The sequence below is a fragment of the Musca vetustissima genome, unplaced genomic scaffold (assembly GCF_032173495.1).
Source record: "Musca vetustissima isolate MV318-11 ecotype Yass unplaced genomic scaffold, APGP_CSIRO_Mvet_v1 utg26657, whole genome shotgun sequence".
NCBI classification, from domain to species: Eukaryota; Metazoa; Arthropoda; class Insecta; order Diptera; family Muscidae; genus Musca; species Musca vetustissima.
Window position 1 is genome coordinate 277,339 of NW_026882043.1, and position 72,089 is coordinate 349,427.

Consider the following 72,089-nt stretch of genomic DNA (forward strand, 5'->3'; position numbering starts at 1 on the left):
ATATAGGGACTTTGGTGCACCATATAAATAAAATCGGCCGAAAATATGTATGGGAGCTACATCTAAATCTGGACCGATTTTCGCGAAACTTAGCACACATCATTCTAGACTTAATTCAGTATTCTATGCCAAATTTCATTCAAATCGAAAGGTATATGGGAACTTTGGTGCACCATTTACATAGAATGGGACAAAACTATATATGGGAGCTATATCTATATCTGGACCGATTTTCGCAAAACTTGGCACACATCATTCTGCACCTAATTCAGTATTCTATGCCAAATTTCATGCAAATCGAATGATATTTAGGGACTTTGGTGCACCATTTACCTTAAATCGACTTTGATGCACCATTTACCTTAAATGGGAGCTATATCTAAATCTAAACCGATTTTCGCGAAACTTTGCACACATCATTCGTGACCTTATTCATTACGCTGTGCCAAATTTCGTGCAAATCGGAAGATATATAGGGACTTTGGTGCAACATTTACCTTAAATCGGACGAAAATATATATGGGAGCTATATCTAAATGAACCGATTTTTCCCAATTTCAATAGGGTTCGTCCTTTGGCCAAACAAATGAGCTGTGCCAAATTTCATCCAATTCGGATCATACATGCGACCTGTATTTGGTTTACAATTTAACATGGACAGACAGACGGACGGACATGCATAAATCGACTTAGAAAGTGATTCTAGGCATATTCTCAAAAAGAACCAAGTCTATCTCCATTATTTTTGCCTGTTACAAACATATGCACAAATACATAATACCCTGTTCCACAGTGTGGCAAAGGGTATAAAAATTGTTGGGCCTTAAAAAATTTTTAAAAATGAACGCCCTTGGAGACCCCTATAAAAACATATTTGAAAACGCCTTAGAATAGACCTTGAAAAGGTATCCATCCCAATAAATAGTCGAAAATCGAAAAATATTTTTACAAAAAAAAATCCACGCCTGTTGGTAAGTCCTTGAAAACATATTCTTAAAAAAATTCAAATCATCCTTAATCTGTTATTTTGACCACAAATCTCAATATTCATTTCTACGAAATAATCCGCAACATTTCATAAATTCCATTAAAATTCTTCGAATTTATAAATGAAATAATTTAAAAGTAATTATTGCGATATTTTGGTGTATTTCTGTTGTTCATCTATGCGATAATAATTTGTTCCACTCAACAAATCTCAGTATCTTACAAACGCACACACACACTCACACATACATAGCCCATTCAAATGCATGGATTCATTGCTTCGTTCTAGTTCATTCAATCGCAATGCAATTGTTTGTCGATATACTTTTCATGAATCGTCGTTATATCGACAATTATATGAAAGAGCTTTTCTTTTAAGAATCGATACTTCATTTCTATTTTCATTTCGTTTCTTTCACCAGTTTCACTTAGTTCGGAATCTGCTGTCATCATTCGAAAGCATCATTTATCATAGGTGTGTGTTTTTTTTTTTATTTTTTTGTGAAAAGCAAGTACTATGAAAATCAATTTAAATAAAAACAAAAATCGATACGAAACAAAAATTCTCTTTAAAATGTTTCTCTTTTTTTGTTTGTATGAAAGTATGTTTCACGACCTTTCACATCTATACATATATCATGAAACTGTTAAAAAAAAAAAAACATCTTTAAAAAACCTCATTCCCATATATTTATCCATCGGCAAATATGAAACACAAGCGTAACACAACAATAAACAAATGGAGAGCAAAAAAACAACGGAAAGGAAAACAACACACCAATCAGCCTAACAATTTCGATTCCGTTTTTCAGATATCTGCCCTCAATTGTTATGTTAAGCGAAATATTTACATAGCAAATATGAAAATTTATTCAATATGAATTCATTGCTAACACAAGATACCCTAAAATAATTTCTTTTAATATTTTTTACGGTCTACTTCTTTCGATATATCTTTCGATTTGCACGAAATTTGGCACAGCGTACTAAATAAAGTCTAGAATGATGTGTGCAGAATTTCGTGAAAATCGGTTCAGATTTAGACATAGCTCCCATATATATCTTCGTCCGATTCAAGGTAAATTGTGTACCAAAGTCCCAATATATCTTTCGATTTGCACGAAATTTGGCAAAGCGTACTAAATTAAGTCTAGAATGATGCGTGTTAAGTTTCGTGCAAATCGGTTCAGATTTAGATATAGCTCCCATATATAGGTTCGTCCGATTTAATGTAAATGGTGTACTAACGTAGCTGTATATCTTTCGATTCGGACGAAATTTGGCACAGCGTAATGAATAAGGTCTAGAATGATGTCTGCCAAATTTCGCGAAAATCGGTTCAGATTTAGATATAGCTCCCATATATAGCTTCGCCCGATTTAAGGTAAATAGTCCACTAAAGTCCCTGGAAATCTTTTGATTTGCACGAATTTTGGCACAGCGTACTTAACTAAGTCTAGAATGATGTGTACAAAATTCGTGAAAATCGGTTCAGATTTAGATATAGCTCCCATATATATTTTTATCCGATTTAAGGTAATTGGTGCGCCAAAGTCCCTGGAAATCTTTTCATTTGCACGAATTTTGGCATAGCGTACTGAATTAAGGCTAGAATGATGTGCGCAAAGTTTCGTGACAATCATCCGATTTAAGGTAATTGGTGCACCAACGACCCTATATATCTTTCGATTTGCAGGAGTTTTGGTATAGGGTACTGAATTAAGAATAGAATGGTGTTGCTAAGCTCCATACCTAGGCCGATTGACACAACGTACTGATGTTATATAAATTAGTCTCCTGCAAGTTTCCCTGAAATCGGTTCAGATATAGATATATAACAAAAATGTGTCGTCTGTTAGGATACATATGTAGAATATACCCAAAGTGGTAAAGGATATCATATAGTCGGCCCAGTTCGACTTTACTACATTCCTTACTGGTTGTTTTTAAGAAATTTTATATACCCTACACAACTATGTTGTCAGGGTATTATAGCTTTGTGCAACCCCAAGAGTTTGTAACGCCGCGAAATATTGGTCCTAGACCCACCTTTAAGTATACCGATCATCATATCTCGACTAACAGAGTCGATCTAGACATGTGTGTCCGTCCGTCTGTCCATTATAATTTGTAAACACGATACAGCCCACAGTTATGGAACAATCTTCACAAAATTTTGCATGTATGATGGGTTCTGACCAATGAAGACTCCTATTGTTTTTGTAAGGGATTGGTTAATATTTAGGGGATGAAATGGACCAAATACTAAATTTTTGTTGGTTTTTCTGGTCGCTCCAGCGGTATAGCGTATATATTTACCCCTGAAGGATATAGAACCGATAAATTGATAGTATATCCAAGAGGAGTGGTTGACCTTTAAATTGATATCAATTATATTATCGTCTGTACTCAGATGTGGGAGATTCACTCAAATATTTACAGGTGCTTAGGTATTCATAAATTATTTAGTAACCCATTACCACACTAGAAGGCGTAAATATAGCGCTGATCGCTTTGAAATTTTCCGTGAGGACCCAGGTATGGTAAAAGGCCAATCATTTTCGGTGATGATCAGATAATAATTTTGGGATGACATGGGCCGAAAACTTAATGTTTGTGCTTTTTTTTCGAGTCAATCTATAGGCCTCAGTTGAAAGCCGAACATCACAACACAACCCTTGTTGAAGGGAATCTGGACAAGTAATTAGAAGGGCGCTTTGAAATTTTCCTTGAGGACAACGCCTATAATTTTCGTTGATGATCAGATAATAATTTTGGGATGAAGTGAGCCGAAAACTTAATTTGTTGTGTTTTTTTTTCGAGACGGTCTATAGGCCTCAATTGAAAGTCGAAAATCACAACACAACGCACGGTGAAGGGAATCTGGACAAGTAATTAGAAGGGCTGTACTGAATATTAGTAATATTTGTTGACCTACAATCGGTCAAGGGGATGCAAATATTGCCCAAGCTCAGAATGTAGTACCACAGAAAGTTAGATTTTCGTGGAAGTTGTGTAGGATGTCATATGGCCGGCCCCGTCCGACTATACTGCTCCGCTCACTGTTTTTTTTTATATTGTAAGGTATTAAAAATTCTTCCCTCCATACTCTATTACATATTAAATCCTTCCCCAAAATTAGGGATCTACCTATCAATGCTTTTTGATTTAGCAAAACAGCCAATACACCACCTCAACGAAAGTCGAAGAAATCTTTTAACGAAATCCGTTATTTATATGTATTGTCCCAAAAGGATAAAAATATTATCTTGAAAAAAAACAACAACAACTCTCAAAGGAAACTCTTCAGTTTTTTTTTCTTCATTTTCTTAGCTGATTTGAGATTTACTTTTTACCCAAAGCCAAAAGGAAAGGAAATGCCATCGGTGTTGTATCGAAAACACCAACAATCCAAAAGGATAACAAGTTGATATTTGTATTTATGTATTTATTTGTTTGCTTTGTTACTTTCTTCGGGTTTTTTGTAATCCTTGGAGAATTGGCGATGTGTTGTGAAATCTTTGGACAAATAAATATTTTGCAGGATTATTATTAATATGTATGTATGTGTATCATATAAGAATATTACAGTAATATTTATGAAACACCTATAGCAGTAAAGCATTAAATTTAGTAGATGGCCGTTAAAGATGATGACAGGACATGTTGATACCGAACACATACTGAGACTATTGGGTGGTCAAAGGCCTCAATTTACGGCTTCTGAAAATCTCCTTAAATTTCATCAGTTTTTTGTATCGAAAATCATTGCACAATAACAAAAATAATATTAATTATTATTTCCCGTGTTCCAATACATCCTTTAACTTTAAAATATATTTTCAGTTCTTGGTCCTTTCAACAAAAACAAAAATTGTTCCAATAAAATAAATCATTCTTTGTCCATAATAAATTCTATGTTAAAAAATTACTTGTCATTCTTATGTCATACGGAACATGGTTTTTATAAAAGAAATATGTCCTTTTATCCTTTTTTTAAAGACAATTTTTTTCTTGCATAAAAGATAAGGAGGCTCAAAAAAAAAAGATATGAAATTTTAATATGATCCTTAATTAAAAAAACATCACAATGAATACTTACACAATATGGCCTTTCAGCTGATTTTTTTTTGGGGGGAATTTAAATACAATGGAGTTTTTTAACGGCTTTAGGATCTGAAAGGAGAAGAAGAAGAAGAAGAAAAGAAAAAGAAGGTATCATGAGAATCGGAGAAAGATAAGTAACTGATGATATTCTCTAATTAACTCTCTGCCAGGAAACCCACAAAAAGTTTTAATCAGTGATGAATAGGAATATAAATCGATGGTGGTCAAAGAGAGGATATTGCTAATTAGTAAACCAACAAAACAAATTTGAGAGAACTTGAACAATTCTTGGATTTATAAAAATATTTTTAAGGTCTAAATTATTTTTTTAAGGCCCAGCCATAAGTATGGATTTTTATACCCTTCACCACACTGTGATACAGGGTATTATGTCTTTGTGCATAGGTTTGTAACAGGCAAAAGGAATCGAGATAGACCCATGGTTCCTTTTGAGAATATGCATAGAATCACTTTATCAGTCGATTTATGCATGTCCGTCTGTCCGTCCATGAATATCCATGTGAACAAAGTACAAGTCGCATTTATGATCCGATTTGGATGTAATTTGGCACATGCCACTTATTTGCCCCATGGACGAACCCTATTGATATTGGAGAAAATCTGTTCGGATTTAGAAATATCTCCCATATATAGTTTCGTCCGATTTTAGGTAAATGGTGTATCAAAGTCTTCCGATTTGCACGAAATTTGGCATAGTGTACTGAATTGAGTCCAGAATGATGTGTGTAAAGTTTCTTGAAAATCGGTTCAGATTTAGCTCCCATATATACTTTCGACCGAATTAATGTATATGGCTCAACAAAGTCCCCACATATCTTTCGATTTGGACGAAATTTGGCATAGCGTACTGAATTAAGTCTAGAATGTTGTATGTTAAGCTTCGTGAAAATCGGTTCAGATTTAGATATAGCTCCTATATATATTTTCGACCGATTTAATGTATATAGTTCACGAAAGTCCCTATATATCTGTCAATTTGCACGAAATGTGGCATAGCCTACTGATTTGAGTCTAGAATGATGTGTGTAAAGTTTCTTGAAAATCGGTTCAGATTTAGATATAGCTCCCATATATATGTTCGACCGATTTAATGTAAATGTTGTACCAAAGTCCCTATATATCTTTCGATTTGCACAAAAATTTGGCAGAACGTACTGATTTGAGTCTAGAGTGATGTGTGTAAAATTTCATGAACATCGGTTCAGATTTATATATAGCTCCCATATATATATTCGATCAACTTAATGTAAATGTTGTACCAAACTCCCTATATATCGATTTGGACGAAATTTGGCATGGCGTACTGAATTAAGTCTAGAATGATATATGTTAAGTTTCGTGAAAATCGGTTCAGATTTTGATATAGCTCCCATATATATTTTCGTCCGATTTTATGTAAATGGTGCACCAAAGTCAATATATATCTTTCGATTTGCACGAAATTTGGTATAGTGTACTGAATAAGGTTTAGAATGATGTGTGTTAAGTTTCCAGAAAATTGGTTCTGATTTAGATATAGCTCCCATATATATTTTCCTCCGATTTAATGTAAATGGTGCACTAAAGACCCACAGTTTGTCCGATTGCCACACAATTTTGTACAATGAACTGTAGTTAATATAAGTTAATCTCTGTCAAGTATCATTGAAATCGGTTCAGATTTAGATATATATATATATATATATATATATTCTTTAAATTGATGTATACATTCTTTGTTAAAAATATTTTTTCAATGCCTAACTTTAGACTTGGATTTGTCACAAATATTTTAAATCAAGGACTACCTTCAGGCCAGGATTTGTCCAAAATACTTTTTCAATGCCTAACTTTAGGCGTGGATTTGTCAAAAATAATTTTACCAAAGACTCGCATCCTCGGTCGCGGTGTGCTAGCCCTGCTAAAAAATATTGTTCTTAGCCCTTCTGCCATCACCTGCCAAAATGTTCCCAATCATTTAAATTGTAACCCTTTTTCTTCTTCTACCACATTCCATTTTCTCCCAAACCAAAAAAAAAAAACGAAAAATAAACACTTTAACCCTCCCTTCTCTACAGCCGCCCCGATTAAATGGTATTAACACATTATGTCCTTAATTTTTGGCAACTTTACAGTTTGTAATTTAGTTATAGAACTGAGTGACTGCCTACCATCCTGCCGGCCACCCGCTACCACATTCCCCACCAGCACTAAACATTTAATTTAATGGCTTTGTTTTGAGGATGGCTTCTATTCCGTTGTTTTGTTGTTGGTGTTCTGTCTCTACTCTTTAATCTCCAAATCTGTCTGCTAAACCATTAAAAGAACAAAGTTAATTATTGGCTGTGGAGAACAACAACAAATACTGGCTAGCAACCAGTCGGCAATCCATAGACAACATAGAAACAACAACAAAAAAAGGATTTGAAAACAACTTTGTCTTTCTTTGGGCATTAGGAGTATCGCCAGTGGATTTGATTATTGCCACAAGAGCTTTTATGAACAGATGTACCTTGTTGTATTTGTAGATACTTTGTAATCAAGTTTCAAGTTTGAGGAATGTAAATGTAGGCATTGAAAAAATATTTTTAAAAATCCACGCCTAAATGTAGGCATTGAAAAAATATTTTTAAAAATCCACGCCTAAATGTAGGCATTGAAAAAATATTTTTAAAAATCCACGCCTAAATGTAGGCATTGAAAAAATATTTTTAAAAATCCACGCCTAAATGTAGGCATTGAAAAAATATTTTTAAAAATCCACGCCTAAATGTAGGCATTGAAAAAATATTTTTAAAAATCCACGCCTAAATGTAGGCATTGAAAAAATATTTTTAAAAATCCACGCCTAAATGTAGGCATTGAAAAAATATTTTTAAAAATCCACGCCTAAATGTAGGCATTGAAAAAATATTTTTAAAAATCCACGCCTAAATGTAGGCATTGAAAAAATATTTTTAAAAATCCACGCCTAAATGTAGGCATTGAAAAAATATTTTTAAAAATCCACGCCTAAATGTAGACATTGAAAAAATATTTTTAAAAATCCACGCCTAAATGTAGGCATTGAAAAAATATTTTTAAAAATCCACGCCTAAATGTAGGCATTGAAAAAATATTTTTAAAAATCCACGCCTAAATGTAGGCATTGAAAAAATATTTTTAAAAATCCACGCCTAAATGTAGGCATTGAAAAAATATTTTTAAAAATCCACGCCTAAATGTAGGCATTGAAAAAATATTTTTAAAAATCCACGCCTAAATGTAGGCATTGAAAAAATATTTTTAAAAATCCACGCCTAAATGTAGGCATTGAAAAAATATTTTTAAAAATCCACGCCTAAATGTAGGCATTGAAAAAATATTTTTAAAAATCCACGCCTAAATGTAGGCATTGAAAAAATATTTTTAAAAATCCACGCCTAAATGTAGGCATTGAAAAAATATTTTTAAAAATCCACGCCTAAATGTAGACCTTGAAAACATATTTTTAAAAATCAACGCTTAAATGTAGACCTTGAAAACATATTTTTAAAAATCCACGCCTAAATGTAGACCTTGAACACATATTTTCAAAATCCACGCCTAAATGTAGACCTTGAAAACATATTTTAAAAATGCACGCCTAAATGTACACCTTGAAAACATAATTTAAAAAATCCACGCCTAAATGTACACCTTGAAAAAATGTTTTAAAAATCCACGCCTAAATGTAGACCTTGAAAACATAATTTAAAAAATCCACGCCTAAATGTACACCTTGAAAACATATTTTAAAAATCCACCCTAAATGTAGAACTTGAAAACATATTTTTAAAAATCCACGCCTAAATGTAGACCTTGAAAACATATTTTTAAAAATCCACGTCTAAAGGTAGGCATTGAAAAAATATTATTAAAAATCCACGCCTACATGTTGACCTTGAAAAAGAATTATTTAAAATCCACGCCTAAATGTCGACCTTGAAAAAGAATTATTTAAAATCCACGCCTAAAGGTAGGCCTTGAAAACATATTTTTAAAAATCCACGCCTAAATGTAGACCTTGAAAACTTATTTTTAAAAATCCACGCCTAAAGGTAGGCATTGAAAACATATTTTTAAAAATCCACGCCTAAATTTCGACCTTGAAAAAAAATTATTTAAAATCCACGCCTAAAGGTAGGCCTTGAAAACATATTTTAAAAATCCACGCATTGAAAATGTAATGGTAGGCCTTGAAAAATATTATTAAAAATTCACGCCTAAATGTAGGTCTGAAAAATTATTATTTAAAATCCACGCCTGAAGGTAGGCCTTGAAAACTTATTTTTAAAAATCCACGCCTAAATGTAGACCTTGAAAAAGTATTATTTAAAATCCACGCCTAAATGTAGGCCTTGAAAATATATTTTTAAAAATCCACGCCGTTTAATAGTCCTTGAATACAAATATAAATACACGCTTTAAATATTTGTTATTGTTATCCTTTTTCTTCTTCTTCTTATTCCTTGATTTTCAATAATTTATGAGTCAATTTCTTTAAAACTAGACCCTAATTAAATCCTCCTCTACCATAGCTATTCCTCCTTCACTTGCTTTTTGACTTTCTTATATACGAGAATTGTACAACGTTTTTAACGACTTGTTTTATTTATGGACATAGACTTCCGTTTTCAATTTTCGCTCACATCCTCAACTATCCAAAAAAAAAGGAAACAACACCCAATATTATGTGCCACGATTACAGCAAAGCTGTTATTAAATTCCTTTTGCTTGTCCTTTTTCGGTTTTGGTTGAACGGAGAAGGAGGGGTGTGGATAATTTGGTAATAGAACCACAACAAAGTATCTAGAAAGTATAACGTTTTTCGGATCGTCTAACACCAACACAAAGCAAGTCTCACGGTACTCACACACGCGCACAGATCCCATGGCATATTGTAGTGGTTATTTTGAATTTATAATGTTATTTCCGGTTCCGGTAACACAAGAGCTCTGTGTGTGGTGGCATCGAAATACAGAAAGGGAAGTGAAAATTAAAATCAAGAGATGTTTTTGAACGCGAATAATGCGCAAAAAAGGAAATTTAATAAGGAAACATATAATTATGTTTGAGACACGATTTATTCGAAGAGGATTTGGTACTTTGAAATTTTTAAGAAAGGAAATTATTTTCAAAATAATTCGAAATATTTGTTTAGCAATTCTGTTTAAATATAAAAATATAAAATATTTTTTTACAGTTGACAAAAATTTAAATCTTGGCGAACAATATCCTGAAACCTTACCTCAAAATTGCCACAGAGTCCTTGGCATCCTGTCACCACTTGTTGTAACACCATGTGGCATTCAAAATATCCTCTTATTGTTTATCATTTTTTTTCTCTTGGTACTTTCACCTCCTTTGAAAACTTATTTTTGTTTTTCAAATGTTGTCCATGGCCCATAAAGTAATTACATTTTATTATCATCTTAAAAAGAAAAAAACATAGTTGTTCTTCATTTAAGTACCTGTAAACAAGCTATGAAGCAGCATCTGCTCTACTTGAAAAAAATTAACTACAACTCACCTTATTATTTTTTATTTTTGCTGGGAGCCACTAAAGGTCCTTGAATAATATTCAAAAAAAGTTCGTGGCGCCATAAACACTATTGTCATCACGAAAACTAACTGACAGTTCGCTGACTTTGTTCGAAATGGTTGAAGAAAAACAATAATAATACTTGTGTCAACATTTGTCCTCCAAAGAGACAAATATTTTTGGGAGATATTTAAAAACGACAATTGGAGGCTAATATTTAATACTTGAAAATTTCAAGAAATATATTCATAAACTTTTTACAAAAATCAAAGCTTAAGAAGTTCACGCAAAAAAATAGGCCCAGAAATTATTTTAAAAAATCCGCGCCTAAAAGTAGGCCTTGAAATTATTTAAACATATTTCTTAGAGCCTAATTTAGACGTGGATTTTTTAAAGAAAATTTTTTCAAGGCGTGGATTTTTTTTTAAAGAATATTTTTTTCAAGGCGTGGATTATTTTTAAAGAATATTTTTTCAAGACGTGGATTTTTTTTAAATAATATTTTTTCAAGACGTGGATTTTTTTTAAATAATATTTTTTGTCAAGGCGTGGATTTTTATACCCTTCACCACACTGTGGTACAGGGTATTATGTCTTTGTGCATATGTTTGTAACAGGCAAAAGGAAACGAGATAGACACATGGTTCCTTTTGAGAATATGCATAGAATCACTTTCTGAGTCGATTTACGCATGTCCGTCTGTCCGTCATGTATTTTTGTGAACAACGTACAGGTCGCATTTATGATCCGATTTGGATGAAATTTGGCACAGGACACTTCTTTGGCCCAAGGGCGAACCGTACTGAAATTGGCCGATCTAAGGTAAATGGGACACAAAAGTCCTTACATATCTCTCGAGTTGGACGAAATTTGGCACAGAGTACAGAATTAGGCCCAGAATGATGTGTGCAAAGTTTCGTGAAAATCGGGTCAGATTTAGATATAGCTCCCATATATATGGTTTTGTCCGATTTTATATAAATTGTGCACCAAAGTCCGTATATATCACTCAATATGCACGAAATTTGGTACAGGATACTGAATTGAGTTTAGAACTATGTATGCCAAGTTTCGAGAAAATCGGGTCAGATTTTAATATAGCTCCCATATATATTTTCGTCCGATTTAAGGTAAACGGGGCACCAAAGTCCCTATATATCTTTCGATTTATAGGAAATTTTGTACAGCGTACTAAATTAGGTCTAGAATGACGTGTGTCAAGTTTCGTGAAAATCGGTTCAGATTTAGATATAGCTTCCATATATATTTTCGTCCGATTTAAGGTAAGCGGGGCACCAAAGTCTCTATATATTTTGCGATATGCACGAAATTTGGCATGGGGTACTGAATTATGTCCAGAATGATGTGTGCTAAGTTTCGTGAAAATCGGTTCAGATTTGGATATAGCTCCCATATATAGTTTTGTCCGATTTTATGTAAATGGTGCACCAAAGTCCCTATATATCTTTCGATTTGCACAAAATGTGGCATAGGGTACTGAATTGAGTCTAGAATGATGCGTGCTAAGTTTCGTGAAAATCGGTTCAGATTTAGATATAGCTCCCCTATATAGTTTTGTCCGATTTAAGGTATATGGGGCACCAAAGTCCCTGAAAATCATTTGATTTGCACGAATTTTGGCGTAGCGTATTGAATTAAGTCTAGAATGACGTGTGCTAAGTTTCCTAAAAATAAATTCAGATTTAGGTATAGCTTCCATACATAGTTTCGTCCGATTTTAGGTAAATGGTGCACCAAGTCTCTTAAAATCATTCGATTTGCACGAATTTTGGCATAGCGTATTGAATTAAGTCTAGAATGAGGTGTATACCTCCTATATATATTTTCGTCCGATTTTAAATAAATTGTGCACTAAAGATGGCTAGTTTGCTTCAAATCAGTTCAGATATAGATATATCGTAGCTTCCATATATAATTTCGACTTATTTATTGAGATTAAATTTTAAACAGTGCAGCATACCGAACAGCGTGTGTCAAGTTTGCTTTAAATCGATTTACACAAATCTGTCCCACTGAGCGCAAACGACTCTAAACTTGCCCAAATCAAATGAAATTTAGCATAGGTTCCAGAATGTCATAAAAATCACATATTTAAGTTCGTTCAATTTCATGTCAAAATTCCTTCCAAAAAGCGACGTCTTTTCGGATACATATGTTGAATATGCCCAAAGTGGTGAAGGGTATCATATAGTCGGCCCAGTCCGACTTTACTACTTTCCTTACTGGTTTAAAGAATATTTTTTCAAGGCGTGGATTTTTTAAAGAATATTTTTTTCAAGCCGTGGATTTTTTAAAGAATATTTTTCAAGGCGTGGATTTTTTAAAAATATTTTTCAAGGCTCTACGAAAGGCGTGGATATTTTAAATATATTTTTTCAAGGCCCTACATAAGGCGTGGATTTTTTAAAAATTTTTTTTCAAGGCGTGGATTTTTTTAAAAAGATTTTTTCAAGGCGTGGATTTTTTAAAAAAGATTTTTTCAAGGCGTGGATTTTTTTAAAACGATTTTTTCAAGGCGTGGATTTTTTAAAAAGATTTTTTCAAGGCGTGGATTTTTTTAAAAAGATTTTTTCAAGGCGTGGATTTTTTTAAAAAGATTTTTTCAAGGCCTGGATTTTTTTAAAAAGATTTTTTCAAGGACTGGATTTTTTTAAAAAGATTTTTTCAAGGCGTGGATTTTTTTAAAAAGATTTTTTCAAGGCCTGGATTTTTTTAAAAAGATTTTTTCAAAGCGTGGATTTTTTTAAATTTTTTTTTTCAAGGCCTGGATTTTTTTAAAAAGATTTTTTCAAGGCGTGGATTTTTTTAAAAAGATTTTTTCAAGGCGTGGATTTTTTTAAAAAGATTTTTTTTAGGCCTGGAATATTTTTAAGAGAATATTTTTTAAGGATATTAAAAGGATATTTCGACAATGACACTCAGCCATAGATTTATGAGCGGGCATGGCCTCCTTTCCAACCTAAATATTTACATTTAATTTTTTATCCGAAAAAAGTGTTTGTGTTTACAAAATTTAAATAGTAATTTATCAAAATCAATGCGAAATTTATGTTTCTTCCGAAAACTTTTCATCGCTTCGATAACAATATCCATTGCCGGCGCTGCAGTTCAATTCGTTCGTTTGCCAATTAGTTTTCCTGACAATGGCACTCAAACGAACAATCCCACATAGATTATTCCCCACATGATCCACTCACATGTCCGATAGTAGTCGGAACTTGTGTGTGGGGGTGTTGGTTGGTTATGGCAAGGAGGAGTTATTTTTGTTAAAACATAATTTATTATTATCCACACATACCCACATACACTCACAAACGCACACATACCCACTCTGCAGCCACAAAACTATACGCAATTATTTAGTTTCTGTTTTGTTTTGATGATTTTTTGTTTTCAATAAATTTTCGGGATGACTAAAGCAATTGATGCTGATGACTAAATGGACAGTAGCCTCACCGCCAGTCAGGCCTCAATTATTATGTGAGTAAAATATGGTCGGCTTTATTGTTGCTTTTGTTATTCTGATGTTGATGGTCATTTTGTAATTTATTATTAATTTTTTTCGTTTAGTTTGGCATATTGAAAAGTTAGTAGCCAGTTATGGCACCCAATCCACCCCCACTCTCATTACATTGTGGTTTAATCGGAGATTACCCACACTCCACACACACACACACTCCCATGCACACAGATCGGGTTGCTGTTGATAAATTACTTAAAAATTTAGTTGAGGTTGCAACATTGATGATGAAGAGGACATTTGTGTGGCATCAGATAACACATTTTTAGTTATTGTTGTTGTTAGATAGATAGATAATCAAATGTGTTGGATAGATAGATGATTGGTAATAAATTAAAACTAAAAATCGAAATTTTAACCAAGATTCATTATTAATGGCATCCAAAAATAGGGTAGGATTGCATGTAAAGGAAAAATATTATTTTTTATTGTAACTATTATCTTGGCAATAAAATTATTCTGCACCACATATTTACTTGTATTTGCCAAGAGTTCTACTTTTTTTCTTATCAGTGTAATTTGCGGAATTGTAGCTGCATTAATTTTGCATTTACAAGGGGTACAATTAAATCTAATATTTTCAACAACAACTAGATAGCATTTGGTTACTACTGGATAATGAAGATAGGTAGTTAGTGTAAAATATTTAAAAAAAAACCACGCCTAGATATAGACCTTGAAAAAATAATTTTAAAAACCCACGCCTAGATATAGACCTTGAAAAATAATTTTAAAGAACCCACGCCTAGATATAGACCTTGAAAAAATAATTTTAAAAAACCCACGCCTAGACATAGACCTTGTAAAAAATAATTTTAAAAAACCCACGCCTAGATATAGACATTGAAAAAATAATTTAAAAAAACCCACACCTAGATATAGACCTTGAAAAAATAATTTTAAAAAAATCCACGCCTAGATATAGACCTTGAAAAAATAATTTAAAAAAAACCCACGCCTAGATATAGACCTTGAAAAAATAATTTTAAAAAATCCACCCCTAGATATAGACCTTGAAAAAATAATTTTAAAAAATCCACGCCTAGGTTAAGGCCCTGAAAAAAAATTTTAAAAAATCCACGCCTAGATATAGACCTTGAAAAAATAATTTTAAAAAATCCACGCCTAGGTTAAGGCCCTGAAAAAAAATTTTAAAAAATCCACGCCTAGATATAGACCTTGAAAAAATAATTTTAAAAAATCCACGCCTAGGCTAAGGCCTTGAAAAATATTAAAAAAACACACCTAAGGAGCCTCTAGTCCTCGTTAATATCTACTTTAAAAATCCACACCTAAGGAGCCGCTAGTCCTTGTCAAAATCTACTTTAAAAATCCACACCTAAGGAGTCTCTAGTCCTTGGTAAAATCTACTTTTTAGTCCTTGTTAAAATCTACTTTAAAAATCCACGCCTCCTTGGCCTCTGGTCCTTGTTAAAATCTACTTTAAAAATCCACGCCTCTTTGGCCTCTAGTCCTTGTTAAAATCTACTTTAAAAATCCACGCCTCTTTGGCCTCTAGTCCTTGTTAAAATCTACTTTAAAAATCCACGCCTCTTTGGCCTCTAGTCCTTGTTAAAATCTACTTTAAAAATCCACGCCTCTTTGGCCTCTAGTCCTTGTTAAAATCTACTTTAAAAATCCACGCCTCTTTGGCCTCTAGTCCTTGTTAAAATCTACTTTAAAAATCCACGCCTCTTTGGCCTCTAGTCCTTGTTAAAATCTACTTTAAAAATCCACGCCTCTTTGGCCTCTAGCCCTTGTTAAAAAATTTACTTCTAATATTGTAAAATATTCTTTAAAAACTCATCCTTTAAATCTCTTGTGGGTCAGGTCCTTGTTAAAATATGCAACTGTCATTTTTCACCATTGTAACTACTGATTGATCATTGACAAAACGAATCGAATTTAATTCCATCCCTTTGTAATGGGAAATTGGCTCTCACATGCATATATTTTGTTACCATTTATTTTAAATCATCATTTCCCATCATTCCTCATCGAATTGTTTTTTTTTTAATTCTCAATTTAGTTCAGCCAAGGATATAAAAGTCCTTTAATAGAGTTTTATTACAATTCATTTTGATTGAACACATTCAAACAGCAATCCATCCATTCTGTCATACAAATGTTCAAACTACCATCCATCCCGCCAGACAGCGCAGCCATCCCGCCAGTCGTAAGCCATTCGTGTATTCGCACCATTAACACTGGTAAATGGTTGTCAAAATAAAAACCGAATTTTCGAACGTAATTCGAACATATTAAACAAAAAAAAAAAAAAAAAGGAGGTCGGGTGGTCGTCAAATGAAATAATCGAGAAAATGTTGTTCGACATCATCAGACAATGACGTTTGTTTCAAGTAATGTCTGTTTGTCGGTCTGCCTGTGGGGTCTATCTGTTACGATGACGATTGCCGTTAAGCGAAAAAAAACATAAAAAGGACAATTTGATGACAACGACGAAACGACACTGGATCATGCAATATTGGCATTCCAGTTTTGAACAATGAAAAAAATTGGATTTACAAAAAAATGGAAAATAATGTTATTGGAAGCCAGATGGCATTCGGAGGACAATGCAGTGAAATTAAGCCATGTTTTTCAGAAGATATTTGGATCACTATTTTTATGGTTTGAATGATTGATTCTTTTATAATAATTGGAAACAAATGGGATTAATAAGAGACAGCAGACTGTAAAGGATATAAAGGATTTTTAAAGACTATTTTTAACAAGGATCAAATGCCAAAGAGGCATGGATATTTAAAGTAGATTTCAACAAGGACCAAAGGCCAAAGAGGCGTGGATATTTAAAGTAGATTTCAACAAGGACCAAAGGCCAAAGAGGCGTCGATATTTAAAGTAGATTTCAACAATGGCCAAAGAGGTGTGGATATTCAAAGTAGATTTAAACAAGGACCAAAGGCCAAAGAGGCGTGGATATTTAAAGTAGATTTCAACAAGGAGCAAAGACCAAAGAGGAGTGGATTTTCAAAGAATAGCATTTTTTCAAGGATCATTACCGTTCTTATTCCATATCCTTTTCTAAATGTCATATCTTTTTTGTTCTATCAATTATTGATATCTTTTTTTCCTCTCATAGTTCTAATCTATTTGACCTTAAACTTATAATTGATATTTGATATTCGACAAAAAAATCGCTGGAAAAACATTTCTGATTTCTCATCATCAATTTCCATGTGTCCATTTGGCAATGTTTTCTTTAATTGCATTTTAACCTAGTTTTCTTGTTGTTGTCCTCCATACAACATTCATGAATGTTGATATTACGAAGTATCAAAGAAAACACAAGAAGAAGAAAACACAGTGAGATTCAAGGCAGGGGCGTAGAACATTGCTGTTTATTTTACAAGGGCAAGAGGCCAAGGAGGCGTGGATTATTTAAATATTTTTTGACAAGGACTAGAAGCCAAGAGGCGTGGATATTTTTTGACAAGGACTAGAGGCCAAGGAGGCGTGGAGTTTTTAAAATATTGTTTGGCAAGGACTAGAGGCCAAGGAGGCGTGGATTTTTTAAATATTTTTTGGCAAGGACTAGAGGCCAAGGAGGCGTGGATTTTTTAAATATTTTTTGGCAAGGACTAGAGGCCAAGGAGGCGTGGATTTTTTTTAATATTTTTTGGCAAGGACTAGAGGCCAAGGAGGCGTGGATTTTTTTAATATTTTTTGGCAAGGACTAGAGGCCAAGGAGGCGTGGATTTTTTAAATAATTTTTTTCATTTTTAGATTTTTATTGGGATTATTTTCCTACCATCTACGCCTTTTAGTTTTTTGGCAAGGACTAGAGGACAAGGAGGCGTTGATTTTTTAAATATTTTTTGGCAAGGACTAGAGGCCAAGGAGGCGTGGATTATTTAAATATTTTTTGGCAAGGACTAGAGGACAAGGAGGCGTTGATTTTTTAAATATTTTTTGGCAAGGACTAGAGGACAAGGAGGCGTTGATTTTTTAAATATTTTTTGGCAAGGACTAGAGGACAAGGAGGCGTTGATTTTTTAAATATTTTTTGGCAAGGACTAGAGGACAAGGAGGCGTTGATTTTTTAAATATTTTTTGGCAAGGACTAGAGGACAAGGAGGCGTTGATTTTTTAAATATTTTTTTTTTCATTTTTGGATTTTTATTGGAATTATTTACCTAGCATCTACGCCTTTTAGTTTCACTTCATAAGTTTTCTGTGCACAACGGGCGAAAGAGCTGATGTTTATTTGTAAATTGTCCACATTGACATGGCTGGATGATTGATGGCCATGTTTGTTTGTCGGTCTGTTTGTATGTTTGTTTGTATTGGCTTAAAATTCACTTTAGCATTGATTGTTTATGAAAACATGATGAAGCTGGCGATGAAGATGATGAGGGCATTTGTTTTGAAATTTGAATCCCACTGTAGAGAGGAGCCAAACATTTTCTGGTTAAGAGGTAGATGATTGCCGAATATGTTATGGGTCATTATTTATTCCTAGGTTATGATGAACTAGGCCATTCAAATATGATATGAAATATTCGCAATCACTTCTATAGAAAATTTGATAAAGTTAAATCTCGTAGAATTTTCAGTGGAGATAGGGGTTGTATTTCCTTGCAATAATTTGTTTACTTTCCGCAAACAAAAAAATATTACCACAAAATAAATCACCGTGAAAATTATCTAGATCCTGTAAACGGGTTTTTATTTTTGTTTTTTTGTTTTTTTTATTTCAATGTAATAAACACATTGCTTATTCAGATATAATTTACATTATATAACTAAAGCTACTTAAACTGCAATAAAAACAATTGTTTTTTATTTGCGTAAATTGTCTATAAATAATTTCCGCCATAGACAACAAGTATACACAACTAATGTGTATTAGGGTGGACTAAAAAAATAATTTAACAAAGACGTGAATTTTTAAAATAAATTTTAACAAGGATTGGAGGCCAAAGAGGCGCGGATTTTTAAATGAAATTTTGAGGATTGGAGGGCAAAGAGGCGTGGATTTTTAAAGCAGATTTTGACAAGGATTGGAGGGCAAAGAGGCGTGGATTTTTAAAACAGATTTTGACAAGGATTGGAGGGCAAAGAGGCGTGGGTTTTTAAAGCAGATTTTGACAAGGATTGGAGGGCAAAGAGGCGTGGATTTTTAAAGCAGATTTTTACAAGGATTGGATGCAAAAGGGGCGTGGATTTTTAAATGAAATTTTAATGAGGATTGGAGGGCAAAGAGGCGTGGATTTTTAAAGCAGATTTTTACAAGGATTGGATGCAAAAGGGGCGTGGATTTTTAAATGAAATTTTAATGAGGATTGGATGCCAAAGGGGCGTGGATTTTTAAAGAAAATTTTGACAAGGATTGGAGCCTTCTTAGGCGTGGATTTTTAAAGAAAATTTTGACAAGGATTGGAGCCTTCTTAGGCGTGGATTTTTAAAGAAAATTTTGACAAGGATTGGAGCCTTCTTAGGCGTGGATTTTTAAAGAAAATTTTGACAAGGATTGGAGCCTTCTTAGGCGTGGATTTTTAAAGAAAATTTTGACAAGCCCTCGAGAGGCGTGGATTTTCAAAGGGGCGTGGATTTTTAAATGAAATTTTGACAAGGATTGGAGGCCAAAGGGGCGTGGATTTTTAAATGAAATTTTGACAAGGATTGGAGCCTTCTTAGGCGTGGATTTTTAAATTAAATTTTTCAGAAGGATTATCACAGCCCTAGGCGTGGATTTTTTAAATTAAATTTTTCAGAAGGATTATCACAGCCCTAGGCGTGGATTTTTAAATTACATTTTTCAGAAGGATTATCACAGCCCTAGGCGTGGATTTTTTAAATTAAATTTTTCAGAAGGATTATCACAGCCCTAGGCGTGGATTTTTAAATTAAATTTTTTTAAATGAAAATTTTTAGAAGGATTATCACAAGCCTAGGCGTGGATTTTTAAATTAAATTTTTCAGAAGGACTCTAGATTCATTTTGTTTAAATTTTTCTCTCCGCCCTTTTAAACCAACCTATCCGTTTAATGAAGAATTTTTTATAAATATATATTTTTTTAACATTCAGAAAGAATATAATTTTCAGCTCATATACAATTCATGCAAACATTTAAAAAAATGCAAATGTGTTGTTTTGTTTCGTTCGGCAATCAACAAATTAAAAAAAAAATAATAACAAAAATACAGAAAATATTTATAAACATTTCAATGACTTTCGGATGTGATATTCACAGCCATTAAGCCAAATGCCTAGATATGGCAGAAAGAAAAACCCCCAACGCATTAAGAAAAAAATGTTGCAATTTTACCAAAACGTTTTTGGCTTTATGGAAATTTTTAATGGGATTTATTGAAGCTACCCAGAATACTATAATAATACAACAAAAAAACATTTAAAATATATCAAATAAATTGTAATCCTCTTAAATGATATAATGTGGCTCATATTGTACAAATATATCTATTAAAATGGAAAACAACAATACCGACAAAAAACAAATACACTTGTTTGAAATGTGTGAAAATGCTAATTAAAAGAAGAGTGTGCTTGTATGAGTGTGCGTTCGTATCATTTTCACATCTGAATGAGTTATCCCATTTGATAATTGAGATGAAAATTGATAAATAAGTCTTTTTCAGAAGTGTTGCCGTTTGGTTATTATAAAACATTTTTTTCTGTACTAACACTTCTGTTTTTATTTTTTTGGAAATATTATCCTTTGATTGAAATCAAGGACAAACTCTTGTTTAAAATTTCGTTAGAATTTCTTGTTAACCATTATCAGAGTTTCGCTTTACAAAGAGACATTGATATCCAAGAAAGTTTGTTCTAGTATTTGGAATTTTGGTTTTTGTTAACCGACAAACATTTCATAGAATTGTGTGATTGTTTGTTTGTATTTTTTTAAGAGTGTTGCCATAAACCTTTTTCGTTTAAGTGATGACCTTGAGGTATCCTGTTTGCTATGGCAATATATTTTTTTGTTTCGTCTAGACTCTTGTGGTGTTTTATTTTTATTGTCCAAACATATATTTGTTTAAGATGTGATAGGTCAGTAGACAAAAAAAACGGAATAGAAAAGTTTTTACACATATCTTGTCACGTTCAGCCGAGGGCAATAAAAATTGGTTTAATATTTAATTCCAAAAGGATTGACTTAAAACGAGACAATATAAGCTTAAAATTAGACCTCTGTAACTCCAAGAGTTCTTAGTAAAAATTTTTGTCGAACTATTCTTAAAAAATCCACGACTAGGGATGTGATAATCCTTTCGAACTTTTTCTTTAAAATCCATGTCCTTCTGAAAATTTTCTTTTAAAATTCGTCATAAATTCCTTCCGAAAAATTTAATTTAATAATCCAATCCTAGGGCTGTGATAATCCTTCAGAAAAATTTCTTTAAAAATCCATGCCTAGGGCTGTGATAATCCTTCAGAAAAATTTCTTTAAAAATCCACGCCTAGGGCTGTGATAATCCTTCAGAAAAATTTCTTTAAAAATCCACGCCTAGGGCTGTGATAATCCTTCTGAAAAATGTAATTTAATAATCCACGCCTAGGGCTGTGATAATCCTTCAGAAAAATTTCTTTAAAAATCCACGCCTAAGGCTGTGATAATCCTTCAGAAAAATTTCTTTAAAAATCCACGCCTAGGGCTGTGATAATCCTTCTGAAAAATGTAATTTAATAATCCACGCATAGGGCTGTGATAATCCTTCAGAAAAATTTCTTTAAAAATCCACGCCTAGGGCTGTGACAATCCTTCTGAAAAATGTAATTTACTAATCCACGCCTAGGGCTGTGATAATCCTTCTGAAAATTTCTTTTAAAAATCCACGCCTGGAGCTGTGATAATCCTTCTGAAATTTTTCTTTAAAAATCCACGCCTAGGGCTGTGATAATCCTTCAGAAACAATTCTTTAAAAATCCACGCCTAGGGCTGTGATAATCCTTCAGAAAAATTTACTTTAATAATCCACGCCTGGAGCTGTGATAATCCTTCTGATTTTTTTAAAATCCACGCCTGGAGCTGTGATAATTCTTCTGAAAATTTTCTTTAAAAATCCACGCCTAGAGCTGTGATAATTCTTCTGAAAATTTTCTTTAAAAATCCACGCCTGGAGCTGTGATAATCCTTCAGAAAAATTTACTTTAATAATCCACGCCTGGAGCTGTGATAATCCTTCTGATTTTTTTAAAATCCACGCCTGGAGCTGTGATAATTCTTCTGAAAATTTTCTTTAAAAATCCACGCCTAGAGCTGTGATAATTCTTCTGAAAATTTTCTTTAAAAATCCACGCCTGGAGCTGTGATAATTCTTCTGAAAATTTTCTTTAAAAATCCACGCCTGGAGCTGTGATAATCCTTCTGAAAATTTTCTTTAAAAATCCACGCCTGGAGCTGTGATAATCCTTCTGAAAATTGTCTTTAAAAATCCACGCCTGGAGCTGTGATAATATTTCTGAAATTTTTATTTAAAAATCCACGCCTAAGGCTATGAAAAACGTTGCCAAAGTATTATTAAAAAATCCATGCCTAAGGAGCTTCTAGTCATTACCAAATTGTTCTTAAAAATCCATGCCTAAGGGCAAAGATAAACCATTTTCGAAAATCCACTCCGAGGGTTCTTCTAATCTTTTTTATAATACACGCTTGTGGCACCAATAGTTCTTTTTCAAAAAGCCTAGACGTAGTTAAAATCTTTTGAAACCTTTAAAAATCCACGCTTGTAGTTTTGAAACGCTTTTTGTTTTCAAAGGAGGTAGGCATTTGAACATTATTTTAAAACATTCCGCGCCATACAGAAAAATGAGGCGGGACTTTTTAAAATGCTGAGAAACAACTGTCGTTGTACCAAATCCAGAATCGAATTACAAACTGTACCGATACTATAGAAGACTCATGGTAAAAAAAAATATTGAAATACCTCAGACAATGTATAAACAGTTTTTGCTGGATTATGACACTGAACACCTTAAATATTTGACAATTAAATCCCACCTCTACTCAACCTTAATGAAATGCCCACATTTCACACAAATTAAAAAAAATTAACAGTATTTGTTTATCAATAGAAAACTTCGTTTAACTTGAATTTTGACCCGTGACTAAGTTATGTTATCAATGAACCATTTCGCAAACTAATTTAACATGTCAACATTCTATTGATATGAGAGCGCCTTTCTTAAAGGGCTTAAGAGCACCATATTTTATGTAAAAATAGAAAAAAAAACATTCACAAGAATTCGTTTATCTTCTCATAGTGACAAGTATCGAATCTGATATATTAATTTCCTAGTATTGATTAATCTATTTATTTATTTATTTATTTATTTATAGTGGCATAAAATTATAATGGACATAGGGACGGACACACATTCCGTTAAATTTCGTCTTTATTAGGAAAGAGCGGTAAATAGAACGAGGCCTGTGTGAAAACCTGAACCTATATCGAAAATCGTCGGAAAAAATGTTTTCCACACTACGAAAACCAGCAAATTCCGTTCAAACATACATCCAAAAATAGGCACCTTTTTATGGGCCTATGTCAAAACATGTAATATTCTTCATAGTTGCATGTGAGCCCTCAAACTTGGGAAATTTTAAATTACAACCACTTCGGTGGGAAAATGCGGCGAAACCCTTAAGAAGTTTGACAATGGATAGAAAAAATAAATGGGGTGTCCGACCAATATTTCAAGATTTTGCAAGAGAGTAAAAATATGCTTACTTGTGTGTAATCCCTATGAATAGTTAAAAAAACACGTTTTGAGCTCCGAACTTTGTTTTTTCTATGTTTTTTCTATTTCTACAAATATTAGAAATAGGTTATAAAAATTGCCTTGAAAAAATGTTCTACAAAAATCTCTGAAAAAAATTATTTTAAACCAGTGAGCGGAACAGTATAGTCGGACGGAGCCGACCATATGATACCCTACACAACTATCACGGAACTCTAACTTTCTGCGGATGTTTATTTCGAGCCTGTGTAATATTTCGTGGCCTACATATCGACTCGAAAAAACACAAAAAATTAAGTATTTGGTCCATTTCATCCCAAAATTATTATCATAACCGAAAATTATAGGCTTTGTCCTTGACCATAACTGGATCCTATATTTTCGTTACTAAATAATATCTGAATACGTAAGCACCTGACGTACGGACGGACACACATGTCTAAATCGACTCAGCTAGTCGAGATATGACGATCGGTATAGTTAAAGTTGGGTCTAGGACCAATATTTCGCGGCATTACAAACTCTTGGGGCTGCACAAAGCTATAATACCCTGACAACATAGTTGTGTTGGGTACAAAAATACCCGCTTATGTGTAGTCCTTGAAATATTATTTTTTATAGCCTCAGCCCTATGGCTAATAAGGGAGTGGACACTTTAATACGGCAAAAATGTGTCTCATCGAAAAATTCGCTTTAGACCCCATGTTTATTTGGGTCAAATCCGTTTCAGACAATTTGGAGCCGATTTACAAATGTCCGTCCGTCAGTCTGGCCGGCTGGTGCGCACGATATCATTCGAAGGTAGTAACTGATTTCATTCAATATGCTCACATCATATAATTTATTCAAAACTTAGATCAAATTCGAAGATGGAGGATATCGGCCCAGTCATTCTGGTGCCTCCCCTACAAAATGGCCAACATTTTGCAATAAGTTAATTTTTGTAATATCAAGCCAACGGATTAATTGATACAAACTTTGTATAGCTTTTATCTTACCTTCCCACGAATGGTAAACATTTCAATATTTATAAATTAAATATTGATTATTATTGAAAGAAAAGTCCGATTTGAACTAAACATTGCACGATCTATTATCTTTACCATGCCTAGATCAAGTCCGAAGATGGGACCCAATAGTCAACTCATTCTGGTACCTCCCCCACAAATGGACAACATTTTCAATATTTGTATATCCAATATCAGGCGAAATGAATTTTAGATTTGAACCAAACTTTGCACAACGAATTATCTTTACATAGCCTAGTGCAAGTCCGAAGGAGGGAGCCATCGGTCCTCTCCGTCTGTTATCTTCCCCAAAAATAGTCAATATATTATAAACTTCTCAATTGTATTTGAAGCGTATTGAAAATCGATTTGATCAACATTCAATCCGACAAAACTTATACCTTAAAAATAAGAATAATAAAACCTGTAAAACTATTTAAAACCCAGTGAGCGGAGCAGTATAATCGATCGGGACCGCCTATATGATACTCCATATAACTACCACTAAAGTCTAACATTCTGCGGATCTATATTCCGAACATTGACAATATTTTTCGATATTTGCACTCTCTTGACCGATTAGGGGTCGAAAATTCGTTATTCTAAACCTCCTGCCACCATTTCCGAAACATATTTTTTCCGTATTGAAGATTTGAATCATAAGTTTTAAATTTTCGTATGATAGACACCAATGTCTTGACTCACTTGACCCGCGAAAATATTGACCGATATTTATCAAAACAGCCATTCTGAAGAGTGGCGTTCTATAGGTCACCTTTTTCTGGTAGCCCCCATATAACGGTAACCTCAATTTCCCAATTTTCTATTTTTGGGGGCTTTGACCGCACTTTTCGCCCGAATTGGCTGTAATTAAGTACTTTGAGTTCTTTATGGGGTAGCAAATTTCTCTACGGAATATTATAAGTATGGGTCAATTTTTTCGGGTAGCCCCCGTATAAGGGCGACCCCCAATTTTCGGAATTTTGTAATTATCCAGTGGTAACCATTCAAACCTGACGATCATTATATATATAGGCCAGAATTTAGGCATCTCCCGCATATAATGATACCTCCTGAAGGAAAGAATTGAGATAGAAAGCTAAAATATTGTGTTCATAATTAAATTATATCGGTCATTAATTAGGCATAGCCCTCATATGATAACCCCAAATATTCGCTAATTCCCACACTATGTAATCAATATTGGCCCCCCTTTAGACATAGTCTCATATAACTTTGCAATCTAAATTGCAGTAGTTTGAGGATTTTATACTCTAACATGCGTTATCAGAATCAGTCCACGTTTTGTGGTTCTTAGATTTTAGGAAAAATCCTTATTAAAATATTGCTGAAATTTATATTTGGTGTACATACTTTTTGGTATATTCCCTATATTTTCATTGCAAGTATCAGTCAGTATAACTATGGTGGAGGGTATTCAAAGTTCGGCCCGGCAGAACCTTCAACTTTTTGCACTTGTTTAAATTCACTCCATGCAAAAGACCTTAAGTAAACCTTCCTTGCAATTAGTCCTTGAAAAAATATAGTTTTTTGAAAATCCACGCAGATGTTTATCCTTGAAAAAATATTAAAAAGAACTGCTCTTGTGGTTCCTTGGAAAAAATATATAAATATTTTTTTAAATATCATACACTTTTAACCGTACCTTTGATGCTCTCTGATTGAAAGATCCTTTAAAAAAACCCATTATATTTGCCCATAATTTTTACATACATATTCATATGCATATGCATTTCAATCTGGAAAAACAAACACATTTTTGTTATTATTATTTTCTTTTGTTGTTGTTGTGGTTTTACGTTTTTCCACAATAATAGTTATTGTTTAACTCCGAAGAACTAACAATCAATTGCAATTTGGCGGAATTTGTTTGCTGTTCGAAGTAATTTTTCATGCACGAGAGAAGAGGAGCAGCAGCAGCATGTGAAGAAAACAAATAAGTAAATTAAGGCCAAAGTAAACAAGGCAAGGCACCGCGAACCGAGCCGAACTGAACTGAAGTTAAGTGAATTGAACTCAAACTTCAAACAAATGATGAAAATTAATGGCCTACTACACATTAATGAGCCGAAAAAAATAACAAACAAACAAAAAAAAACAATGTCAAAATATCAATAATCAATTTGGCTTTTTTTTGGCATAATTTTCTCGTTGTTGTTTTTGTGTTTTTTTTTCATTTGTGGATCCATCAATAATTAAATAAGCTTGGCGGGTTTTGGTAGGCAAGGGTCTTCATTGCGGCTTTATTAATAATAACAAGAAGACGAAGAAGCAGAATAATATTTCTATATTAATGTTAATGTTTTGGTACGTGTGATTATCCTTGTCGAGGATAATCACTCAAGGATGGTGATGACGATGATGGCTTTATTTTTTTTTTTTTTGCATTACACATTTCTTCAATAATTCCACTTGAGGCTAATGTTTTGATAAAAACAACAACAACAAAAACCACGATGATGATTATAATGAAAATGTTGTTGATAAGGGTACTGATAAAGATGCTGAGGCCTATGATGTTGGTTACGGCTTGTGCCAGCTTAAATTGCTTCTCAATGTTTGCGGCCAGGACCATAGCTGCCTGCTTGAATTGCCTCTCTGATTGTGTTTTTCTTTTGCGGCCGAACAAGTGTGAATGATGAAAATACTTTCGGAAAATGAAGTTGATTGATATGAACTTGAGCTGAACTTGTTGTTGTTGTTGCTGCTGCCATCTCAACTGCCTTAAATCTCTCACATTGTTATTGGCATTTTAATAATGCCGTTATTGTCTTTATTATCAATATGGACCATAAATTATAAATGGATGTTGAATGAATCTTATTTTGTGGAAAAATTTGATATTAAATAATACATAATTCCATTTATGATATATGAGGTGGAAAAATGGTACATTGTTATTAACAAAACAAATAAAATAAATTCACTTAAATGCATTTAAGTTATTTTTGCTTAAATTGCTAACTCCTTCTTCGGGAATATAGGCGTGTTTTATATTTAAATAAGTATCCACGAGTTTGGATTTTTAAATTAATTTTTGTTAGGATGAGGATGGCTTGACAGAAGTTTGGATATTCAAAAATGAAATTCACTACACTGTGGTACATTATGTCTTTATGCATATGTTCGAGATAGACCCATGGTTCCTATTGGGAATATGCATAGAATCACTTTCTGAGTCGATTTATGCAAGTCCGTCTGTCCGTCCATGTATTTTTGTTAACACATTACAGGTCGCATTTACTTAATTGGCCCAAGGACGAACCCTATTGAAATTGGAGAAAATCGGTCCATGTTTAGGAATAGCTCCCATATAAGGGTACCCACAATTTTCGGTATTTCGAGGTTCTTGATCTTTCGACCGAATTCGCTGAAATTTGGTAGCAAATCTCCCTACTAAAAATTATAAATATGGGTCCATTTTTTCGGATAGCCCACATATAAGGGTACAACCAATTTTCGGTATTTTGGGGTTCATGGGCTCGTTTTATAACTGAATCCTCTGAAATTTTGTACATTTGGTTCTTATTTAGTACCAAAGTACTCCACTAAAAATTATAAATATAGGTCCAGTTTTTCTGGTAGTCCCCATATAACGGTACCCCCAAATTTCTGGACTATAATTTAGTACGTCGATTTCTTATTAGGTAGCAAATCTCTCCACTATAAATTATAAATATGGATGCATTTTTTCGGGTAGCCCACATACCAATTTTCGGTATTTTGGGGTTCTTGAACGCCTTTTTATACCCTTCACCACACTGTGGTACAGGGTATTATGTCTTTGTACATATGTTTGTAACAGACAAAAGGAATCGAGATAGACCCATGGTTCCTTTTGAGAATATGCATAGAATCACTTTCTGAATCGATTTACGCATGTCCGTCCGTCCATGTATTTTTGTGAACAAAGTACAGGTCGCATTTATGATCCGAATTGGATGAAATTTGGCATAGATCACTTATTAGGCCCAAGGACGAAACCTATTGAAATAGGGAAAAATCAGTATTTAGATATAACTCCCATATATATTTTTATCCGATTTTAGGTAAATAGTGTACCAAAGTCCCTATATATCCTTCGATTTGCACGAAATTTGACATAACGTACTGAATTAGGTCTATGTGTGTAAAATTTCGTGAAAATCGGTTCTGATTTAGATATAGCTCCTATATATATTTTCGTCCGATTTAAGAAAAATGGATTACCAAAGTCCCTATTTATCTTTCGATTTCGATTACTGAATTAAGTGTAGAATGATGTGTGTTAAGTTTCGTGATTTACCGATTTAAGGTAAATTGTCCACCAAAGTCCCTATATATCTTTCGATTTGCACGAAATTTGGCACAGCGTAATATATTAGGTCTAGATTGATATGTGAAGTTTCCTGAAAATCGGTTCAGATTTAGATGTAGCCCCCATATATATTTTCATCCGATGTAATGTAAATGGTGCACCAAAGTCCCTATATAAATTGCGATTCGCACGAAATTTGACATAGCGTAATGAATTAGGTCTAGAATGATGTGTGTTAAGTTTCCTGAAATCGGTTCAGATTTAGTTATAGCTTCTATATCTGACCAAATGAAAAATTGCAGAATGGCATGTTTATGGATACAATTTCATTTTACTGGTCCTTTAAAAATGCGACGTCTGTTAGGATTCTTCTGTTGAATATACCCAACGTGGTGAAGGGTATCATATAGTCGGCCCCGTCCGACTTTACTACTTTCCTTATTGGTTTAAATAATTTTTTACAAGACTAAATGCAGAGGAAAGTTTTTTATTAAATTTTATAACGATCTAGCACAAGACTATATTTTTTATTTTAAAATTAATTTTTAATAATTGGAAAAACTAGAATTTTTAGTACTTTTTGCGAGGAGCTAATAAAAGCGTTGAAACAATATTTAATATATACTTTCACAATTCCATGAAATGTAAAAAATTCTTATAATCATGAGAATGCCACTATATTTGCACCAAAAATTTAAATATTTTATTAATATCAAAACGTTGCTCTACTGTGCCACAAGTACAATATCCCTCCGAAGAATAAAACCGTTGTTCGGCTGGGTATATATGTTTTGGTATTGTCGTCCTCCTCCCCTCACTTGAAAACAATCACCGCCTCTCCACTCACTAGATTGTGTTTAGTTTTCAATTCCATTGTTATGTCACTGAATGGTTTGTGTAAAATTCACATATGCATTTTCCAAATTATTTTGATATAAATGCCAAATACAATGTATTAGTTTGGGGAAAAAGAAATCCATTATTTTTATATGAACTATACGACTTTATTTAACACGCTGCGGAATGTCAGATTTGGGCATAATATGCAATTTTGGCACAGTTCACTTATTTGGCCTGAGGATGAACCCTATTGAAATTGGGAAAAATCGGTTCAGATTTAGATATAGCTCCCATATATATTTTCGTCCGATTTTAGGTAAATAATGCATCAAAGTCCCTATATATCCTTCGATCTGCCCGAAATTTGGCACAGCGTACTAAATTAGCCAAGAACGATGTGTGTTAAATTTCGTGAAAATCGGTTCTGATTTAGATATAGCTCCCATATATATTTTCGTCTGATTGGGCCATAGAATAAGCATGTCTGTTTCGATAAATATCGGTCCATATTTAGCGGATCAAATGAACCCTGATAAAATTTGTATTCTATAGCATATATATTTATCCCTGAAGGATATAGGCCCGATAATTTGATAGTATATCCAAGAGTAATGACTGACCTTTAAATTGATACCAATTATATTGTCGTATGCACATATTTACAGGTGCTTACGTACTCAGATATTAATTAGTAACACATTACCACACTGGAGGGCAGAAATATAGCGCTAATCGCTTTGAAATGTTCCAACAGGTTCCAGTTATGGCCAAGGACAACGCCTATAATTTTCGGTGATGATCAGATAAGAATATGTGTTTTTTCGTGTCGATCACAACATCACAACTCAACCCACGGTGAAAGGAATATGGACAAGTAATTATAAGGGCTGCAAATATCACGAAATGTTGCCCAAGCTCAGAATATAGAGCCACAGAAAGTTATATTTTCGTGGAAGTTGTGTAGGGTATCATATGGTCGGCCCCGTCTGACTATACTGTTCCGCTCACTGGTTTAAAATATTTTTTCAATAGGAGGATCCAATAGAAGAGTAGATTTTTTTTAATTCAAAATTTCAAGGATCAAACAGTCGCGTAGATTTTTTTAAATTATTTTTTCTGGGATCCAATATAGATCCAGGAGAGATTTTTTAAAATTATTTTTTTTTCTAGGATACAACATTCAGAATTTAAAAGTTTTAAAAATTTTTAAAATTTTTCGACATTTCAATTTTGAAAAAAAAACATATTCGAGGACTTCCTGTTGTCAAAAACATGTAAAAAATTCATTTTTGGAAACCTTTTCGAAAAATTTTAAATTTCAACAAATTGTCAAGGACCAATTTTAAAATTTTAAATAAAAAAAATATTTTGTTGCTAAAATAATTTTAAAGAACATTCGTTTTTTAATTGCAATATCTCCCCGATTTTAGCTAACAATAAATATTTGTATATTTAAATACAAATATCTAAAAATGAAATATTTTTATTTGACATTCTGCGGTAATTTAACTTACCATTTAAAACTGCCAAATTTTTCGTATTTTTTTAATTAAGTATTATTCTTTATGATATATTTTTCCACTTTTATAAACTACTTATTGATATTTCATTAATATTTGATTATTTATATTTATTACACAATATTTTTTATTTTATTTTTGCCCAATATTTTTTCACTAATTACATTTACCAAACAATTGAAACACAGCAATTTTGCATTCAATTTTCAATTCAAATTTCAATTTCTTTTTTTATTAATTATTTCCACGGAATTCGGCCGTTATCATTCAATTGCGGCTATCTTGAAAGCCGATTTTCTTATTATTTTTCTAATTTTTTGTTTTAGTAATTTATAATATTTGAATTTCAATTCAATATTAATAAATAAATTTCTTTATTTTTGTGTATTTTTTTTAATTTTTGACCATTAATGATGGTGAGATTGTGGCTCATTCACACCCCGTCTCAAGTGTTTATTTTCAAATTTTTCACGAAATTTTCAAAACAAAACAATAATATTTTCTTCATTTCACTCATAATTATGTTTGTTTATTTTCATTAAATCTCAATCATAACATTTCATCATTAGCAACCAAATTAGGACCCACGATGGCGAACAAAAAATAATCCGCCGTTGCGGTAGCCAAGTACCACTTGAGAAAATTCTTTTTTTTTTTCTTCTTCACTTTTCTTCAAGGGTTTTTACAGAAGACAAACAATTTTTTTTCTACAAATTTTTCCCACGTTACAAATGATGATTTTCGCCAATAGGTTTTTTTCTATATTTTTTCATTCAAAAATTCGCATCCGCGCCGCTTTTGTCCGCTGTCAACAATTTGAAGAACCGGCAGTTTGGTAACGACTGACTTTGCCATCTGTGCTGTTGTGCCGCATGAAGAAGATTTGTGTTTTCAAGTGCGTGCAAATTTTTGTTTGCGTTTGCTGCTGCTACTGCTGATGTTGTTGTTGTTGTGTGGTGCTCTCCCCATTCCACTACTTGGCCCCACTTGTTTGCTAGCTAACACACTGACTGCCTCGCAGAACACCGATAGAAAAAGAAGAAGAAGACCGACCAACCAACAACAACATACCGGCAGCCAACACAACACCAAACAAGCGTCCGAACAACGAACCAAACCACGAACCAATGGCAAATTTTATTGATTTGTGCAACATTTCTTTTGTGTGAGAGTGCTATGTGCCGGTAGCAGCTGGCAACATTGTGTCCCCCAGCGTATTGTTGGGGGCGAACACAGCAATTTTCCCGCTATGGGTGGTTCGGTTGTGTTTTGTTAGAAATTGTTGTGTGTAAGCGACTGGTATTTGGTTTGAAGTCAATGCCAGTAATGGTCATTGCAACATGTTTGATTGGAAACAAGGGCGTTGCCATGAAGAGGGGAGTTATGTTTGCAAGAAAGAAAAGACAAAACAGATCAGTGATCCTCAAAATCTTAAAAAAATACAGGTTAGAAATGTCATTACAAATTTTTGAAATATAAAAGTTTGAAAATAATATAAAAACACAGTGAGCGGAGCAGTATAGTCGTCGGACGGGCCGACCGTACGATACCCTACACAACTACCACGGAACAGTAACATTCTGCGGATGTTTATTCCAAGCCTGAGTTATATTTCGTGATATCTATACTCTGTTGCCCGATTAGAGGTCAAAATCACCTCTTCCTTACACTGAAATATTTTCCGAATATTACTAATATTCAGTCTTCTAATTACTTGTCCAGATTCCCTTCACCATGGGTTGTATTATGAAATATAATTGTGGCAAATAAATAGACTCGAAAAAACACAAAAAAGTTTTCGGTCCACTTCATCCCAAAATTATTATCTGATCATCATCGAAAATTATAGACGTTATCCTTGACCATAAGTGGAACCTAATGAAAAATTTCAAAGCGACCAGCAATATATATTCTGCCTCTACTGTGGTAATGGGTTACTAAATAATATATGAATACGTAAGCACCTGTAAATATTTGAATGTAAATCCCACATCCGAGTATATACGACTATATCAATTTAAAGGTCAATCACACCCTTGTATATATTATAAACTTCTCGGGTCTATGCCCTTCAGGGGTAAATATATACGCTATAGAATACACATTTTGTCATTTTTCCACACAGTGTCCATTTGAACCCTTAAATATTGACCGATCTTTATCAAAACAGGCATGCTTATTCTTTGGCCCGATCCGGTTCTCCATGTAAAAATTCGGACTATGTAGCGACCAGAAAATCTGACATAAATAAAATTTTTGGTCCATTTCATCTTATAAATATTAACCGATCATTACCAAAAACAATAGGGGCAGAACCCATCGTACATGTAAACTTTCGTGAAGATTTGGTCCATAACAGTGGCCTGTATCGTGTTTACAAATTATAATGGATGGACACACATGTCTAGATCGGAGGAGGAAGTTTATTATTGGCATAGAACCCGAAATTTAAAATTACACTCACTTTGTTGAGAAAATGTTTCTTAAAATACCGAAAAAACGGGAATTTATACATTGCGTATCATAACTATAGACGCACCCTTAATTCAATTGGTATGTTAGTTGACAAATAAAATGGACCCATTAAGTTATTGTTCACAATAAAACGATCAAAAACACATATTATTCAACAAAAATAAATAATTTATTCTTTATGGTTTCGCCGAATTCTGCCCTTTCAAAATTGCTGGTGTTGCATAACTATAGACGCACTTTTACAAAACTAGAAAAAATTATTTTTTAAAACTTAAATAAAATAAAATAACTTTTATAAATAATGTGTAGGGCCTCCCTTATTTTGAATAAGTTCAAAAATTTTAGCCATCACACTGTTGATCAAAATTATTCGTAAGTCTTCATCGATTGACCGCCATTCATCGATAATCACTTCTTGGAAATAAAATAATGTTTGGTATTGGCTGTTTTCTGCATAGACACGACGAGTCAAGATTCCACACATGTTCTCAATCGGATTCTGGTCGGAAATTTTAATATTTTTCGATTTTAACCATACTTGAGTATGGCCACTTTTATGAACTAGTGAGTTGTCCTGCTAAAAAACGAGTCCTTGATTGTTGCTGCTTTCCCAAAATGGCAATAATTTGTCTTCCAAGACTTGAACGTACTCCATTGAATTCATCCGACAACATGAAAGATTTGGTAACTATTAAGAACTAAAAATACTAAATTACAGCCAATTCGGTAGCAAAATGTGATAAGAACCCGCAAAATACAAAAAAATGGCGGGTACCGTTATATGGTGGCTACCAGAAAAATTGGACCTATTTTTATAATTTTTTCTGCAGAAATTAAGTATCCAATGAAAACCGAATTTAACAAATTTTAGCGTATTCTATTGAAAAATGCGATCAAGAACCCCAAAATACCCTTATATGAGAGCTTTGGCTAAACGTGGACCGATATAGCCCTTCGTAGATGGGCTGCAGACAAAAGACAAGTCTATGCAACATTTTGGCGATTTATCTTAAATCGTTTAGACAGACGGACATGGCTAAATCGTCATAGAATTCTACTCTGATCAATAATATATATAATTCATAAGATCGGAAATGATTATTTCGATGTAACAAACGGAAAACCAAAATTAATATATCCTCCATACTTTGGTGGATGGTATACAAATATCGAAGATTTCCGGCAAAGATGCTTATCACCTTCTAAAACTACGAAAAGCAATATTACATCCACTTAACAGGCCTTAAAAAATACAGAATATGAAAACTTAATCTTATAAATCCACTTTTAGTAGTTCTGAAAAATACACTTTCTCCCTTTATCACCCTTTTTCCGCCTACGAATCTGCTTCAAACCTAACAGCCTCGCAACCTAATTGTTGTATGCAATTCTTCACCAAACATGCTGTATTTACATTTTACAAGTTGCATCATTAACTTGTCATCCTAACAGCCTAACGACAAATTCTTGCCAAAAACAAACAAACGAACATTTGTTGGATGTTGCTTGAGGAAGGTTGGGCACAACATCCGTGACATTCACGACAAGAGACGGTCCATAAATTATAATCAACAAGTGGCAGCAGCTGAAGTACGCTTTCTTATAAGAATATAATACCTCGGTAAGTGTGTGTGTGTACGTGTGGATATTATTACCATTCTAATTCTTCGTTCAATACAATTTTGTTGAGATAATTTTCGAGAAAAATGGTTATCAAGGGATACATTTTATAATTTTCTGCTGTTTAATAGAATAAAATGTGTTGGTGTGTTCTATCAAGATTAGAGGAGATTTGTATTTAAAAGAAGACATGCGTCCCACGACACCCACACATACACGTCCGCACACAAAGTCAAATAAAAAAATAGAATTATCCTTTAGAGGGCATGTTTGCAATGCTGGCCTCGCCTGACATTGACATTGACTTCTTTAAGGAGGAAATAACAATTAAAATAGAATTTGTGTTATAAATAAATTGGATACTTGTGTTTGACATATTCTGAGGTTATGTTTGAAATTTAAAGTAAAAAATAATATATTTTTTCAAATAGATTTACTTTAATTTAGTATTTTGGATTCTCAGAGAATATGAGAACTCTTATGGTGTTTCTACACTATATGTATTTTACATATGTGCTGTCACTTTTTTGCATATGGAAATCGAACTCGTCATGTGAAACATACGGAAATTTCAATGTGTCAAAACAATATGCAATTACATATGTATTTTTTCCGAATAGGACGCGCTCTATTTTCGTATGTGAAACATAAGGAAATCAGCTGTTTGAATGAAACACGTTGTTGGAAGAAAATATTTCAACTGCAAGTCACACAAAAAAAAAAAAAAAAAAAAAAAAAAAAAAAAAAAAAAAAAAGGATTAAAAGGCAACAATTATAAATAGTTATTTCGTTTGTAGGTGTTTAATAAAAAATATGATGTTGATTTAAGAAAAAATAAAAGTGTTTTTTTTGTTTATAGGTTATGTCATATGTAAAATACATATGCCGATTTGAACACAAAAATAAATGTTTTGTGTACACTGCTAATTTTGACATACATAAGGAATTACTTATGGATGAAATAAGTGACAGCACATATGTAAAATACATATCGTGTAAAAACACCATTAGCAAAACAGATAGGTATTTTATTATGACAAAGCTCCCATATAAAATTAATGACACACATTCGATATTTAGAAAGTCCTAGACACAATTCCGACCTAAGTGGCTATATTTTAATCACTCCTATTATAAAATAAAATGGGGAGTTTAACTCTTATACCATTATATTTTGGAAGAAGGGCATTCACATTTTCAAAAATTATTCGAATAGCGGTGAATATTTTGGGTTCCTAGAGGATTAATGGACTTCTTATTGAAAATTTAAGAATTTTAAAATTTCACCCGTATTTTTCAACCAAAATGACTGATTGTCGACATTATAGGTTATAGATTGGCAACAAGGTTATTTACAGGAGAAAAAGATGTAGGCCCATTTTTTTGCATAGCTATTTTGTAACGGTACAAGTCCACATTATAGGTTTTTTCAGTCTTTTTATCATTTCTTCAACGAAAGAGGCTATAATTTGGGAACCTCATTGCAGAAAATATTTTCATGTATTATTTTAAGAAAATGCATTCTCAAACCTTTTGTCAGGCTCGTATAATTTAAACATAACGTATAACTGTGTATTAATGTAAAAATCAACACACGACACGTGTTTGACTAATTTCATTGCCTTCATATGAAATTTGTTACACTAGTGCCCGCATAAACAAATTGGCGCTGCAGTCAAATTAAACATTGCCAATGAGAAGGACTATAGCATGGCCTATAAATAAGGTCACCAAGGGAGACCAGCTGATTATCGATACCTCTCAAGTTTGCTGTCAAAATGCATTTTTGTGAATTGACTTCCATTATGAAAACGTAAACAAAGTCGAAATTTTTGACATTAGACTTGAGAAAAAACAGCTGTTTTCCGATTTCGATTGCTATCTTGGTGACCTTATTAATAGATCTTGGACTATAGCTAGCCTTACACCAGACATCGATATATAACAACATAAATTAAAGCGGGGTACACACTAGCACTATTGAATGTCACCCTTGCCCAGATTTCGCTTGTTTGATAGTGTGGCATCTAATGTTTGTCATTCATCAGGCAACCACCAAAGTATTCATGTTAATCGATAAAAAAGCTGCTAGTGTGAACACCACTTAAGGTTTTTGCGAAATAACCCGCATTATTATAATTATGTGATAGATTAGTTTTTACTAATTTACTCTGGGGAAGGAGAACACAAAACAGTTCTCGGGTAGAATAGCTTTTATGCATGAGAGTCTAAGAAAGGTCTAAGGGACGTGTATAGGAATTTTAAAAATCGGAAAGTAGCATAAACAAGTAATAACGGAAAACCGGTGTAGGAAATTAAACTAAATTAATATAAAAATCTCGGTAATCCGGATAAGGCTTTGAAATCATTTATCCGGATAAGCGAGTTTTACTGTAATGAAAATTTTCTAAAAAAAAAGTTTTTTTTTATTCATCAGGAATCCGATTTGTAAAATTGTAGCCACATCGAATTCGGTTAAATCCATAATAACGTCGAAAATGAGGCGGGACCTTTCTACATCGACTGATATTGTTTAAAAAGACCGACTGATATTGTTTAAAAGTCCGGAGTATTAAAAACAATAACATCAGTGGAAAATTTGGCTAATACATCAAAATACCGGTACTGTTTTATTTTGAAAATTCCACGTGAAAACGCAGCTAAAATCTCAAAATGTGGCGGCTATATCAAAATTTTACCTGTTCTAATAGAAAGTGCATTTTAGAATACGGAAGGAATGCCAACCCATTAACACGATAAAAAATCCGTACTAAAATAGGTTAAGAGTAAAAATTTTAATGTATTTTTTAAGTCGATATCATAATGGAGAATTCGTTATGGTAGTAAAAAATAGTAAATTTTTGCATTGCGGAAACAGTCAAATACCCGCATAATGGTTAATAACAAAACACAGACCTATATTGAAACAATTTATTATATAAACCTTCAATAAACCTGTATATGAAATTAAACGGCATATACATTAGAACTTTTTACAGGGTTAACCTACTTAATGAGGATTTTTTTGACATATATGCAAAGGAATTGACAATTGAAATCGACATATCGATTAGACACAATTCGAACACTATAACCCTATTCTATTGTAGGGGCATGTAATCTGAAAAAATGCAGTTTTGTTTACTATTGTTTTCTCGTGGACGACATCCCCTCCGAAGACCATAACAATGACGGAGCCACCACAAAAGAAGCCAAAAGTACAAAATATAAACACCATCAAGGCAATATTATCTCCGGAGTACACGGAGCCAATAAAATGTGACGAAGTCTATGTCACCGCGGTGGCTGACAAGAAACAAATATCGAAAATAATGCAACAGCTGGCTATCCAACTGCCGGTGCCGAAACTTCAGCATTTGAAACGTGTTAAGGATAATAAAATCATATTGTGCAGCAAGGAAGAAGTTGGAGAGGTAGAGAAACTAAAACCCTATTTGGAAACAAAATCTATAGACCCCCTTGTTGTGGAGGAAATTCTAAAACAAATCGAAGTAATCGCCGTACCCGCAAAATCACCCAAATTACGTTGGCAATATGAGGAAGTGCACCGCATATGGCCATGTAAATTCCATCCGGATAAATATATGGAACAAAGATATGAAGGTACCAATTTTACAGAGAAGGAAAAGGAGTTCCATATAAAAATAGTTTCCTTACTAAGGGATATATCACGTAAACTATTGAATAACCAAAACATAGGCGTATGTGTGGATCCCAGATTTCAAAGTCTGGTGGCAATGGCCTCCAGTTTTACAAACAAAAGTCCAGTTATGCATTGCCCCATGATTTTGGTTGATTATGTGGCCAGAACCCAAGATTCAGGAGCGTGGAATGAAAAATTAAATTCCGAAGAAGAATTTGTTGAATGTGAAAAGGCCTCAGAACACACTATGCTTGGAATACCGAGAAGATTTAAACAATTTATGGATGAAAATGAGGATTATAAAAATATCAAATTGGGTGCGGAACGTTTGAGATGTAGCGAAAAGTTGAAATGTGAAGAAGCCCAAACGCTTGATGGTGACAACTTGGCAAAATATGGTCCATATTTATGCACAGGCTATGATGTATATTTGTGGCAAGAGCCATGTCTAATGTGTGCCATGGCTTTGATACATAGTCGGGCAAAACGGGTGTTTTTTGTCAAGGCTTCGGACAATGGTAGTTTATCATCGCGCTTCCAGCTACATAGTGTACCTGAACTAAATCATCATTATGAAGTTTATCAAATTTTGTTGGAGAATTTGGAAAGTTGATACAAAATAAATAAATATATTAATAGGTCCAGAAGGGGTTATAATACGAAATTATTTAATTGTTTATTAATGGGATAGGATACTATAAATTCGTGCCCAGTCGGTCGGCGGCTACTCGTGTCTATCTGGACAGCTGATTCTCCTCTGCTGCTGCGGATGATATCCGAGTATAGCATTCATACGGTATTGTTATACTATCTGGGTGACTAAACCTGTATGCTTGATAGGTCTGTTGATCTAGATATTCGCGGTTGTAACTTTCGACCACTCTCTCTAGAACACGAAGATGTCTCCTGACGTGCCTAAGTTGGGAAAGTATGTCCATAAGACATTTAAATGTGCCCTCTGATTGGTCAAAAATTCTGCCACTGCATATTACTATTGTTTTATAAGAGGTCAAAACAAGGTTTCTTTGTCAGCACCTCAAGTGCTGCCTGTCAGCGACGTCAGAAACGTGCTTATCGCAAGCAGCAGTGCCGGACGACTTGAATATTACACCCAATATCTTGGGGTAGTTGGTGAATGGAATCTTCTTTCCATCGACCATTATTTTACTGGAAGTTTCATTTAAGACGTCCAAGTTTGGCTGTGGTTTCGGTGACGAATGTTTTCATATTCTTCAGATGAAATAGTTGGCGTTATTGTCGTAATTACTGGCGACAGAAGTGAAATAGGCCTGCACGATTCACTCAGCAGGTTTAATTGGGGGAAAACCCGGACTGCTTTCTATGATTCAGGAACTTTTTGGGTGGCTAACATCAAATTAAGGCTTGATGTTAAGATTACCACTCCGGGTTCAGGCATTTCTTTAAGCATTACCATGTAAATTCGGTCAGGGCCTAATGCTTTAGATGACTTTGCGTACTTATCTGTTGTTTGTGAAAATCACGCCACAGATCGCAATATTTTTTTTAAGATCGAAGATGCTTACCGAAGTTCGTAGGGCCATTTTTCAGGAAGAGTGAACTTCTTCAATGAGATTATTGCATTTTTATTCAGGGCTTTAACTGCTATAAATTGTTACTCATATTGCCTTAGAGAATTTTAGAAATCAGGGGAAAATGTACGGATGTATACGTATACTTTACTACATAATGGGTTCCGTTCAAAGTTTCGAAAATATGTATTCTCCTACTCCCTGTAATCCAGAATACCTAATTTTTTTTTTTCGCTTTCGAACTTATTCAGAATAAGGCGAAAGCGAGAATGCGAAAAAATTCACACAAAAATGTTGTTCAGAATAAGACGAAGGGGAAGTGCGAGTAAATTCACGTGGAATTGACATTCAGAATAAGGCTGTATAACTGAATGTGTTTGCTGGATTCCTCCTCATTCTATTCTTTTGATTCAGACCGATTACCCGAAACAAGATTCTCACGTCCGGGTGTTTGTCGTCTCTATGTCCTCGAACAGTTTGGCATGGTTGACGCATTCGATAGGTCAAAGGCCACCATGACTATTTGGTTACACGATGTAAGGTCACTAAATAACAGTTTCTCATAAATAGGATGAGTAGCGCCTCAAAAATTGTATTGCCATAAAGAAATTTAAAAGGTAAAAACATTTCTAAATTTGGCCGAGACGAACTTTTCATACCCTCTACCATGAGGTGGACATTTGAATCCTAAATCGAAATAGTTTTTGATAAATCTTACTTTTTGAGTACGACAACAGGCCATAATTTAAGTACAAAAGTGCGGACACTACAATAACAAGGGATTCTAAGGATTTTAATACAACAACAACTCTACTATATACTGCAACAATAAACGAATTAAACTTACATCGAAATGAACTGCCCCCTTCATAATAGCGATCGATATTTGCATACTTTCAACGGGTCTATTTTGAATTTTCTCTGGATCCATTAAAATTCTTAATTTTTTTTTTACTTTTGTAACAAAACAACAAAATTCTTTCTCTCTTTATTCTTCTCTTTAGCGTTCTTGAACAACAGACTTCATAGAGGCTTGGCGGGCTGGTGATGACAGCAGACCCAACAGCTGGCAATCTGCCTCAAGAATAGTTAAATCTTTGTTGGAACCCAAAAATTTCGTTGACAATTCTAAATCTTTGATCCTTAGGCGAACGCGGGAACCGCGTACATAATCATCACCATTACGCTGGGGTCTGGTGCAGACACAATGGAATTTCCAGCCAAAATCGATGTACAAATCATCGCCCACAACATGGAAGATTTTGCCGCTGACCACCTTGCCTTCAGGGTCGCCCATCTGAAAATAAGATATTTTATTATAAAATTTTTAATACAAATAAATCTCCCTTCACTCACATCAATAAATTTCGAATTCCTCAACAAGGAGGCAAAGGTTTCATTGTCGGCCGGCAAATCTTTGGGTTTCAGAGCATCGGTGTGACTTTCATAAGCTTTGGCGAAACCCTTCTTCTCTGTTGTTTGGTCACCACTTTCTGTTGCATCTGTGGTGGGGGTGGTCGTTGCCGAAAATAATCTTTGGGCAACGGTTACATGCCTCAGGCAGGTTGTTATATTTAATCTACTGGCTTTATACAGGAAAGACATTTTTATTTAATTTTCGGTTCAGTTTTGATTGAATTCTTATAGCCTCCTAAAACTAAATAATTCTTTTTTGGCAGGTTATGTAAAACAGCTGTTCACCAAGGGAGCTGTGTTCAATTGTCATATGTGCGAATATGTTTAGGGTTATCGAGAATCGTTGAAATTTGTAAAGAATGATGTTCCGAATCAAGTCACCCGGAGAGAAGAATTCGCAAAGTTTTCATAGAATAAATTACTAAAAATATATTAGGTTTTTGGGCCAGAGAAGTGAAGGGTTGCCATTCCCATTACGGAATTGAGGCAATTAAAATTGCCTAAAACGGCATATACATTAGAACGTTTTACCGGGTTAACCCACTTTGTGAGGATTTATTTGACATATATTCAAAGGAATTGACAATTGAAACCGACTGGGTTAACGAAATCCAGTTATATGTAAACGTACTATAATGTAAATCAGGACAATGGGAATTGTGCGAATATATTCCATGTCCCGAACTTTTGTAATAAGTAAAAAGTATGGAGGCGATTTTTAATGACATTGAATATTTTCTGGAAGACATTTCTAAATGTCGTAATAAGTTCAGTATTGAAACCCATCTTTAAGATCGAAGGTTCTTACCGAAATTCAAAAGTCAATAATTCAGGAAATATGGACTTCTGCGATAAAATAATAGTATTTTTGAATTCAAACCTTTAACCGCTTATAATTAATAACAATATTGTTTTTGAGAATTTAAAAAAAATCCAGCCCTAATCCAGGCGTGTTCCAAAAATTTGGAAATTTTAGCCACATTGATAGAAAAATTCGAAAATGGGACTGAACTTTTCAATGGTGCTATGCCAAAACATGGACTGATATTGGACATTGTCCAAAATATTCAATTGTAGGACGATTTTCTACTCAGAACCCAAAATACTAAATTACAAATTACCAATTAAACAATTCCTTATACGAGGGCTACACTAAAAAGTGGACCCGTACATCCCATTTTCAATACATCCCAAGAGTAGTAGCAATATACTAAAAACCGAGCTTTTGTTAAACACTTCCATGCTTCTAAACTGATACTCCATAAATAGGTTCTTTACTTTTTCAGGGATTCTAATACATCTAGAAAAATTCTATTATACTTTAAAATATATATAAGCCGCTCCGCATATTTTTTGCTCATAATATCGCCACCAAGCCACTGTACCTCGAACAGCTGTTCTCCTCAGTTGTAGCTGTGTTCAGTTATCAAATGCAAACAGTTGTTTTCATCAATTGTAGTTGTTTTTGTAGCACCCGTTTACACTTTTTTATCAGCAGCATCGTTGCACGTTTTTTCGATAGAAATTACACAATTCGTATAGTTTGGTTGAAGCCGCAGAACTTCATTTAGTTTTTTTGTTAAAATTATTAAATAAAATCTCATCAAAATGATCCAGCAACAACGTCAAAGAATCGAACAGGCCGTCACTGAGATGATCAACGACATGGACCGGACACATTTGCGTAAAATGCAGGTAAACAAAGGGGAATATGTTGGAGGGTCATGAGATTTTAATGGTTGCCTATGTGAGTTAGGTCATGTGCGGTTAATGGCCAGTGTACATTGCAAGTAATTTTTTGATTCATTGTAGGTTAAAAGATAATTATTAAAGATGGAAGAATCCACATCGGAAAAATGGTGGTAACATTTTTCAATGCTCCAAATTGCCAATAATGTGAAATATGGTTAAAGCTTAGTTTTAGGGCCGAATAGCGAAAGTCGGAGCCCCATAGCACAGAAAATATGGGATATCTACGTTTATTTAATTACATTTTTGTAATCAGAACCTTCAACAATTAGAAATTGATACATTGCCTTGGACAATTTTAAAAATAAGGTTAAAATATACAATTTCCAGCAGATCTTGGGTCCATATCCCCGGAAACTGGATTTCTTCAAAAATATATATCACTGTAATTAGGGCCAGTAGCGCTAGCTGTTGTACTAGATTTTTCGGAAATATGCTTACTTCGACTGTCTATAGAAAGCCTATAGTATGTGGTCAGTCTATAGATGACACACTCGTCCTATAGAATATGTTTTATATATGCAAGACATACTTATCCTTCTGTATTTAAAGAACAGATCTTAAGAAGGGCAACTATATATAGAATAAATTTATAATGTTAGCTACAGATATTATCCTATCTAAAGGAGAAATTCAGAATCCTCGAAAAGAAGTCCTCAATAAGATTTTAGGTCATAGAATACCTCAGGAAGGCATAGAATAGAATACCTCAAGAGGTATATTATCTGTTGAAGACTTTAATATATACCTGTAGAAAGCATTAATACGATTTTGTATTCATAGAAGACGTCAATAAGACTATTGAACCTTTTCTTTCCAAAAACCTTGAGAATGACCTCTATATTAAAGACCTCGAATTGAATATCTGTCTGTACACGATTTTAAGAGTATTCTCTATCTAGAGAATAACTTTATAAGGTCCTCCAGGTACATAGAGCCTTCTATATAGAGGAGATATCCATTTATCTGTTGAAGACCTACTAAAAAATTTCTATTTATAGAAGACCTCAATAATATTTTCTAATCGTCTAGTCCAGTTGTAGACTATCTTAGATATCCCTTCTAGTTATAGACTACCCCCAATAGGCCTTCTTCCAGTCGTAGACTACCACAGAAAAGTCGTCTTCTAGTCATTGATTTCCCCCCTGAAATCCACCCTTCTTCTAGTCAAACACTATCTATATACTCATAAAATGTTTCCGAAAGACCTCCGTATGGCCAGCAAGGCATGTAATACCTACCTCCGAAAGTCCTTCTCCATATGCCATAGAGTATATCCATAAAGTTGTCTAGCTACAGAATATCCCTGAAAGACTTCTAGACAAGGAATACTTCCAATGCCTTCTAGCCATTAAAAAACTTCAGAATGCTTTCTAGGTCGAAAGTCCTCCTTCTAGCCATACACTACCAAAAGGCTATCCCCAAAAGAATTTCTCTACAAGGTCTTCTAGCTATAAAATACCTACATTGAAAGACCATAAGTGCATTCAGTAAAACAAACTTCCAGAAAGTCTTCTATTAATAGCAGATCTCCAAAATGTTGTTTAGTATTGGAAGTTACCTTCTGGAGGTTTTCTAAAACTAGAAAACCACCTGAAAGTAGGACCTCCAGAATGTCTTGTAGCCATACAAGATCTTCTAGCCATAGAAGACATACAGAAGGTTTTATGGGCGTAAACTTTTTCTAGTCATTGACTACTTTTAGAAAAGATTCAAGTCATAGAAGACTCCCAGACCTCAGAGAAGGGATTCAGTCAATACCCAAGACATTCAGAAGGTTTTGTAACGACAGAACTTTACTCCTCCGGAAGTTCTTCAATTCATAGACGATTTCCAAAATCTGTTCTAGTAATAGAAGACTTTTAGAAGGGTTCCATGTTGTATAAAAACTTTAAATGGTGTTCTAATTATAGAAAACCAACAGTAGATTCTCCAGAAGTTGTTCTAGACATAAAAGATCTCCAGAAGATCTTTGAGTCATAGCATAACATCAGAAGTTGGTATAGTCATATAAGACGTCCAGTAGATCTCTCGAAGGTTTTGTAGCATTTGAATGCTTTTGAGAAGGTAGTCAAGTCATAGATGTTATCCAGAAGGTCTTCTAGTCAACTAGTCCTCCAGAAAATCTTCTGTCCACAAACTAAAATGATATGGGTTTATAGCTAAAGGGATTTCAGAATAGCTTTATCTAAGAAAACCTTACGTAGCAGGAAGATCTCCAGAAAGACATATGCATAGATTTTTTGGAATTCTATTTATATACATAGAAAACTTCGAAGCTCTTCTTTCAGCGTTTTTCTATATATAGGTGTCCTATATTAGGTATCCGAAATATCCTATAAAAACATAGAGACATAGAAGACATCCAAGATTTCTTGAAGTCATTGAAGACCTCAAGAATGAATTTGTCATAAATGTATTAAAAAAGACTACCATTCATAGAAATCCTCAAGAAGGTATCGCTCCGAAATGATCTTTAAAAATCATAGACGACCCGATGGTCTTCTAGTCATAAAAGACCTCCAATATGTCACATAGTAATTTTATATGGTTCTGTAGATATAGTGGACCATTTTGGTGCTGAAAAGGCCACTAGGAGTTCATCTCAAGTGTTTCATATCTACCGAAGAATTTTATTGGATCCTCTGAAATTGTAGTTTTATAGAAAGTTTACAGGAGGCTTTCTTTCTTTGGGTACTTTCTGGTTTTATTTTCTATTGGACCCTAAATTACAATTTCCATAATTCTTATCATCCTTTTAATTTCTTTCTTTCAGACTGATATGCATTTGTGTGCCGCCAAATGTTGTCAGGATACCAGTGCCAGTGTAGATAATGTACAAAATTGCGTCGAAAGATGTTCGGCACCATTGACCAGGGCCCAAAACTATGTCCAGCATGAATTGGGTGAATTCCAGGGAAGACTACAAAGATGTGTTATGGTAAGCTACCACCGAACTTTATAAAACTTAGACTATCTTTATAAAAATACTCAACAATTGTATTCTTTTTTAGCAATGTAACGATGATGTCAAAGTAAAAATGCCACCAAATCCAAGTGAGGAGGAAATTAGCAAATATACCAATCAATTTGAACGTTGTGCTGTGTCGTGTGTGGATAAACATGTTGGCCTCATACCCACAATGATGAAAACAATGAAATCGGTATTGGCAAAGGGGCCCGAAGGAATACCACAAGTTTAATTCTTGCTAAGGAGGGATTTTCTTTTTCAATGGCATTTCACTTTTCTTCTTTGAGACAAACAAACAATTATACATAAGTGTTGTATTTTTTTAAGTTTATTTTATTTGGTAAAAAAATATGAAAATAACACGTAATTGCATTACGTGACGACGTTATACTATGTTTAGTTGTTAATACATGAACCATGAACAAATGAATGATGATGATAACAAATTAAAATATGGATTTTACAAAACAACAACAAAAATTGATGGACTTTTTTTCTTGTATAGTTTATGTCCGCCCTATTAAAACCCCTGTTTTTTCCTGAGTAATTTATGTCCGCCCTATTAAACCCTGTTTGAAATTTTAGTTTTATTTTTTATTCTTTCTGATATTTGTTTTGTTTATTTTTCTAAAAGGAAATTAGATTAAAATTGATAATTCCGCCTTTTGTAAATATTGTGAAATGAATGGTGATCATCGTCGTCGCATCGATCAGGCCATAATCGATCTGATCAATGATGTCTATAAGACACATTTAAGAAAAATGCAATCGGAAATGCATCTGTGTGCTGCCAATTGTTGTGATGATGTGCATCGCCAACCCAGCATGGATAATGTTCAGGGTTGTATTGAAGATTGTGCAGGGCCATTGTTGAGGGCCCAGGATTATATGCAACATGAATTGGGTCAGTTTCAAGGGCGTCTGCGAAATTGTTTGATGGTTCGTTGGAATGGAGTGTTGGATTACACGATTTTAATTTGCTCCTATAATTATAGCAATGTAATGATGATGTTCGGGGTCGTATCCCCAGCAATACCCAAAAATCGGACATAGTAACATATGCTAATCAATTTGAAATTTGCACGGGACAATGTGTGGAGAAATATATTGGCCTAATACCAAAAATGATGAATACCATGAAATCGGTATTGGATAAAGGACCGAATGTTATGGATCAAATGTAGATGAATTTCAAATTATTTTGGAAATAAAATTTGAGACTTCAAGTCGGGAAATAAGTGTGGATTTTTTTATACCCTTCACCACACTGTGGTACAGGGTATTATGTCTTTGTGCATATGTTTGTAACAGGCAAAAGGAAACGAGATAGACACATGATTCCTTTGAGAATATGCTTAAAATCACTTTTTAAGTCGATTTATGCATGTCCGTCCGCCCGTCTGTCTGTCCACGTTAAATTGTAAACAAAGTGCAGGTCGCATTTATGTTCCGATTTGGATGAAATTTGGCACAGCTCACTCATTTGACCCAAGGACGAACCCTATTGAAATTGGGAAAAATCGGTTCAGATTTAGATATACCTCCCATATATATTTTCGTCCGATTTAATGTAAATGGTGCATAGAAGTCCCTATATATCTTTCGATTTGCACGAAATTTCACATAGCGTACTGAACTAAGTCTAGAACGATGTGTGTTAAATTTCATGAAAATCGGTTCAGATTTAGATATAGCTCCCATATATATTTTCGTTCGATTTTAGGTAAATAGTGCATCAAAGTCCCTATATATATTCGATTAGCACGAAATTTGGCATAGAGTACTGAATTAAGCCTAGAACGATGTGTGTTAAATTTCATGAAAATCAGTTCAGATTTAGATATAGCTCCCATATATATTTTCGTCCGATTTTAGGTAAATAACCGATTAACATGAAATTTTGCACAACGTATCAAGTGGAGACTTGATTGACGTTATTGCGTTCTGTTGATTGGTACATATGCAGCCTGATTGAGATTAAATTTTTAACAGTGCGACGCACTATGTCGCGAGTTCATATAAACAGCGGCCAAAAATAGAAGGAGTTATCGTAAGTTAATGAAATTTGGTACATGTGCTTATTATTGGCCTAAAGAGCAACTGACAAAAAATGGATAGATCGGACCAAGATTTCGTATGACTCCCATACAATGGGTCTTGAGAATGTCACCTTTTTTGACCTATAAAATCTTTAATATTCAAACAAATTCAATGAAAATTGGCAATTTACATTTAATTAGGCCTCTAAAGCAACTGACCAAAAACTGGGTAGATCAGACCAAGATTTGGTATACCTCCCATACAAAGGGTCTTGAAAATTTTACTATTTTGGGCTATATAATCTTTAATATTCAACCAAATTCAATGAAAATTGACAATATACACTTACTTATGCCTATAAAGCAACGGACCAAAAACTGGGTAGATTGGACCAAGATTTGATATACCTCCCATACAAAGGGTCTTGAAAAATCCGGTTTTTGGACCTATAATTTTTTTATATTCATCCAAATTGCAGGAAAATTTTCATGTCTTCGTCCAAATTACATCAAATTTGGGCGAAGAAAGTAACAGGTGCTGTTATTTAGTTGTTGGCCCATATTTCAGGTACCTACCATACGAAAAGTCCCTAAAAATGTAACTTTCTGTACTATAAAATCGTTATATGCTGCTAAATTAAGTATAGTAGTTTTATTTTTGTTATTTTTATTATAATATAATACATATTTGATATCCTTTAGTAACTAATAAATTACTTGTTTATCATTCACAAAATTTTTACACACATCAGAGATATATATATATATATATATATATATATAAAATATTGTCTTCCCAAATGTACGATTTAGTATTATCCACGCAATAATCTCGGGCCTTTACTTTATGGCTGTTTAAGGATATTACAAGGTCGGATTGTAATATAAAATTCTAAATAAAATCCTTATTTAACTCGGCTTTAACAAAAGTTCGGGCTGCTACTAATTATTTGTTGGCATGACTTGTTAGCATCTTGTGAAAGTCGCTCAAAAGGTATTGTACTGCACTTTGCATATCCCATGCCATGAACTAATATTTTTCTGTATGAACTTTCCACAAAGGTAATTCATGTGCGACATCTAAATTTAGATTATAAGATTATGTCTCAAATGATCTGATAAATAAGTATAATCTTCAAACTGACTGAAAATTTATTTAAAAGCTATATATTAAAACCAATTCTCCCATATCTTCGCTTCGAATAACGTTTTTACCACTTAATTGCATATTTTATGAAACATATTGTATTATTTCTATGTTCTGAATACATATTCTCCTTCCTATTTGACCCTCAATAACTTATTTAATTGTATACATAATACATTTGACCATTTGACCATTTTAAACCTTTTTTTCTGCTCCACTAATTTCAAAATTTGTTTTAAAAATTTGATGAACTAAGTACTACAAGTGTGGACGACTGTATACACCATATGATATCTATATACATACAAACTAAAGAGAATACTAGTTTTAACATCCACAGCAACCAAACTAAACACTTTTATAATAACCGTTAATTTGAATATTCAAATATTTGAGCATCAGAAAAACACACCCATTTTTCGAAAATGGGTGTGTTGCAGAACGGCATCATTATGCTCCTTCGAGTGCACATTGATATGCAATTGTAAGGACACATATGAACAATGTACCCAAAGTGGTGAAGGTTATCATATAGTCGGCCCAGTCCGACTTTACTACTTTCCTTACTGGATAAATATTTTTTTTATGGTGGAACCAAAAACGTGGTATTTTTTCAAGGTTCTATCAAAGGCGAGGATTTATTTTTATTATTTTTTCAAGGAATATTTAACTCAACAGAAAAACTTTCATTAAATATTAATTTACTTATTTATTTTAACACAAGAAATTTATTCACAAAATAAAAAAAAAACTTTATTTATTATTTGCAAAAGACAAACAGCCATAAACACACACACACAAAAACAGACGCACTATTTGTGTACAATGACATTTTAAATTTGCCATAAAACATTGTGAATGCAAAACACACACACACACAATACATACATACAACCATTAACAAACAGATACACGATGGGGATATGTGAAGTACTACTACAAACACTTTTTAATGAGTCCTTGTGCTATGGTTTTATTTGAACAGGGTTCACGGAGCGACATTCTACGAGGATCAATGACATTTTAAACGCTCTCCGAATGGCTGCACACATTTGACGCGACAAATTTGTCACAAAATATGTCAACATTAACAAAGGATAACCAATTTTGACATTAATTAATTAACATTTGGCAAAGTTGTGAGAAATGATGTTAATGTTCTGAATATGTAAAAGGATTTTTGAAAATTGTTGAATTCAGCAGACTAAACTTTTTTTATAAAATTTTATTTCGCCATATCAAAATTCTGCCTTTCGAAAATAAATAAAAATTGTAAAACAGTACAATATCCATTATTAGTTATGAGGGTATATTTCAATTGAAACTCTATTGCAGTTTATAGTCAGGATGGTGTGGGTGATATATGTAATACCCGTATTTTATAGGTTTACATATTCATCCAATAAGAAACACATGGCTTAGTGTGTGCTACAATATATTCATAACTAATATTATATACATATGTTTGTACATATATATAAAATACAAATATAATGCTGAGTGCAACAAATAAATTTTCCATTGATTAACCTAACATCCAACAGATACAGTGGTGAATAAAAGTTGGTGCTTAAAAAAAGGGTTGGATTTTTTAAAAATATGTTTTCAAGGGTCAATCACAGATTTTTTCAAACGCCCACCACAGGCGTGGATTTATTAAAAACAAATTTCAAGATTCCATCAGAGATAGATTTTAGATAGATTTTTTTTGAAGATATTGTTTTTTTTTTTAAATATTTTTTCAAGGTCTATACAGGGCGTGGATTTTTGAAAATATTTTTTCAACTTCAGTAGTGTTTGGCGGGTTATTTGGGATACCATTTGTATTTTGTTTTTGCAAAATAGTCAGGCTTAATCCCAGTTTGTTGTTTTTATAAAAAACAATTATTTATTGGTGGGGAATGTATGGCATTGTCCGCCGAGGGGAAGGCAGGGAAGACTATAGTTTCGGATCTCGCCACTGATCCTCATCAGTTCCCTTAGTTTTTTGTTGGGATATTCTCCCCAGAATCTATTAATAGCTTCTTTACAAAAAACCTTTCAAACCCAAATGTCTCTTGTGACAATTCGAAGTTCTTACGTTACCAGCGATACGACCCCAATGAGAAGTTCGTTTCGTTGGCGCCTGACTTCGTGGTCAACAAGGCATTTACAGACAACTACAATACATTTCCCACTGCTATGTGTCGTCACTTTGTGACGAATGCACATAACGTTGTTGTTGGTATTGCTAGTTAAAGCAATAAACCAAACAGTATGACCGTGCCTCGTCTACAACTTCAGTAGTGTTTGGCGGGTTATTTTGGATACCATTTGTATTTTGTTTTTGCAAAATAGTCAGGCTGATGGAATTTTTTCAACTTCTATACAAGGCGTCGATTTTTATACCCTCCACCATAGTATGGAGGGTATATTAATTTTTTCACCCCTTTTGTAACTCATCGAAATATTCATTTGCGACCATATAAAGTATATATATTCTTGATCAGGGTAAAATTCTAAGACGATCTGTCCGTCTGTAATCACGCTATGTTCTGAAGGAATTGAGACAGATCGCCAAAATTGTGCATAGAGTCGTCTTTTGTCTGCTGGCAGGTCAAGTTCGAAGATGGGCTATATCGGTCCACGTTTAGGCATAGTCCCCATATATGGGTATCGCCCAAATTTTCGATATTTTGGGGTTCTTGAGCTCGTTTTTCAACCGAATTCGCTGAAATTTGGTACATCGGGTTCTTTTTGGGTACCAAATGTCTCCACTAAAACTTATAAAAATCGGTCCACTTTTTCTGGTATCCCCCATATAGCGGCACCCTCCAATTTACGGTATTTTGGGGGATTTTAAGCACGTTTTTCAACCGAATTCGCTGAAATTTGGTACAATGGGTTCTTATTGGATACCAAATTTCTCCACTAAAAATTATAAATACAGGTCCATTTTTTCGGGTTAGCCCCCATATAGCGGTACCCTCCTATTTACGGTATTTTGGGACATTTAAGCGCGTTTTTAATCCGAATTGGCTGAAATTTGGTACATCGGGTTATTTTTGGGTACCAAATGTCTCCACTAAAAATTATAAATACAGGTCCATTTTTTCGGGTAGCCCCCATATCAGGGCAGCCCCAATTTTCGGTATTTTGGGGTCCTTGAGCGCGTTTTTCTACCGAATTCGTTGCAATTTGGTATTTTGGAGTCGAATATGGTAACAAATCGTATGTGGTAACAAATCAATACAAATTATTAATATTCGCACCCTTTTTGGGGTAGTCCTCATATAACCCCCTTTTTATACCCTTCACCACTCTGTTATTATTATATCTTTGTGCATATGTTTGTAACAGGCAAAAGGAAACGAGATAGACACATGGTTCCTTTTGAGAATATGCATAGAATTACTTTCTAAATCGATTTATTCATGTCCGTCCGTCTGTCTGTCCATGTGTACATTGTAAATTGTACCAAAGTCCCTATATATCTTTCAATTTGCACGAAATTTGGCACAGCAGAATGAATTAGGTCTAGAATGATGTGTGCCAAGTTTCCTGACAATCGGTTCAGATTTGGTTATGGCTCCCAAATATATTTTCGTCCGATTTAAGGTAAATTGTGTACCAAAGCCCCTATATATCTTTCGATTTGCACGAAATTTGGCATATCATATTGAATAAATTCTAGAATGATGTGTGTTAAGTTTCGTGAAAAGCGGTTCAGATTGAGATATAGCTCCAATATATATTTTCGTCCGATTTAAGGTAAATTGTGTACCAAAGTCCCTATATATCTTTCAATTTGCACGAAATTTGTGTGTTAAGTTTCCTGAAATCGGTTCAGATTTGGATATAGCTCCCATATATATTTTCGTCCGCTTTAAAGCAAATGGTGTACCAAAGTCTCTATATATCTTTCGATTTGCACGAAATTTGGCACAGCATAATGAATTAGGCCTAGAATGATGTTTGTCTGAAACAAATTTGGTCCAAAGAAACATGGGTCTAGAACCAATATTTCGATGAGGCTCATTTTCACCGTGTAAAAGTGTATACAACCTCATTAGCTATAAGGCTGAGAGTATAATTATCCATTAAAAATTTATCATATGTTTATTATGGCTTCAATAATCGGTTTGTAGAAATGTCCGTGGTTTATATTAGAAATTTTATCTAATTTGTTCCGCGTTTTGGGTTTGGTTCTAAGAATCTGTTGAAATCATTTCACCTGTGGAGGATATCGAGATAAAAAACTAGAACGTAAGGTTCGATAATGAACTATGACCCGCATTTAACATTAGCCCCTCTGTGGAAGGTACCAGATGGAGTGGACCGATCATCCACTTTTTGGTATTTTCCCTGTCAGTATATCTATGGTGGAGGGTATCCAAAGTGGATTTTTCAAAAATATTTTTCAAGCAGCCAAACAAGGCGTGGATTTTTCAAACAATATTTACCAATACTTTTTCTCTTCACTGCCTTCATATTAGTTGGCAATTTGTTATTGTTTAGTCTTATAGCCTCCGGCATGCAACAGCCATAACGGTAGTTATGCTACTTCATACAATACATAAATATAAAAAAATAATACTATGACATTTATACACCGAAAACACACACACACACGCGCACACATATGCACTCTCTCCGAATTCATACAAACAAATAAACATATTGATATTACAAGCATGTTATTCAGATTTTTTTAATTTTGGTTGGTGGTGGGGAGCTATAAGGAATGTGCATATCGACTACCATATTGGGGGTATGTAGGTTGGTTCCTCTGCATCTACAAGTGCATATGCAGTTCTAGAACTGTGTATCAGGTTTTTCTGGCTATGTGTGTGTGTGTGCAAATTCCAAACTGAGGGTATTGTAATACTTTTCTCGTGTTTCTTTTTTTTTTTTTGGTGTATTCAAATTTATGTAGAGGACAAAAATACTGCAGGCATAAATATTTATATTTATGTACATATGTTTGTATGAATGTATGTATATGTGGCTGTATCTGTTTCTTTCCTAACAATTGTCCTTATGTTCGATGGTGGATGTTTTTTTTTTTGTTTGTTGCTCAATTTTATTTTTATATATATATTTTCATAGGAATGCATTCAATTCAGAGATTGCACAGTGGGTGGAAAATTTTATTTTCAGGAGAAAAAATTCCTAAATTATAGAAATATCCTACATTGGTAATAGAAGAGCACCCTGGTTGGCTATGGGGTACCCGAAAAGGCTTTGAAAAATTCATTTTTTTTTATAAAATATTTTAAAATTGTACTTCCCACTGTGCCGCAAAAATGTATCACAATAATTGTACTACGTGTATGCGCCAACATGAACATGCGAATATATATGTTTGTATTGCATGTAAATTTGTAAAATAACAAACATGCTTGGAAGCCCGACCGAACGACCGACCTATAACATAATAAATTGTTTATTGCAGTCCTTATGAAATATTGTCGCATGGAGAGATTGTTACGGAGTCATATTGGCTTTAGTATTTCTTATGATGGTGTATTGAATATAACAACATTGGGTAGCGAACTATGATGAGCAGATACTAGTATAAAGATATTAAAAAAACCCGTAAGGAAAGTAGTAAAGTCGGACAATACAGAACTTTGGTACATTATTTGCATTAAATCGGACGAATATATATAGATATATATATATATCTGACCCGATTTTCACGAAACTCAGCATCAATTCAGTACGAAAGTACAAATCGAAAGATATATAGGGACTTTGGTGCACCATTTACATGAAATCGGACGAAACTATATATGGGAGCTATATCTAAATCTGGACCGATTTTCACGAAACTTGGCAGACATCACTCTAGGCTCATTTCAGTACGTCACGCCAAATTTCGTTCAAATTGGTGCACCATTTACATGGAAATCGGTGCACCATTTGCATGAAATCGGACGAAACTATATATGGGAGCTAAATCTAAATCTGGACCGATTTTCTCGAAACTTGACAGACATCATTCTAGGATCAATTCGGTACGTTATGCCAAATTTCGAGCAAATCGAAAGATATATAGGGACTTTGGTGCACCATTTACATGAAATCGGACGAAACTATATATGGGAGCTATATCTAAATCTGGACTGATTTCCTCGAAACTTGGCAGACATCATTCTAGGCTCAATTTAGTACGTTATGCCAAATTTCGTTCAAATTGGTGCACTATTTACATGAAATCGGTCGAAACTATATATGGGAGCTATATCTAAATCTGGACCGATTTTCACGAAACTTGGCAGACATCATTCTAGGCTCAATTCAGTACGTTATTACCAAATTTCGTGCAAATCGACAGATTTATAGGGACTTTTGTGCACAATTTACCTTAAATCGGACGAAAATATATATATGGGAGCTATATCTAAATCTGAACCGATTTTTCCCAATTTCAACAGTGTTCGGTCTTGGGCCAAACAAAGGAGCTGTGCCAAATTGCATCCACATCGGATTATAAATGCGACCTGTTTGTTGTCTAAAACAGACGGACAGACGGACATGCATAAATCGATTCATCGATCGATGCATTTTCTCAAAAGGAACTATGGGTCTATCTCGTTTCCTTTTGCCTGTTACAAACATATGCATAAAGACATAATACCCTGTACCACAGTGTGGTAAAGGGTACAAAAATGTACTGCCTAAATAAGCCCTGGATTTTTTAAAGAATATATTTTCAAGGCCCATACAAGGCGTGGATTTTTTTAAAGAATGTTTTTAAGGCCTTTCCAAGGCGTGGATTTTTTAAAGAATATTTTTTCAAGGCCCATACAAGGCGTGGATTTCTTAAAGAATATTTTTTCAAGGCCCATACAAGGCGTGGATTTCTTAAAGAATATTTTTTCGAAGACTTATACAAGGCTTGGATTTTTATTTAAATAATATTTTTTTTCAAGGCCATGGATTTTTTAAAGAATGTCTATTTTTTCACCGGAACACTTCCTCTTATCCTCTTACTGATTATTTTTTTTTCACTTCAAGTACTTGTACTTAAATACTGCTATATTCGATAGAAAGTTTCAATAAAGTTTATAAACTTATTATAATGTTTGCTCAAGTATGGCAACACACCGACAAACGTTCGCACACCGACACACACATGTATGTGCATACACGCTAATATAAGTATCAGCTATACTAGAGGATCATTAAAAATACATTAGTTTCGTGAAGAATGAGGTACCCCATCACCAGGCATTTGTGTTTTTGTTATTTTTTCCTTTTTCGATTTAGTTTTTTTTCTTTTGATGCATCATTTGCATAGACATTGTTAGCTGCAACTTGTTACAACTGCTACAAATTTGTTGCAAATATTTATAAACTCAAAGCAGACAAATACGAACATATGTACACATTAACACATGCACACAAAACACACTCACACACACACGATACAAATTCTCGTTCATTCATTCACACAAACATTGCAACCGGAAATAGTTGTAGAATATAAGAAAATTTTCAATTTGAAAGAAGTTTTTGTGAACAACTTCGAAAGTGAGCTCATACATGAGGGAAGAACATTGTAGAAATGTAAATATTTATAAATAAGATGAGAGTCACTCTAAAAGATTTGGTATGTCTTTTTGAGGGGCCTTCGTTTAGAGTTTAGACATGGTTTAGAAGTTTAAAAAAAATTTAAAAAATATACCCCAGATTTGGATATAGCTCCCATATATATTTTCGTCCGATTTAATGTAAAGTCCCTATATATCTTTCGATTTGAACGAAATTTGGTACAGCATAATAAATTAGGTCTAGAATGATGTGGGATAAGTTTCGTGAAAATCGGTTCAGATTTGGATATAGCTCCCATATATATTTTCGTCCGATTTAATGTAAATGGTGCACCAAAGTACCTGTATATCTCTCGATTTGCACGAAATTTGGTATAGCGTAACGAATTAGGTCTAGAATGATGTGTGCTAACTTTAGTGAAAATCGATTCAGATTTAGATAAGCTCCCATATATATTTTAGTCCGATTTTATTTAAATTTTGCACCAAAGTCCTTATATATTTCTCGATTTGCACGAAATTTGGCACAGCTTAATTAATTAGGCCTAGAATGATGTGTGTTTAGTTTCCTGGAAATCGATTCAGATTTAGATATAGCTCCCATATATATTTTCGTCCGATTTAATGTAAATGGTGCACCAAAGTCCCTATATATCTTTTGATTCGCACGAAATTTGGCACAGCGTAATTAATTAGGCCTAGAATAATGTGTGTTAAGTTTCGTGAAAATCGGTTCAGATTTATATATAGCTCCTATATATATTTTCGTCCGATTTAATATAAATGGTGCACCAAAGTCCCTATATATCTTTCGATTTGCATGAAATTTTGCATATCGTACTAAATTGGGTCTAGAATGATGTGTGCTAAGTTTCGTGAAAATCGGTTCAGATTTAGATATAGCTCTTATATATATTTTCATCCGATTTTAGGTAAATCGTGTACCAAAGTCCCTATATATCTTTCGATTTGCATGAAATTTTGCATAGCGTACTAAATTGGGTGTAGAATGATGTGTGTTAAGTTTCCTAAAAATTGGTTCAGATTTATATATAGCTCCCATATATATTTTTGGCCGATTTTATGTAAATTGTGCACCAAAGTCCCTATATATCTTTCGATTTGCACGAAATTTGGCACAGCGTAATTAATTACGTCTAGAATGATGTGTGTTGAGTTTCTTGAAAATCGGTTCAGATTTATGTATAGCTCCCATATATATTTTCGTCCGATTTAAGGTAAATGGTGCACCAAAGTCCCTATATATCTTTCGATTTGCACGAAATTTGGCATAGCGTACTGAATTGGATCTAGAATGATGTGTGATAAGTTTCCTGAAAATCGGTACAGATTTAGATATAGCTCCAATATATATTTTCGTCCGATTTTACGAAATTGTGCACCAAAGTTCATATGTATCCTTCGATTTGCACGAAATTTGGCATAGCGTACTGAATTGGGTCTAGAATGATGTGTGTTAAGTTTCGTGAAAATCGGTTCAGATTTAGATATAGCTCCCATATATATTTTTGGCCGATTTTATGTAAATTGTGCACCAAAGTGCCTATATATCTTTCGATTTGCACGAAATTTGGCACAGCGTAATTAATTACGTCTAGAATGATGTGTGTTAAGTTTCATGAAAATCGGTTCAGATTTATGTATAGCTCCCATATATATTTTCGTCCGATTTAAGTAAATGGTGCACCAATGTCCCTATATATCTTTCGATTTGCACGAAATTTGGCACAGCGTAATGAATTAAGTATAAAATGATGTGTGTTAAGTTTCCCGAAAATCGGTTCAGATTTGGATATAGCTCCCATATATATTTTCGTCCGATTTAATGTAAATGGTGCAGCAAAGTCCCTATAAATCTTTCAATTTGCACGAAATTTGGCAAAATGTACTGAATTAAGTCTAGAATGATGTGTGTTATCTAAAGATGTTTTGTCTGTTCTATCTATTGTATATATTAGCCCCTCTTGTATGTACCCATAGTGGTGAAGGGTATCATATAGTCGGCCTCTTCCGACTTTTGAATTTCCTTTATTGGTTGTTAATAGTCCACGCCTGTCTATACTATTAAAAACCAGTGAGCGGAGCAGTATAGTCGGACGGGGCCGACCATATGATACCCTGCACAACTTCCACGAAACTATAACTTTGTGTGGTTCTATACTGAACATAGGTCAACAAATTTTATAATTATATAGAGTACAGCCCTTCTAATCACTTGTTCAGATTCCTTTCACCGTGGGTTGTCTTGTGATATTCGGCTTTCAATTTTGGCCTATTGATCGACTCGAAAAAAAAACCAAAAATTAGTTTTCGGTCCTTTTCATCCCAAAATTATTATCTGATCATCACCGAAAATTATAGGCGTTGTCGGTGACCATAACTTGAACCTCTTGGAAAATTTCAAAGCGAAGGGTTACTAAATAATATATGAATACGTAAGCATCTGTAAATATTTATGTGTAAGTCACGCATCCGAGTACATACGACAATATAATTGGTATTAATTTGAAGGTCAACCACTCCTCTTGAACATACTATCAACTTCTCGGGTCTTGGACCTTCAGGTGCAAATATATACCCCATAGAATACAAATTTTGTAATTTTTCACACAAAAGTCAGAGTCCACTTGATTCGCTAAATATTGACCGATATTTATCAAAACTGGCATACTTATTCTTTGGCCCGATCCCCTACTCCGTACATTTCGCGGTGTTTGGGTCATAGTTGCGATCAGAAAAAGTCGACAAAAATAAAGTTTTTGGTCCATTTCATCCCCTAAATATTAACCGATATTTTCCAAAAACAATAGGGGTCTTCATTGGCCAGAACCCATTCTACATTGAAAAGATTGGTCCATAACTGTGGTCTGTGTCGTGTTTACACATTATAATGGACAGACGGACGGACACACATGTCTAGATCGACTCAGCTAATCGAGATATGACGATCGTTATACTTAAAGGTGGATCTAGGACCAATATTTCGCGGCGTTACAAACTTTTGGGGCTGAACAAAGCTATAATACCCTGGCAATATAGTTGTGTAGGGTATAATTATTTTTAAAAAATCCACTCCTTGTTCAGACCTCATTTTCTTTTTTAATTTAATCCTTGTTTGGACTTTAAAAAAAAAATTCTAAAAATATCCACCAATTTTTTAGACCTTGAAAAATATTTTTAAAAAATCCACGTCTTGTATTGATCTGAAAGTCCTTATTCCAAAAAGGCCCCATCCTTCCATACTAAAATTCAATTCTTTTATTTCCCTTAGACAAACACACTCACCCATACCCACACACGCACACACACAAACGCCCCATTGCCTTCAACTACTTATTTATTGGAATGTTTATGTTTATGTTTATGTTCGCTAATTGCAGGAAGAATGCAGAAATACGTCTAAAGAGACAAATTACTCCTTACCCTAAATTGTTTGTTTTTTTGTTCAGCTTTGTTGTTGTAGTTGGTTTGATTCCCCCTGTAAGTGTTTCTATTGCGGGTAAAATTTGTCATGAATTATGGTGCAATAAAATATAATAAATGAAGAGGACAACATTTAAATGCAGTTGTTGCACTTTTTTACAAATGCGATACAATTTAGAAGGGGATTCGTGGGAATAAATGCGGATATAAAAAGTCCTGGAATTTTTAATTATTTTTTCAAGGACTATAACGGGCAGGGATTTGTTTAACACATTTTTTAAGGAACTACAATTGGCTTGGAGACTATAAACAGGTGTGTTTTTTTTAAATATTTTTTCAGGGACTGCAAAGAGACGCGGTTTTTTTCAGGGACTATAAACAGGAGTGGACTTTGAAAATTACTTTTCAGGATCTATAAGTTGCGACGATTTTTTAATTAATTATTTTTTTTTTTGCTCCCCACCCGTATATACAACTGTCAATTATTATCAAAATTTTTAAATTTCCCAAAACACAATGGAAGCTATCACCAAGTCTACCCATTTCGATGTACGAATATTTGTAATTGTAATTGTTTTGAAATTTATATTAATTGCTGGTACATTTCTATATCTCAGAGCAAATAAAACGGATTCAAAAATTCTGAAAAACCGCTGCATACAGAATGGTAATTGTAGTTTCGAATAATTAATGGTAGTCCATCAATAATTCACAATTTATTTTGTAGCTGAAAATATTGACAAAACCGCCAATTAATTTTGAATTTCTTTACAACCACTAACCACCAAAATAATGAATACAATTTATTTGGTACTTTTTGTAATTTTGAAATTAATTTTAATTACTATCATTGGCTATGGCATTTACGATTGGTATTGTCGTCGCAAGGAGGAGAATAATTCAACGATTCCGCCGAGAAATTTTGTAGCTTAATTTTTAGAATTTTAGAAAAATTGAAATACATTCAAATATTAATAAAATCGTTGAAAACGACGTCTGTTGTGATGTGTGAAGAAAATATTTGAAAACTCCCCGTCTCTGGTAGTGTCTAAAAAAAAAAATATTTTAAAAATCCACACCTCTGGTGGTGTCTGAAAAAAAAACAATTATTGTAAAAATTCACGCCTCTTCTGATGTCTGAAGAAATTATTTGAAAACTCTCCGTCTCTGGTAGTGTCTGAAAAAAAAATATTTAAAAAATCCCCGTTTCTTGTGATGGCTGAAAAAAACATTATTTTAAAAATCCAATCCTCTTGTAGTGTCCATGCTTCAGACCCATATAACAGCACGGGTAGTATCAGCGTCTTGTAGAGTGGGAGTTTGGTCTGGCGGGAGGTGGCCTTGCTTTAGAGTTGTTTGCTCAGACCATAGTAGCATCGGTTGGCCATCACTATCCTTCTCCGAATTTAAAAACTGATGTCATTCGTTTTATTTATGGCGGTACCAAGGTATATAAAATCTTTGACTACCTCGAAGCTGTAGTTCTCAAGTTCCACAGTTGGTCCGAGTCTACTGAACGTCTTGCGCGTTGATACCAGCAGCTTGGTCTTGCTGCTGTTTACTGTCAGACCCACTTTGGCAGACTCCTTCTCAATTTTTTCAAAGGTGGCTGTTATCGCTCTCAATGTTCGACCCATTATGTTGATGTCATCGGCGTAGGCGAGTAAGATGTTTTGTTTGGTGTACAGAGTGCCATTTCTGTTCACCTTTGCCTCTCGTATGACCTTTTACACCAGGATGTTAAAAAGGTCACACGACAAACTATCACCTTGTCTGAATCCTCGTTCGGTATTAAAGGGCTCTGAGAGGTCCTTTCCGACTTTAATTGCTGATCTTGTGCGTGTTAAATTTATCCTGCATAGCCGAATTAATTTTGCAGGAATGCCAAATGTAAACATGGCTTTAAGCACCTCTGAACAGATAGGGTGGCGAAGTGTTTTTCGTGATGTTTTTCCAGGATTTGGCGCTGAGTGAAAATCTGATCAATGCATAGCTGAATTAATTTTGCAGGAATGCCAAATGTGGGCATGGCTTTAAACACCTCTGAACAAATAGGGCTGTCGAATGCGGCTTTATAGTCGACAAATAGGTGGAATGTGTCGATGGGCTTTTCGTGGGTTTTTTTTCCAAGATTTGGCGCAGAGTGAAAATCTGGTCAATGGTGGATTTGCCAGGTCTGAAGCCGCATTGCTATGGTCAAATAATGTCATTGACCATTGGCTTCAGTCGTTCACACAGTACGCTGGGTAGCACTTTATATGCGCTGGGAAGGAGACTTATTCCTCTGTAGTTGGCACATATCGTCTTGTCCCCTTTTTTGTGCACGGCACACAGGATGCTGAGGTTCCAATCATGGGGCATACATTCCTCTAGCCAAATTGTACTAATCATGCACCTTACCAGCATCTGACCACCAGTCTTGAATAGTTCGGCTTGTAGACCATCGGCACCTGCTGCTTTATTATTCTTCAGCCGATTGATTGCTATTCTGACCTCATCTTGGCTAGGTGTTATACACTCTATACCGTCATCTATATTATTGGTTCTGGGGTATCCACTTCACTGCTACTATTTGATACCAGAAGGTTTTCAAAATGCTCTTTCCAGATCCTCAGCACGCTGTTTGTGTCTGTTGCCAGGTTTCCTTCTTTATCTCTACAGGAGGATGTTTTACCCGTTGGTAGAATTTTCGGACTTCATTCTGTCTCCTGTTCATTTCGATTTGCTCACGCTCAGGTATTTCTTGCTATTTCTTCTTTTTTCTGAAGACGCGTTTCTCCTCTCTCCTTTTCTCCAGATAGTTCTCCATCGCAATACGTGTTGCTACTGTCCACAGGGTTGCCGTATACGCTGCATTTTTCATATCAGTAGCATTACGACACTCCTGATTGTACCACGGATTTCTTGATGGTGGTCTTTGGTACCTAAGTGTTGCTTTTGCTGCAGTTTGTAGGGAGTGGGCAATTCTCTGCCACTATGCTTCTATATTATTATCGGGACAAGGGGTGCTTTCGTCTAGCAGTTGGGTAAGTCGAGCGGAGTAGGCATCTGCCAACTGATGTGTTTGCAGCTTTTCGACGTCAAATTTCCGTGTTGCATTAGATCGCACCTTTGCTTTGCTACAATAAGACGGGTGCGTACCTTGGCTGCCACAAGGTAATGGTCCGAGTCGATATCCGCTCCTCGCATCGATCGGACGTCTAAAACACTGGATAAATGCCTTCCGTCTATCACAACATGATCGATTTGATTTCTCGTTGCTCGATCGGAAGAAATCCAAGTGGCCTTGTGTATATCGAGATGCTTGAATCTGAGGCTGCTAACTACCATGTTTTTTTTGCTGCCGCGAAGTCAATCAACCTCATGTCATTGTCTGATGTTTCTTCATGGAGGTTGAATTTTCCGACGGTGGGGCCAAAGATATTTTCCCTTCCGATTTTTGCATTAAAATCTCGTAGCAGAATTTTAATGTTATGGCCAGGGCAGCGATTATATGCCTTTTCTAAGCGCTCGTAAAATATGTCTTTGGTCTGTTCATCTTTATCTTCGGTCGGAGCATGGGCGCAAATGAGACTGATGTAGAAGAACTTCGCTCATCTACTGGAGTGAATCTGGAGACGTGGTCTTTAATTCTACCGTTAACCATAAATCCGCAGCCAAATTCATGTCTCGTTTCATGGCAGCTATAATACAGGGCGTAATAATCTGATTTACTTACGCCAGTCCCTTTCCATCGCATTTCCTGTAAGGCAAAGCGAACACTGCGACTGTTCTGTTCAACCTGCGCACATTCCAAGTGCAGATTCGCAGATCGTGGTCCTTTATGATCTTCTTCTCCTTAAAAAATCTTTAAAAATCAACGCATAGCTATTGGAATTCAAAAGAACTGTCACAATTCTATTGTTTTACAATTGTAGCAATCCCCAAAGAGGTCGGCCACAACAAAAACAAATCCTGAATTACATCAAAAACCCCCACCGTTTGTTCCACCAGTTTAAATGCGCCACGCCAACCCACTTGACTATTTACACCGGATAATGGCAGATTACCCATGTTTTGCCTGTGTATTGTGGTACAATGGCAATTAGTGTTCATTAAAGCGTTACCCTGGTTGCAGTAGACTTCGCGTGTGCAACAGTAACACTAACACTTCCATCACAGCGACGACCGGTAGTGGAGGTAGTGCGTGGCTGAATATCTCGAGAGCTATTAACGCGCGAAAACTAAGCAGAGAAGTGGGTCGGTGCCTGGCCATGTTAACCTTAACGCAGATTACTTTTCGTGTGATGCAAAATGTTTTCCATGTCATGTCGGAGAGAGATGTGGTAGCCGGCGTTTGTTGTGGATGGTTCGGATGTAACTGCATTACACCTGTGGGTGGGCAGTGGGTTTCAATGCAACTTCGAAATGATGTCTTAGGGAGGCACAGGGGTAGCTGCAGTTGCTCTGCAACAAAGGGGCTAATGATGTTGTGTTGTGTGCACCTCCTCATGATAATAATAATGCCGGTTTGGTGTATGGTAACTTTCGTCCTCATCGTCATCAGTATCCTGCTCATCAGGATAATCATGAACTTCATTAACAATAAAATGACAATGCCAAACTGACAGACCAAACAACACAATTCCATAGAAATGAGGTTTTAATGTTATGTGGCCGTGTTGTTGTTGTTGCAATTGTCCGTGTTGCCCTCTTCTCTAAGTGTCAGATCATTTAAAACTGAACAAAACAGCAACAATGTTTCAATGATGGTGGACATGGTGCTGCGGATGTGGTCCCTCCTCAATGTGTGTGTGTAAGTGTATGGGTAATTGTGTGTTGTTGGTATTGTTTGTGTTATTGTATTGGCGTGTGTGTGTGTTTGTTTACAAGAATTATGCATTGCAGCAGCCAAAACACTTGAGGCAGCTGGTAACGGACAAATTATAGGAAGTAACGAACGGAACGGAACAAAGCGAACAAAAGAAACAGTGAATGGCAAATATAGAACAATAACCAGATTTGTCCAATTGTAATTGCTGTTGCCATTCTCTCTCGCTCAATGTGTGTGTGTGTGCCGGACGGGGTGGCGTATGTGTTACAGGAATATCAATTGAATTTTCCAGCCATTAATCATCATACGCCACAATGGTACAGGTTACAATGCAAACAATCGGATTAGTGGGTCATCAGTGTGGTTTTTGTCCGAGAACATTACTGACCTATTTGTAATAAACAAATGGAAAAGGATCAACACAAGCAGTGGATGTTAAAAGATAATATTTTCAAGGATTATCTATAAGAGTGGATTTTTTAATAAAATATTTTTTTGGGGGAATACAAAGACGTCGAGGCTTAAAAAATATTTGTCAAGGTCTCTATGAAGCGTGGATTTTTTAAATAATTTTTTTTTTCAGGGACTACAAGAGGCGTAGATTCTATAAATATTTTTTCTCAGAGACTACAAGAGGTGTGTATATTTCAAGTAATTTTTTCAGAGACTACAAAATGCGTGGATATTTACAAAAAAAATCTGAGACTACAAGAGACGTAGATTTTCAAAATATTTTTTTTTTCAGAGACCACAAAAGGGTTGGATTTTCAAAAATTTTTTTCAGTGACTATAGGAGGCGTGGATTTTTTAAAAATTTTTTTCAGAACCTACAAGAGGCGTGGATTTTTTTAAACATTTTTTCAGAACCTACAAGAGGCGTGGATTTTTTAAAAATTTTTTTCAGAACCTACAAGAGGCGAGGGTTATTCAAAAATATTTTTTTTTTGGATTTAAAAAATTCCAGAGCCTACAGAGGCGAGGGTTATTTAAAAAATTCCAGAACCTTCAAGAGGTGTGGATTAAAAAAAAATTACAAGGGGAAGGGGATCGGGTCAAAGAATAAGCATGCATGTTTTGATAAAGATCGGTCAATATTTAGGTGTTAAATGGACCGTGATTTTTGTGTGAAAAATGACAAAATGTGTATTCTATAGCGTATATATTTACTCCTGAAAGACATAGACCCGAGAAGTTCATATTGCTATCCTAGAGGAGTTGCTGACCTTTATCAATTATATTGCCGTGTGTACTCGGATGTGGGAGTTACACTTAAATATTAACAGGTGCTTACGCATTCAGATATTATTTAGTAACCCATTATCACACTAGATGGCGGAAATATAGCGATGAAATGGTCAAGGAAAACGCCTATAATTTTCGGTGATGATATGATAATAATTTTGGAATGAAGTGGACCGAAAACTAATTTTTTTTTGAGTTGATCTATGGGCCGGACATCACAACACAACCCACGTTGAAGGGAATCTGGAGACGTAAAGTAGAAGAGCTGTACTGAATACTTGTAATATTTGTTGACCTCTAGTTGGTCAAGAGGGAGCAAATATCGCGAAATATTATCATAGCTCATAATGTAGTGCCACAGAAAGTTAGATTTTGGTGGAAGTTGTGTAGGGTATCATATGGTCAGCCCCGTCCGACTATACTGCCTCGCTTACTGGTTTAAAAATATTTTTTTAAGGACAAGAAATTGGCCTTGATTTTTTTTTAATTTTTTTCAAGTGTTAGGAGTGGCATGGATTTTGTAAACATTTTTTTCCAGAACCTACAAGAGGCGAAGATTTTTGTAAAGAATGTTGTTTTAAAGGTTAGCAGAGGAGTGGTTTTTTTTTTAAAGAATATGTTTTCAAGGGTTGGCAGAGGAGGGGACTTTTGTAAAATTTATTTTTTTTATACCCTCCACCATAGTATGGAGGGTATATTAAGTTTGTTTTTCCGTTTGTAACTCATCGAAATAGTCAAATCGGACTTGATCAGCGTAAAATTCTATGACGATATAGACATGTCCGTCTGTCTGTTGTAATCACTCTAGCGTCTAAACGAATTGATATAGATAGCCAATATTTTGCAAAGAGTAGTCTTTTGTCTGCAGGTAGGTCAAGTTCGAAGATGGGCTTTATCGGTCCACGTTTAGGCATAGCTCCCATATAAAAGTACCTCCAAATTTTCGGTATTTTGGGGTTATTGACCGCGTTTTTCAACCGAATTCGCTGAAATTTGCTACATTGGGTTCTTATTGGATACTAAATGTCTCCACAAAAAATTATTAATATAGGTCCACTTTTTCTGGTAGCCCCCATATAACGGTACATCCTAATTTTTAGTATTTTGGGGGTTTTGATAGTATTTTCCGCCGAATTAGCTGTAATTTAATATTTTGAGTTGTTAATAAGTACCAAATCTCTCCACAAAAAATTATGAATATAAGTCCATTTTTTCGGATAGCCTCCATATAAGGGTACCCCTAATTTTCGGTATTTTGGGGTTCTTGAGCGAGTTTTTCAACCGAATTTGCTGCAATTTGGTATTTTGTAGTCGTATAGGGTAACAAATCTCTCTACCAAAAATTATTAATATTCGCCCCCCTTTTTTGGGGAAGTCCCCATATAACCCCCTTTTTATACCCTTCACCACACTGTGGTACAGGGTATTATGTCTTTGTGCATATGTTTGTAACAGGCAAAAATAATCGAGATAGACCCATGGTTCCTTTTGAGAATATGCATAGAATCACTTTCTGAGTCGATTTATGCATGTCCGTCTGTCCGTCCGTCCAAATATTTTTGTTAACAAAATACAGGTCGCATTTACGATCAGATTTGGATGAAATTTGGCACAGGTCACTTAATTGGCCCAGGGACGAACCCTATTGAAAATGGGAAAAATCGGTTCAGATTTAGATATAGCTCCCATATATAGCTTCGTCCGATTTAAGGTAAATGGTGCACCAAAGTCTCTATATATCTTTCGATTTGCACGAAATTTAACACAGAGTACTGAATTAGGTCCAGAATGATGTGTGCTAAGTTTCGAGAAAATCGGGTCAGATTTAGATATAGCTCCCATAAATAGTTTCGTCCGATTTAAGGTAAATGGTGCACCAAAGTCCCTATATATCATTCGATTTGCACGAAATTTGGCACAGAGTACTGAATTATATCCAGAATGATGTGTGCTAAGTTTCGAGAAAATCGGGTCAGATTTGTATTTAGCCCCCATATATATTTTCGTCCGATGTATGGTAAATGGGGCTCTAAAGTGTCTATATATCTTTCGATTTGCACGAAATTTGGCATAGGTTACTGAATTATGTCCAGAATGATGCATGTTAAGTTTCGTGAAAATAGGTTCAGATTTAGATATAGCTTCAATATATATTTTCGACCGATTTAATTTAAATTGTCCACTAAAGAGCTAAAGATTGGCCGATCGGCACAAAATTTTGTACAATGTACTGTTACTATAACCTTTCACGTGTCAAGTTTTCTTGAAATTGGTTCAGATTTACATATACCTTCTATATATATTTTCGTCCGATTTTAAGTAAATGGTACACTAGTACCTGTCAGTATATCTATGGTGGAGGGTATCCAAAGTTATTCAAGGACCATAATAAGGTATGATTTTTTAAAAATATATGTTCTTTAAAAAATTAATGATTCTGATAGTATTCGAAAAATTATTGGTAATCATTCCCTCCTACAGAAACTCCTTTAAAAATTATTTCAAAAAAATCCAAATGTTTGTGAAATATTTTTCGAAAAATCCACTCATTGTGTGGGTCTTAAAAAAACATTCTTTAAAAATTAAAAACATTGAAATGGGCCAAAAATACATTAACAACAACTACAACAAGACCAAGTAACCACTTCAATAAAATCAATATCGTGTTGTACAAAATATTTTTTTTAATTGGCAGCATTGAAAAGGGTGTTGTGGAAAAATATTGGGTCCATTCCCCCATGAAAATAGCTGAGAAAGCGTTTTGAATGATGGATGATTGCCATACATCACAGTTACACCATATAAATGCCAAAATTCCAAACAGGACTACCAAGCGAACAACAAAAACAACAAAACCGAACACATTTCGAACAAATTTCGAAACATTCATTCATAACAGCCGCATGACTATACATTGCACACAACCAGTCAGCCAGCCAACCAACCAACCAGTCCGCCATACTTATAATCAACCAGCCATGCATACAATCATTCATTCAGTGAGTGACTCACTCAGCCACGGACCCACTCACTCAGCCAGTTATTCATTCATGTACACATTTTGGCAAAACCCCGACCACGACCAGCAGCAGCAGCTATTTGCCATGGTGATCAGTGAATAACTGTTGTTTAAATGGAATTTAACATTTATTAGCATTTATTAACATTTTCAATACTCGAGTGGATGGATGGGTGTGTATGTGTGTGTGTGTGTGTGCCTGTATAAATGACTACATGTGTATGTGTATTGCTGTAACAATTAATTGTGAAAAGTGTTTGGGGGAATTTGTGGCGGGGTGGGGCGTTATTGGTTGTAATTGCTCTGCCTTGCTTTCTCAACTAAGAATTAATCATGTCTGTATTACAATTAATTAAAATTCAAAAGAATGTCAATAATTGGCAATTAGCAATTGGAGATTTTCGAAGTTTCAATTTTAGAGTTTCTAATCCTGTTGCCAGGACAATAATAATTATAATAATGTGCTTTTGAGTTACGATTGCAGATGTGAGTAGGGTGGAGGAAGAAATAAAAAAGGGGAAGGAGATACAAATAGAAAAAAAATATATATTTAATAGTTTATATATTATAATATTTTAAAACATATAAAAACATATTTTTTTTGAACAATAATTAAAAAATATATTAAATTTTTTTTCAATATAAATATTTTTTCACAATTAAAAAATCTAATTGTTATCCTTTGGTAGGCCTTGAAAAAATATTCCTTAAAAAATCCACGCCTTTGGTAGGCCTTGAAAAAATATTCCTTAAAAAATCCACGCCTTTGGTAGGCCTTGAAAAAATATTCCTTAAAAAATCCACGCCTTTGGTTGGCCTTGAAAAAAGATTCTTTAAAAAATCAACGCCTTTGATAGGCCTTGAAAAAATATTCTTTAAAAAATCAACGCCTTTGATAGGCCTTGAAAAAATATTCTTTAAAAAATCCACGCCTTGGTAGAGGCTTGAAAAATTATTCTTTAAAAAATCCACGCCTTTGGTAGGTCTTGAAAAAATATTCTTAAAAACATCCACGCCTTGTTAGAGCCTTGAAAAATATTCTTAAAAAAATCCACGCCTTGTTAGAGGCTTGAAAAAATATTCTTTAAAAAATCCACGCCTTTGGTAGACCCTTGAAAAAATATTCTTTAAGAAATCCACGCCTTTGGTAAGCCTTGAAAAAATATTCTTTAAAAAATCCACGCCTTTGGAAGGCTTTGAAAAAATATTCTTTAAAAAAATCCACGACTTTGGGTAGACCCTTGAAAAAATATTCTTTAAAAATCCACGCCTTTGTTAGACCCGTAAAAAAATATTCTTTAAAAAAATCCACGCCTTTGGGTAGACCCTTGAAAAAACATTCTTTAAAAAAATCCACGCCTTTGATAGGTCTTCAAAAAATATTCTTTAAAAAATCCACGCCTTTGGTAGACCCTTGAAAAAATATTCTTTAAAAAATCCACGCCTTTGGTAGACCCTTGAAAAAAATATTCTTTAAAAAATCCACGCCTTTGGTAGACCCTTGAAAAAAATATTCTTTAAAAAATCCACGCCTTTGGTAGACCCTTGAAAAAATATTCTTTAAAAAAATCCACGCCTTTGGTAGACCCTTGAAAAAATATTCTTTAAAAAATCCACGCCTTTGGTAGACCCTTGAAAAAATATTCTTTAAAAAATCCACGCCTTTTGTAGACCCTTGAAAAAATATTCTTTTAGAAATCCACGCCTTTGGTAGGCCTTGAAAAAAATATTCTTTAAAAATCCACGCCTTTGGTAGGCCTTGAAAAAAATATTCTTTAAAAAATCCACGCCT

General features: G+C 34.3%; 4 protein-coding genes across 4 annotated transcripts; 3 read left to right on the forward strand and 1 right to left on the reverse strand.

Moving 5' to 3' along the window:
• The first annotated feature begins 38,893 nt into the window (after window positions 1-38,893).
• LOC133328176 (probable inactive tRNA-specific adenosine deaminase-like protein 3) lies at window positions 38,894-39,982 on the forward strand. Its single transcript, XM_061536731.1, has one exon. The coding sequence runs from the start codon at window positions 38,894-38,896 to the stop codon at window positions 39,980-39,982; it is 1,089 nt and encodes a 362-aa protein (XP_061392715.1).
• A 1,937-nt stretch (window positions 39,983-41,919) lies between these two features.
• LOC133328177 (small ribosomal subunit protein bS1m) lies at window positions 41,920-42,524 on the reverse strand. Its single transcript, XM_061536732.1, has 2 exons — window positions 42,276-42,524; window positions 41,920-42,216 (listed from the first exon to the last, which is right to left on the reverse strand). The coding sequence occupies exons 1-2, from the start codon at window positions 42,522-42,524 to the stop codon at window positions 41,920-41,922; spliced, it is 546 nt and encodes a 181-aa protein (XP_061392716.1).
• A 1,373-nt stretch (window positions 42,525-43,897) lies between these two features.
• On the forward strand, window positions 43,898-47,287 carry LOC133328160 (protein FAM136A-like). The gene is made up of 3 exons (XM_061536717.1): window positions 43,898-44,030; window positions 46,861-47,025; window positions 47,099-47,287. The coding sequence occupies exons 1-3, from the start codon at window positions 43,944-43,946 to the stop codon at window positions 47,285-47,287; spliced, it is 441 nt and encodes a 146-aa protein (XP_061392701.1). The 5' UTR covers window positions 43,898-43,943.
• Window positions 47,288-47,736: 449 nt separating this feature from the next.
• On the forward strand, window positions 47,737-48,239 carry LOC133328178 (protein FAM136A-like). The gene is made up of 2 exons (XM_061536734.1): window positions 47,737-47,994; window positions 48,051-48,239. Exons 1-2 carry the CDS (start codon window positions 47,737-47,739, stop codon window positions 48,237-48,239), a joined length of 447 nt encoding a protein of 148 aa, XP_061392718.1.
• The last annotated feature ends 23,850 nt before the right edge of the window (window positions 48,240-72,089 follow it).

Coding starts and splice junctions, on each gene's coding strand:
- LOC133328176 (XM_061536731.1), top strand. CDS start 38,894: ATGACGGAGCCACCACAAAAGAAGCCAAAAGTACAAAATATAAACACC.
- LOC133328177 (XM_061536732.1), bottom strand. CDS start 42,524: ATGTCTTTCCTGTATAAAGCCAGTAGATTAAATATAACAACCTGCCTG. Junction 42,217..42,275: donor GGAATTCGAAATTTATTGAT/GTGAGTGAAGGG, acceptor TCTTATTTTCAG/ATGGGCGACCCTGAAGGCAA.
- LOC133328160 (XM_061536717.1), top strand. CDS start 43,944: ATGATCCAGCAACAACGTCAAAGAATCGAACAGGCCGTCACTGAGATG. Junction 44,031..46,860: donor CACATTTGCGTAAAATGCAG/GTAAACAAAGGG, acceptor TCTTTCTTTCAG/ACTGATATGCATTTGTGTGC. Junction 47,026..47,098: donor GACTACAAAGATGTGTTATG/GTAAGCTACCAC, acceptor ATTCTTTTTTAG/CAATGTAACGATGATGTCAA.
- LOC133328178 (XM_061536734.1), top strand. CDS start 47,737: ATGAATGGTGATCATCGTCGTCGCATCGATCAGGCCATAATCGATCTG. Junction 47,995..48,050: donor GTCTGCGAAATTGTTTGATG/GTTCGTTGGAAT, acceptor CTATAATTATAG/CAATGTAATGATGATGTTCG.